General features: G+C 39.8%; 6 protein-coding genes and 1 non-coding gene across 15 annotated transcripts in view; 1 reads left to right on the plus strand and 6 right to left on the minus strand.

Annotated features, from left to right (window-relative positions):
- The window catches only part of LOC148724871 (uncharacterized), a 7102-nt gene extending 2671 nt beyond the window's left edge, over positions 1 to 4431 (minus strand). For 4 of the 7 annotated variants that reach the window (XM_088731236.1, XM_088731233.1, XM_088731234.1 and 1 more), the window contains exons 1-10: positions 4213 to 4339; positions 3972 to 4004; positions 3632 to 3715; positions 3054 to 3140; positions 2894 to 2935; positions 2303 to 2350; positions 2114 to 2217; positions 786 to 868; positions 501 to 580; positions 1 to 72 (exon numbers count right to left, since the gene is read on the minus strand). The exon at positions 1 to 72 is cut by the window's left edge and continues 36 nt beyond it. In XM_088731236.1, the coding sequence (XP_088587362.1) occupies positions 1 to 72; positions 501 to 580; positions 786 to 868; positions 2114 to 2217; positions 2303 to 2350; positions 2894 to 2935; positions 3054 to 3140; positions 3632 to 3715; positions 3972 to 4004; positions 4213 to 4282 (703 nt within the window). In that variant the 5' untranslated portion in view covers positions 4283 to 4339. Of the gene's footprint in view, positions 73 to 500; positions 581 to 785; positions 869 to 2113; positions 2218 to 2302; positions 2351 to 2893; positions 2936 to 3053; positions 3141 to 3631; positions 3716 to 3971; positions 4005 to 4212 lie in introns of all 7 variants that reach the window. The other 3 variants (XM_088731231.1, XM_088731232.1, XM_088731235.1) reach the window with 3 other exon arrangements.
- A 9648-nt stretch (positions 4432 to 14079) lies between these two features.
- On the plus strand, positions 14080 to 20778 carry LOC148724872 (TNF receptor-associated factor 6-like). 3 transcript variants are annotated; one of them, XM_088731237.1, is made up of 5 exons: positions 14080 to 14257; positions 14394 to 14846; positions 15369 to 15549; positions 16255 to 16454; positions 19069 to 20778. In XM_088731237.1, exons 1-5 carry the CDS (start codon positions 14181 to 14183, stop codon positions 19229 to 19231), a joined length of 1074 nt encoding a protein of 357 aa, XP_088587363.1. In that variant the 5' UTR covers positions 14080 to 14180; the 3' UTR covers positions 19232 to 20778. The 3 variants fall into 3 exon arrangements, 1 of the variants encoding a protein (XP_088587363.1); XR_015991013.1 differs by lacking the exons at positions 14080 to 14257; positions 14394 to 14846; positions 15369 to 15549; positions 16255 to 16454 and adding exons at positions 16829 to 17122; positions 17900 to 17968 and having other exon boundaries at positions 19069 to 19248; XR_015991014.1 differs by lacking the exons at positions 14080 to 14257; positions 14394 to 14846; positions 15369 to 15549; positions 16255 to 16454 and adding an exon at positions 16829 to 17122 and having other exon boundaries at positions 19069 to 19248.
- A 12973-nt stretch (positions 20779 to 33751) lies between these two features.
- On the minus strand, positions 33752 to 42057 carry LOC148724873 (cleavage stimulation factor subunit 1-like). Its single transcript, XM_088731394.1, has 13 exons — positions 41945 to 42057; positions 41556 to 41596; positions 40731 to 40847; positions 40096 to 40218; positions 39523 to 39598; positions 38908 to 38987; positions 38013 to 38072; positions 37338 to 37400; positions 36693 to 36725; positions 36253 to 36307; positions 35790 to 35870; positions 34346 to 34426; positions 33752 to 34042 (listed from the first exon to the last, which is right to left on the minus strand). Exons 1-13 carry the CDS (start codon positions 42009 to 42011, stop codon positions 33936 to 33938), a joined length of 984 nt encoding a protein of 327 aa, XP_088587520.1. The 5' UTR covers positions 42012 to 42057; the 3' UTR covers positions 33752 to 33935.
- Positions 42058 to 42432: 375 nt separating this feature from the next.
- Positions 42433 to 47505, minus strand: LOC148724874 (uncharacterized). The gene is given in 3 exon segments (XM_088731395.1): positions 42433 to 44357; positions 45151 to 45680; positions 47454 to 47505. Coding segments are annotated over 3 exon segments (1464 nt in total). The 3' UTR covers positions 42433 to 43475.
- A 2162-nt stretch (positions 47506 to 49667) lies between these two features.
- Positions 49668 to 52508, minus strand: LOC148724875 (late histone H2B.L4-like). Its single transcript, XM_088731285.1, has 2 exons — positions 51991 to 52508; positions 49668 to 49755 (listed from the first exon to the last, which is right to left on the minus strand). Exons 1-2 carry the CDS (start codon positions 52290 to 52292, stop codon positions 49668 to 49670), a joined length of 390 nt encoding a protein of 129 aa, XP_088587411.1. The 5' UTR covers positions 52293 to 52508.
- Positions 52509 to 54088: 1580 nt separating this feature from the next.
- LOC148724876 (uncharacterized) lies at positions 54089 to 54568 on the minus strand. Its single transcript, XM_088731396.1, has one exon. It carries the CDS (start codon positions 54566 to 54568, stop codon positions 54089 to 54091), a length of 480 nt encoding a protein of 159 aa, XP_088587522.1.
- A 12321-nt stretch (positions 54569 to 66889) lies between these two features.
- On the minus strand, positions 66890 to 68630 carry LOC111344806 (uncharacterized). The gene is made up of 2 exons (XR_015991012.1): positions 68349 to 68630; positions 66890 to 68194 (listed from the first exon to the last, which is right to left on the minus strand). It is a non-coding gene; the product is annotated as an uncharacterized LOC111344806 (transcript).
- Positions 68631 to 70499: the final 1869 nt, after the last annotated feature.

The raw sequence follows: 70499 nt of genomic DNA on the forward strand, positions 1-70499 counted from the left end.
TTAATGTGGGGTGCATCACCCTGATCTCCACATCTTCACTCGATTGTTGAGATTGTTGATGTTTCCCACAAGCTATGCAAATAAGACATTCAATTCATTACATTACTGAGGACATGACAATGTCTCTTTTGGATGGTTCTGTTCAAAACATATTACTTTTGCATGCATTTTTGTTGAACAACTAATTTGTGTTTGTTTCCTAAATTTTATTTTCCAAGACAATGTTGTGATTGACAATGAACTATGGAAAAGTCTGTTTGAGGTTACATGCCTTTTGAGAGCTGACTTTTGTTGTCCAATAAACTGCTGTTTCATGGTAAAAGTGGGAAAAAAATTTGAAAATGATTTCCTTGGGATACAGCTTGATAATCATGTGAGTCACCAGGAGAACCACCAGTGTCTCAACAACTAATAATTATAATAATTATAATAATAATAATAATAATAATAATAATAACAATAATAATAACAGAGATTGGTAATCAAGCCTAAACACTTACCACTGTTATCAAAATTGCTGCCTTGAAGGGAGGCACACAGATAGCAGGTTCCCAACACATCTGATATATCCAACAAAGCTCTGAAATGAACCAGTAGTGTGTACTATATTCAATGAAGTGATGGATACAATACTACAATATGACTTGCACATCTCAGCTATTATTGAAATATGTTTAACTAGAATCACTTATCCCTAATGAAATGAAATGCAAAGCATGACCACTGTATAATTCTTTGCTCTGATTGTTATGAAGTTATATTGCAGAGATTTATAGGAGGTGTACCTTAAGGTATCCATGGCCTTTTGCGAAGCTTTGTAGCGGATGAGCACCAAAGGAATACAGTCCTGGTGGCACTGCTTTCTCATCTGAGTTCAATATTTAGATAATAAGATTTTTTTGAATGTTATAATAATAATTGCTTTTAATTGTATAAATGCACAACATTAATTTCGTCTTTCCCTTCCAAACAATATCGTGCAGAACCTCTAATTTCATAAGACATGCATTTCATTTCAGTGTATTTTGATGTATGTAACCTTCAACTAGTGATGACTCAACTGTATAATTTAGGGAATGGGAAGAATTGATTAGAAATGTCAAAACATTAAGTGACGTGTTTTATGTCACAATTCTAACACTACAATCGGACGCAAAGCGCTAAAAAAACTAAACATGAACACAAAGTTAAATGTACATTTTATACAATTATGTAAAAACACTATGAACCCAAGATAGACCTCAGTCAGTTGTAATACTACACTTGATTCTAAATTGCAACATTAGAACTTAGAATTAATGAAATGTGAGTCCCATGAAGAAATAACAGTTTAATATTTATTTATTTAATAATTTAATATTTATATTGCGCAAATTAACATGTCGATATGATCAAATGAGCATCACAACAATGTTCGGGGGACTTTGGCCAGACTGCATCAGCAGTTTTACAAACAATTGAAGGAAACTTATTTGAAGATGCCCCCTCCCTCCAATTCCCAGTAAACAGGCCAGACCACATCACAGTAATCTCGTGAGTGGGTTCTTTAACGTCCCCTGCCTAACCAAATTATCTAATTAATAGATGCAGGAGACGGGACCTACGGTTTATTCGTCCTTATCCGAGAATACTAGAATGTCTATCCATTTCTTATTAGAGAAAGGTAGCGCATTCTCCTCAGTTATTTTAAGACCTTGAGTGTTGGTCCGGCCGGGGCTCGAACCATCGACCTCGACCTCCCGCACAACAGTCCAGCGCTCTAACCAATTGAGCTAACCGGGAGGCGGTTAGCTCAAGAAACAAGGTCATGTATAGCTGTTGGCTCCTAAGAGGTTAATCCCCAGCATTTGATTAGGTTTCCCTGCAAGTTTTCTGGTTGTCATTAATGGTGCAGGCTGGAAATAAGCACTTTGAGAAAGAATGTATTTCATTCAAACACAAAACCCCCTGACAGGTCATGAACCTGACTGCAAGGTCATGAACCTGACTGCAACACAATCTGAAGTTTCACATGCTTATGACTAGGCCAACTGTGACTTGTCCATCATAACCTGAAGAGACTTTGTATGCAACTCTTATCTAAAATCATCCCTACAAACCTTCACACACTTACTTCTCGTGCATTTATGCACAGGAATGGTAGCACTGGGGGCACATCATGTGCTACCATTAGTTTTCTTAGAAGCTGTAAATCATAGGCTGGTCCACATCTTGGGTCTAACAGTAAGAATGTAGAATCAATTGAGCACATAACTTCTTTGCAGGACCAGATTAAGATGATTCATTCTAAGTCTTTACTTACTCGCTTCTGCACCAACCAGTTGATCCACCTCCTCTTCCACTGTTCCCACTGAAAAACATTACATGTCTTTTTTTTAACTTATTCTCCCTTTCTTCTATTACATTATTTTACAATATTCATGTTCAAAACCTATCAAAATATAATTTGAACTAGGATTGACAAGCCAATATTTGACCTTTAAAATTTGTATATAATTATTGGATTACACTATTACCTTCTAAATAAATAAATAAATAATGATTTAACAATGGACATCCACTGGGTGGCTATTCTTGTCCACTGTTCCAGATCGAATTGGAATTTCTACTGCCTGTGCAGCCAAAATGTGGCCATCCATTGCCATAGGACAGCATGTGACTACTGACTCTAGGAAATTGAGAACAACTTTAGGATGAATGATTACAAAGACTATAAACAGCATGAATTGACTAGTTTCAGCTATAAGTTTTGTCTTTCAAGTTATTACAACTCTCATAGTCTTTTCAAGTGGGTATTTCATTCTTAATATCTCTTTGTGCAATATAATTATGCCCATCCCGTTTGTAACTCAACTCCAGAAATAATTACATATTGAACTTCCTTCATCTTTACCATATAGGCTTTCAACAAACATCTCTGCTCTTTTCTGGTCACCTAATTGAAAGGAAAAGAAAAAGAGAAAAAAAGGAAAACAAGTTCATTAAAGCTGCAAGAGCAATGCTACCCTACACTTTAGTTCTCCAGACAGAAAAAGTGTGGAAAGTATACCTACATGTACCTGCTACAATGGGTACTTGATGTACTATTGGTGATGAAGTAAAGATAGGTCTACCAAGTTCCTCATCACTTGTGTTTTCATCTGAAGTAAAAAAAATAGGCAGTTAAGACTGGATATGGCTACTACTATTAAATCCCACATCTTTTTGAGTACCCAATAGATGGTAACAAATAGTCATATTCATAATAATAAATTAATGATTAAAATAATGATAATAATATCAAAGAGAAATGAAAAATTATAGTGGCTACCTCAAGAACCTCACCATTCCTCTATCCATCTATCCTTTCGAATTCTACTGTCACACTCACTCGCTCGCTCAACCAAGTCAACATTATGGCCTCACCTCCATAGGAGGCAGTGGCCATAAAAATTATTTGAAATCAAATAATATATGGATGGCTATTTTAGGGTCCACCTAAATTAAATGTTAACACAAGTTTTTACGTGTTTGTATACTCTCATCTAAACACCAGTTGACATGTTCGCGTTACAGCCCCATTTATTGGTACCAAATCAAGTTTCATTTCTGACTATCCTAGAAGTTATTAATCATAACACATGTCATGTACCTTCTGGAGGGTCTACCACAACCACCTCGTTGGGGGCTCTCGCTACCCCAATTCCAACATTTCCAGTTCCTGATGTTGATTGCCCTGTTGTATCAAGCATTAAAGAAAAGAACGATCGGGTTGAAATAAAGTGATTCTCTTGGAAAGTATTCTAGGTTACTTAACATCATCTTTTCACAGAAGCTGCAATTACTAATGATCACATCACCGTCAATTAAGCTAAGAACGAATTTCAATCGGTAAGGAATGTTCTCCAATTACCGATAATTGGCGGGTGCTCGATCATCTAAGAAAAACCTTTAATGCATAAATATGATATGAACTTTTCGTTAATAATCACCTGCTGCACCATCTCGATCTTGATTCGTGTTATCTGAAAAAGAGAGAACGACGTTATTAAGTTAATTTAAAAGAAACTGAATCATGTAGTTTAGCCGAGTGCAGGTTCAGCACATCATGAATCACTTAAGATCATCTTTTCATGGAAACTGCAATTACTATCAGAACATCACAATCAATTAAGCTAGGAATGAATTTCAATCACGTCCTTGGCAAGGAGGCAAGGAAAGTTCTACAATTACCGGTATATGGCGGGTGCTCGATCTTCTTCGAAAAACCTTTAATGCTTAAATATGATATTGATCTTTTCATTAATTAATAATCACCTGCTTCGCCATCCTGATCTTGATTCGTGCTATCTGAAAAAGAGAGAAAGACGACGTTATTCATTACATTTCAAAGAAACGGTCTGATGTAGTTGAGCCGAGTGCAGACATAGTTAAATATGGTGCAGATTAACCATCCTCGGAGACCCAGGGGCTGAGTCGATTTCAAGTTAGGGCATGAAGAGCCCCTGGGGACATTGTCTTACAAGACTAGTTCCAAACGGTCGCAGTCGTTCTGCGAACTGATTGGTGCCAGAAAAGCTTTGTGTTTTTCTGCCCAATCAGAGTGAAGTGTGCTTTAGAGTCCTTTCGTGTGTTTTAACATATACTAGCAACTCAGTTGCTCGCTTTGTTTGTTTGGACCGTGCGACAGAGATTTACTTGAGGTGAAAAGTTTCAGTCTCAGCGCACAATGTAAGAGAAATCCATCATGTCCGCGAAAATCTTACCGGAAATTGTACTGAATACTTTCGCAGGTATCACTACAGAACGTGTTTTAAAGTTTGCGAGGTTTGTACACAACACGATGGTTGCAGTCATTGATATGTCGCTTTAAACGTTAAACGAGATTCAAGCTTAAATCTTTCTAGATTTTTTGCATAATTTGCTGTGACTGAAACTTTGCCAATCCCGGGAAGTTATTTCGTCGCACGGGCCACGCAGGTATGTCCAGCAACTGGTTCTTGCGCAACTTTCCGTGCGTGCCAAAATCTAATCTCATCTTCGCTTGAAAAAAAAAGAAAAGCTGAACGTGGAAACTTTTGCTTAATAGATGTGGGTAGATGATCCTGTTATACTAAGCTGACATTTGCAATAAAGTAAACCCGCTCTTTTCATCCAAAATTTATTGGTCTTTGGTTTTGTTTTTCCCACTGAAAACAGCATCGGATCGATTCCCAATGATCAAAGGTATTTAACTTGGTGTTAAACAATCGACATAACAGGTGAAATGACAATGACCAAGGGACAAGAAGAGAATCCGTGGCCTTCCTGGCTCAAGAATTTCAACACTCTAGGCAGCAGTTGAAAGATTAAACTCTATCCAAAGCCCTTCGGTAACTGCTTGAAAACATCTCTCCTTCCCGCGATGTTATCGTTAATAAGTTTTTGTTCAGATTTTAATTAGCTAACCGGAAACACAGCTAAGCTTTCTCTTAGCACTTGCTGGAGGTCGTCCACGAACTCAACGTTCTCTGCAACCTTGGCCGTATTGTCTTTACTACTAAGATTAGATTTTGGCGCGCACAGAAAACAGAAAGCTACGTAGGCGAATGCGCCAGTTGCTCGACATACCTGCGTGGCCCGTGGGACGAAATAACTTCATGGGATTGGGAAAGTTTCAGTCACAGCAAATTATGCAAAAAATATAGAAAGATTTAAGCTTAAATCTCCTTTAACGTTTAAAGCGACATATCAATGACTGCAATCATCGTCTTTTATAAAAACCTAGCAAACTTTAAAACACGTTCTCTAGTGATACCTGCGAAAGTATTCAGTATGATTTCCGGTAAGATTTTCGCGGACAATCTGATCGACTTCTCTTACATTGTGTGCTGAGACTGAAACTTTTCACCTCAAGCAAATCTCCGTCGCAAGGTACAGACAAACATAGCGAGCAACTGAGCTACTAGTATATGTCCGTGTTAAAACACACGAAAGGACTCTAAAGCACACTTCACTCTGATTGGGCAGAAAAACACAAAGATTTTCTGGCACCAATCAGATGGCAGAACCAGTGCGACCGTTTGGAACTAGTCTTGTAAGACAATGTCCCCAGGGGCTCTTCATGCCCTAACTTCAAATCGACTCAGCCCCTGGGTTTCCGAGGATGCAGATTAACATGAGTACTCCTTGAATGAGACAGATATTCGTAACCATAATTCTACTAGACATTGTTGTTCTTCAGTCCCGTGAACAAACGAACTTTTCCGAATACACTGTAAAAATGCATTTTCTACGTTGTAAGCAGAAGATCTCTTCAGCACTTGTACCGTGCACTAGTGAGTCAAGACTCGATTCAACTCGGGCCAGACCCCGCCACTTGCGCATCGTCGCTCGCGTGAAGCATGAAGACCGCAACGTGCTCTATCTCCAAACTTCAGCATACTTTTAAAAGTTATGTCGGAAGACTTGGTTCGAATTTTCCAGTAATCCTCGTTAAAAGTTTATCGGGACTGCTGTTGCGACTTGGACATGTCTTGTCGTTATGCAAATGTTTTCGTTCCCTAGGGCCTTTTCTAACTACGAAGTTGACTTGCCCTTTTCTTTAAGAGTTGTCTTACCTCGATCTAATCGCATGAACACTCTACAGCGGCTTTTGAACATTGCCTTCATTGTATCCCCGCACATATCATCCCATGTGCCAGCCAGGGTCAACAGGTTAGAACCACTGACAGTTCGATAAAAGAGCAATCTAAAAAAAAAAAAAACGGTTAACCGCTACATAATACATATTTATAGGCCAGAAATCTGTTACTTCCTATTAACTATTTGTCAGCTTTACCTCGACGCCTCCCTACTATTTAGATGCTGCCTGAAAGCATTCAATACGATCTCTTGCAGATTAGCTGTACTGGAGTTGTTCGGAAATTCCAGCTGGGTGACTCTTCCACTACTTTCCAACACGTTGTTGGATGTTGGGACGCGGTACCTTCAGCTGATCGCAGTAGCGTAGCAATATGAAAGAACGTTTCATACTTCTTGATCGTCTTGTCCTGTCCGTCGACATTGCTGCTTGAGTACTTTATCAACAAAAACGGTCGAAATAAATTAAAGATGTAAGAGAGTCGAAGCGCTTTAAATGTACTCGCCGGTAAATGACATGACATTTGAAAACTTACATCTCATAATTGCTAATGAATATTCTTCTCACTTTGACGGCTATCTGGATCCATTGGGATCACATGTAGACGTTCCATTGTGAACAATCACCTTTAAATGGGCCGTTTAATAAAATAAAACTGCAATCAGTTTTGATAATAATTATTGTGATCCACATTATTGAATGCTAATTTGATCAAGGAGGGGTCAAGAAACAAGCTCCTTTTAAGGATGCACATCATATCAAAGTTGCCACTTTCAAACGAGAACATACGATTGATAGTCTTCATACTTTAATGAATTATGATACACCGTCAGATGTTTCCGATGAGAATTTTTATAAGTTCGATCCTTCACGTATCGACATTTTTTTTTTCCATCATCGGATGGAATATACGGTCCTCCCTCTATTTTGGTGCATTCCTTGTTCACCTGGCTCTTTTAATTCGTGTCTGTTCAGTTTTCAACATTTTAGAACACAATTGATTCTTGGATGGTATGGCCAAATGTCAAATTATTCAGCTTCATAGGATCGTGAAAAAGGTGTTTGAAGGGCTGTTTTGTCGCAATTTTGCAACAATTGTCACACTTTGCTATATCTGTCGCACTTTGTAATAACACTTGTCGCACTTTATAATTACACTTGTCACACTCTGTAATGAAAAAGCTCTTGCACTTTGTAGTAACAGACTTTACTACATCGCTTGCAGCGCCAGTGGGCAAGATGAAGTGAACCTTGTGTTCTGATTGGCTACCGGAGCAGGCAAGATGGGCCGATCTTGCCCGGTTGGGATTGCCTGCATTGATCTCGCGCATGAAATAAAAAAATAATTAGAACTATTTTCGTAATTCTTGGGCAATTTCGGCGATGGAAACGCAAAAACTGCTAGGTGATAATCAAAATAATGCAAACAGAAACGACTTTCGTGTGCTACAAATGGCTTTCGTTCCAGGCTTTTGAAATTGAAGTAAGCGGCCGACCATTTAACTTTTGAGGAGAGGGGAAGGGGAAGGGGGGGGGGGTGTTTTCTGGTAATGAAAAAATTTTTTTCTAGCAATCTGCTGGGCAGGATATTTTTCCATTCTAAATGCTCTGCGGGATATTTTTTCCCTCCTGATTTCTCTGCAGGATTTTTTTTTTCCTCAAAGAAAAGGGTAATGTGTTTACATATACAAAATGTATTTACAAAATGTATTGACATTTACACTGTGGTCATTGCAGCAATAGTTCTAATATAGCTATGTTTTCGGAAAGTAATTCTTTACAATCGTTTTATATTACGTCAAATAAAGTGATGCACCACAGGCAGATGTGAAAACGTTTAGTTTCTCAATTAACAAAATTGATAATGTCAAAAAAACATTTCTGGCACTATGACAATCATAAAATTGTTTCATTTGCTGATAACGGATATGGTTTGCAGTTTTCAAAATTTTTATCTTGCAGCACAATTTTTATTCATGAAATATACAGCTACTGTTGATACACCTATCAATGCCATGCCCCAACAGGGGGAGTGTGCAATTAGGTGGAAAGAACAGACCATCGCACTTTGTAATAAACGAAAAGACGTAGCACCTTGTAATTACACTTGGTAAATGGTAGGAGGACAAACTAAGCCTGTCTCGATTGGGTTAGTAAAGTTGCTGGAAAGTCCCTCATTGAAATGCCGAAAACTTTCTAAAAAATTATCCGGCTACCTAAATATCAAAATTCGCCACATAAATGTTTGATACTTTTATATCAACGTTAAAATAAAACTTTAGTTTTCGTTAATCACAATAACTTTTAACAACAGTCAAGAATAGCTTGGAACTTAGACAGAGCTCGGTTCGCACTGACATGGGCGAAATTGGAATTTGTTCTTGTATGTTGGGGGTGAAACTATTCAATTCTCCTCTTCTGTTCGTAATCTTGGAGTGATACTCGATCTCAATGCTGATATGGAAGACCACATTAAAAAGATTTTCGAAATATGTCATTTCCATCTAACTGATATCAGTAAGATCAGTACATATTTGGATCGTGAATCTGCTTAAGCAATTATTCATTCTTTTGTGACCACTAACTTGGACTACAGTCTGTACTGCTATTTTATATGGATTACCTAAAGTTCTCTTAAACCGCCTACAGCTAGTGCAGAATAGGGCAGCGCGCATTGTAACATTTACAAAGAAGTATGAACATATAACTCCCATTTTAATAGATAAAAATAAAAATAAATAGAAATCCCAACATCAGGGTAGTCCCATCAGAACTTAAAGCTCTGCTATCAATAGGAGCCCTTGTGAATAGGATCCAAAAATAAATATAAAATAATAAAAAAGTCTTATTCAATATAATATTACAGAAAATTCTAACTAACGTGACTATTATAAACAACATATCCATGATAAAAAAAAGATTTCTTGGCTGTTTCAGTTCTAGCGCGAGGCAAATGAAGCAAATTTTCCTGTCTTGTTCTGGTATTATTAGGGTTAGGGTTGGGTTTAGAGGACAATTACCAAAAATACATTTATTAACCACTTTAAAAGTATGTTCGTCTCTTCTCGACTGTAATAACATTTACTGAAAGGCCATTTAAGATCCATTGAAGCCTGACCACTATCGTTAGATTTTGAAACAATTTTGGATGCCCTTCTTTGAAAATTATCCAGAAGTCCGGCATTGCTAAAACTTGGGTGTGGCCAGTCATAGTTTTCAAATCGGTTCAGTTCTTTGCTTTTGATTCCAAAATAGCGCAGTTTCCTGAAAAAAAAAAAGAATGATCTATTGTGTTGAATGCCTTACGCAAGTCCACAAAAGCTAGTCGTCAGGAACTTTGCTCTGAGACAGTGAAGCATTAATTATTGCTTGAAACGTCAGCTTTTGTAATCGTTACGGTGGCCAATTTACCATTTCAACTTTGTTGATATATCCAAATTATTTCGTTACTCCCACCGACGCAGCCCCAAACAGTTTCTTTCGAAACTATCAGCCTTTATTAATTATTACTGTTAATAGGTTTTGTGACTATTGCAGAAGCGTCCTTTAGAAGTCTTTGTGGAATGTTATCTAAGCCCACTGCTTTGCCTGATTGAAGTCGTCGGCCTTCCGACTGAACAGCAGTTTCAGAACTGTCAGTAAACAGAAAAGTAGCGTTCGTAGCTTCTGTTAAAGATATACTTCACGAGAGTTTCGATGCAGCATTTACAAACGATTTGCAAAGGTTGACAGCTGTATTTACGAATGTATTGTTGAAATAATTTGCGATTGAGCTCTTTTCAGTTATAACTTGACCGTCGACTTTGAGTTGTGGAGATGGTTCTTTGCTTTCGGAGGGGAGGATTTTCTTAACTGTAGTAATCTAGTAGTAGTAAATACTTTTATTTAGCTAGGGTAACTCCTAAATACGTATGATGCACGATCCTCGCAGTAGATAGCGCTATTTAAGCAATAGCGAAAATCAGACCTGAAAAAAATCCGGCCTGTACGGGACTCGAACCACTGACCTCTGCGATACTAGTGCAGCGCTCTACCAATTGAGCTAACAAGCCAACTGGGAGCAGGCCGTTAAGTTGATTCGTAATAAGCACTAGTATCGCAGAGGTCAGTGGTTCGAGTCCCGTACAGGCCTGATTTTTTCAGGTCTGATTTTCGCTATCGCTTAAATAGCGCTATCTACTGCGAGGATCGTGCATCATACGTGTCTAATACCGCAGTTCAAAATATATGAACTTCATATATTTCATTCTATCTGATTTATCACTTTCACGGGTTTGTTACGAATCAACTTAACGGCCTGCTCCCAGTTGGCTCAATTGGTAGAGCGCTGCACTAGTATCGCAGAGGTCAGTGGTTCGAGTCCCATACAAGCCTGACTTTTTTCAGGTCTGACTTTCGCTATTGCTTAAATAGCGCTATCTACTGCGAAGATCGTGCATCATACGTATCTAATACCGCAGTTCAAAATATATGAACTTCATATATTTCATTCTATCTGGTAACTCCTAAAGTTACAAAAACTGATATCCTTAGAGGCCCTTGGAGATTCACCAAGAAATATATCCAATTTTCTCAGCTTTTTTACCAGCTCCTACTCTTTGCGTTCTTGTTCGAATAAGTTACTCAAGGACCTAAATTGTGGAACAGCATACCCGCATCTTTAAGACATGCCGATTCCTTGAATTCTTCCAAAAAAGACATATTTAATTCGCCAAGCTTTTTTGATTTGTAAATATATTTCTGTTTAATTTCCATGTTTATATAATGTAGCTGTTAGATTTTTCAGTGTTTTTAAATACATTTTGTGATACTTTTACGCGCCTAGAGCAATTAGTGATATAGATGCTATATAGATAAAGTTTATTATTATTACCATTGTTGGTATTATCATTAGTAGTTGATAAATATTCAAGAAATTCGCACAAATTTAAGTTTTCCGTGAACTTTGACGATTTCGCGCTTGATATGTGCTCTAAACCTATATTTTGAGCACAATCTATGTAGAAATAGATTATTATCTCTTAGGTACAGTTCATGCGCCAAGGTTTTCCGAAAATCACCCGCACGTGACATGATCGATCGTTGCTTTTTTCACGTGTGTGTTGTTGACAGTGTAACCAAAGAGGCGATGAGACTCACTACCTCGCGTTAAGTAGTGAATTGATAGAATCTTTTACCCTGAATTTTGTTATCACCCACTTCATTTTTATTTTTGTGCCCTTCACTTCGGCATCTCTAAGTATTTTCACAAGGTCGCCCTCTTTCCTCCTTGCGAACCAAGAACCAGCACTTTTTTTCTGAAGATTTTCTTTCGCCACGTACTTCTTTCACTCCGACAAGTTCCTCTTAAAAAATTTCTCCGAGTATGCCAATCTTGGAACTCGGACACTCGTCATTGTCCATATTTCAGAAATGTGCATTTGTTTCGCGAGAGAAATGGTTTAGTCTTCGTGGCGAAGATTGAAAATGACTCTCGACCAATGAGGGCATGAGAATTTCTATGGTTATTGTGAAAAGGCCACAAACAAAGTGCGAAAATTTTATTTCAAAGAACGACAGAACAAAGGGCCGCAGCTCCGCCTCTCGTTTTCGCAGCAGTAGCGGTTTCTTAGCAGTCACAAAATAAGTAGTAAAATACAGCAAATCAAGCATCGGAACAGCATCAAGATGAATCTCATGGACATTAACAGGCTTACTGATGGTCCAGTCCTCAATGTAATAACCTGGCTACAGCGGCAGAACTTGATAGCTAGTCCTCTGAGATGCGTGCCATGCAATAGAGGAATGGAATTAGTAGAGAGAAATCCAGACCACGTAGATGGATATGTGTGGTAAGAATAGACAGTACCAATACTAAACTTTTTTAAATATCTACTTTCTATCACCGACATACTACTAGGTATATATAAGAACGATCCTTCGCAGTAAAGCACTATTTGAGCAATAGTGGAAATCAGACCTGAAAAAAATTTCAGGCCTGTACGGGATTCGAACCACTGACCTCTGCGATACTAGTGCAGCGCTCTACCAATTGAGCTAACAAGCCAACTGGGAGCAGGCCATCAAATTAATTCGATATAAACCCGTAGATGATAAATCGAACAACAACAAACATATGAAACATATGAGTGAACTGCGGTTATGAGACGTATATAAGAACGATCCTTCGCAGTAAAGCACTATTTGAGCAATAGTGGAAATCAGACCTGAAAAAAATTTCAGGCCTGTACGGGATTCGAACCACTGACCTCTGCGATACTAGTGCAGCGCTCTACCAATTGAGCTAACAACTTGTTAGCTCAATTGGTAGAGCGCTGCACTAGTATCGCAGAGGTCAGTGGTTCGAATCCCGTACAGGCCTGAAATTTTTTTCAGGTCTGATTTCCACTATTGCTCAAATAGTGCTTTACTGCGAAGGATCGTTCTTATATACGTCTCATAACCGCAGTTCACTCATATGTTTCATATGTTTGTTGTTGTTCGATACTACTAGGTAGTTTAGCATTGAAATAAGTGATCATCATAAATCGGAATTCCTAACGAGTTAGACCACTGCTTTCCCTTTTCCAAATTTAAGCAAAATGACTAACAATCGATCCTTGTCTATAATTATTAAATATTTTTCTTTATAAGGAGATGCAAAGGCTGTAGAGGCAAAAAGTCTCTGAGAGAAGGCAGTTTTTTCGCCGAGTTTCCCCGGATTCTTCTGAAAAAACTCCTAATTGTGATCTATCTGTGGAGTCAGCGCGAGCTGCGCTCTAGAGTTTCTTTCATGGTTGGATTGACAAAAAACACCGTTGGACGTGTGTTTGCCACGCTCCGCTTCATTTGTAAGAGAGATATAGAAGATAGACCAGTCACCCCATTTGGCGGTCGTGTGTACGTGGTCAAGTGTGACGAAAGTCAATTCAAGCACAAATCGAAGGTGAGTAAGTGCACTGTAATTTTCATTTCAAACGGAGGCTTCTGTTTGAAAACTTAGTTTTATAGCAACTTCTTGACAACTTTTAAAGGAAATCTATCAATTTGCGGGCTCGCCAAGTCTCATTTATCTATTTGCTTATGGTTTGACAGAGGTTACGCCCCCTTTTAAGATTGCCCCCTTGTAATACGCCCGCCTTTACTAGCTTACAACATCCCAAAATCAGAGTAGTCTATAGATTTTCCGCCAAGTATCAGACACATCCAATGACTTATTCGACATGATTTTTTAAAACAACTTAAATGGTGAAAATATGCAGACATTGGAGATCTCAGCCTGTGGAAAATGTTTATCTAAACAAAATGCAATCTTCCCATGTATAAGTGCAGTACCAGGAAGTATCTCTTAAAATAATCTTTGTCCCATGAACACTTTTTGTCATTGAATAAGGTGTGGAAATACAACTTTAATATACCTGTTAGCAAAGTGCGCAAGTGCTTGTCAAGAGTCACTGTGGTTTACTTTCCTATTGGTTGTTGAAGGGAAGTTGTTTCCTGTGAATTTTGATATTCCACCACGTAGGCGGTTTATTCCTTCACACTCCTAACAAAAGTTAGAGAGAGAGAAAGAGAGAGAGAGCCTCCGAACTGACCAAACATGAGTCACTCTCGTTCGGTTTTTGACTACATCGCATTCAGCGATTCTATCCCAGCTGAATACCTGTGTAATGTTTGGTAAGTTGAAGTTATTACCATTTGCTATAAATATTTAACTTGTGACTTGAATGGATAATACACTTCACGCCATTTTCGGAATAACATGCCAGCCTGGAGCTATTTTCCTGACCTTACTTCGCCTTCTCTTTTACAGCAAGAATCCCATTCTAGACGCAGAACTAGCAACACCGTGTGGCCATTCCTTTTGTGGTTTCTGCGTGGATATGTTTAAGAAAACAAGTCAAGGGCAATCCAGCACATGCGAGATGTGCCGTCAGCTTGTGACGGCGTTCTGCTCAAACCGCCTCGCGAATACTATGCTTGGGATGGTCGATGGGCAGTGCAAGTGCTGCGGAGAGAATATTGCGCTAAACCGGGCCAAAGATCACCTAGAACGGTGTCCGGAGTTAGAATTAAATTGTCAAGAATGCCAAGAAAGCATGAAAAGGAAACAAATAGACGCTCACAAAGCGACGTGTCCAATGGTGGAAGTCCTCTGCAAATGTGGCATCAGCTTCAAAAGAAAAGATAAAAAGAAACACGGAGATCTAACTTGTAGTGTTACAGAGGTGCCTTGCCCACTTAAATGTGGACAAAATATCACGAGGTAATTTCAGATAGGACTTTTGGAAGATACGTGAGTTAAGCCTTGTCTTTTCGCAAAACTTGCAACGTGATACCAACTTTTTTTTTATTACCTTGTGGCATCAGAAGGGCAGATTCTAATTATGGGTATCTTTTGATTTCTATAATTCCTTTACGTACCTCAAGAGCAAACATATAAAGAGAGTATCTTAGCTGATTTCTTTATGTAATCATGATATCGTTATTGTTTTGCCTAATTTCATATAATTCCCTTCACCTCGCTTAAGTATACTTTAAATTATGATGATCCAAAGAGTAACCTATCCTGTCAAAAATTATCCTTAAATGCGCTTACGATGGAATAATATCATCCGATGTTTCCGAGTAGCCTGATTGCTTAGAGGTTATGTAACGTATTAATCATTCAGCTCTCAAACAGCCTGGTGTTACAAGCTGTACCAGTAAGAAGCAAAACACGGCATAAGGATGTGAAATGATTAATACTGCATGTCATTTTTGACAAGGTTTATTTTTATTTCAAAAGGAGTTTAATACCATCTCATTCGATTGATTGTGGAGAAAGAATGTGTATCTGCGCTATGAAAGGTTGCGAAAAGGCAATACGAAGGAAAAACAAGGAGGAACACATGGAGGGAAACCAAAGAAAACATTTGTCCCTAATGACCAAGGAACGCCAGAAACTTCTCTGGAACGTCCTCGCTAAGGTAGGTGGATGATAAAATGTGCAAATAAAGGAGGGGTGGGTATCGGCTGTTAGCGTTTTTTTCTTTTTTCTTTTTGCTCTTAACTCAAAAAAGCCATAATTTGGGTTGGAGTTTTTTAATGCAATAGAAATTTGTTTCCTTTAAATGTATCATATATAATTAAACAGTTTCAATCACTTTTAACAAAGCTCGCGTTGCAATAGCCTTCTACGCAGACGTTCTTTGGGCTCGTCACGCAATCTTCCTCCCCCACGAGCTAAGAAATAAAATAGCTACTCTTAAGGATCAATTTTTGCCCCCGTTTCTTTAAAATTCGCTTTTGTAAGCAACGAGCCGTTTCGTTGGCCATTTTGTTGACCATAATATCGTGGTTTTGTGCGCGTCGTTTTCGTCTTTCGCCCACGCCCTAGGCGATCGATGCAATACTGCAAAAAGGCTTAGGGTTTTATTACGACAACTAATAGCCAAAGTACTGGTTTGAAATAATGATAGAATAATTAATCCCTTATTCCCTGGTGTAACATGTGGTACATTTTGCTCATCGCTCTAGATTTTCCTCGCCTTTAAGTCTACGGAGCTCCTAAAAATAGGGAGCGCCTGGGAACATACGAAAATCCTTACGAAACTCGCTAGGCACATTACTTTACATGAAATGTTTTCCATATGTTTTATCTCAAAAGTATGTATATTATTTTCTTTTTTCAGGTACCACAAAACATAAAACCAACACCAAATGGAATGGTTACTGTATTCACCTGGACATTACCCGCAGCAAAGCCGAATGCAGTAATGCGCTCTCCAATATTTGAAAAGTGGGAGAGACAGTGGTGTATCCTGGTCGACACCAATGATTGCACTTATCTTCAGTACTCCCAAGGTGCTGATTCAGCGTGCGTATCTGTGAGGTAAGTTTCTAAATCTTGACAATGAACATATCAGAGTCAGTTGCTGCTGCAGAGTAGACCCTATGTATCCTAGTTTCATTACTGAGAGCAAATAAACTTCAGTCAGAGGGTGTGGATAAAACGTGGCCTAGGCCATGGCCTACCCTGTGGACCACCCTATGGCCTAACGTATGGCCTACCGGTAGGCAGATTTTTAAGAACATAAAAATAAAATCAGTAAGAGTCGAACGAATACGCTGGCGTACGAAAGGGTATACTAAGAGGTCGCTAACACGATTTTCAACGTCCGAGGGAACGAAATACTACAAATATCACAACACTCAACTATACCGGTAGGTTAAGGGGGAGGGGAGAGGTGGGGCTAATATATTGCGTGGTCGCAAAGGCGTATTTCCTTTCCTAAACGGCTGTTGCCATATGAAAAGGTCAATTTTGCCATTTTGAAACGGTCGTTGTCATTTGTCGAAACAGTCGTTGCCATTTTGTAATGAATGGAAACGACTGTTCTCGGAAATGGCAACGACCGTTTCAAAATGGCAACGGTCGTTTACGAAAGGGAAAATTGCGTCGCAGAGGATATGCAAAATGGCGGTCAGTTGCTGACATATAGTGGAGTGCTAGTGTAAAAATGTAATCAGGAACGGCGTTATATCGGAGAGCATATCCGGGTAAGAAAAAGCTAACATAACGTGCCAGGCCAATTTTTAAGTGCTGTAGAGTATTGAATTTGCAACGAGCACCCCGGGACACGCACGCATCGCCGTCGTAAACATTTCGCAAACTTTACTTGCTTTTTCCAAAGAAAGGGCCAGTATTGCACTAATTTGAAAGGAGAGCTGATATGATGATGTTTGCCCAAAATTTGCGTTTAACCGGCTTCTGTTCCTCGATTTCGTTATTCTATCAGAAGGTTAAGAAATTTTGATAGGAATGTGGCCCCCAAAACAACAGAAGAAATTTGTTGGTAAGACAGTACTCAGGAAAACGTTGAAAGGTTTCCAGCAATGCTATCCTTTTAAAGATCTGACCACCGGTAGGCCATAGGTAGGCCATAGGGTAGGCCACAGGGTAGGCCATAGGTTAGGCCACGTTTTGTCCACACACTTTCTCAGAACGATCTTCGTACACCAAGAGAAATGGGCTCCAAACCTTGTTTGTTTGCAAGCAGCAAAAAAGGGACTTTAATGTCTTACTCTTATCCCTAGAAGATTTTACGTTAATTCTGGTGTAACCAGCATCAAATGTGATTAATCGAATGAAAAAAATTGACACATCCAAAATTTAAACTTCAGGAACTGCAGTTATTTAATTAAAACAGGTTGAGTTTATTATCTGAATATATCAACAAAGTTGAAATGGTAAATTGGCCACCGTTACGATTACGTTGCTTTTACCTAATCATTCTAAGCAACACATGGCAATCTGCGGTCTTTCCTTACACCTAGGTAGCCCGGAAAGCCAGAAAACTCTTGAACAAAAGCTCATCTTTCAAACCGGCAGTCTAAATCCCACAGGTATCAACGAACGCTTTTCATTCCACTGATTTATTCGTGTTTTTCTCGTTGCCATGTTCCCACCAATCATGTAGCTCCTTTGTCTGCCTTCAAAAGCAAACACAACCCACAATTCCTCTATTCACTCCGACAAAGGGCTAATGCTCGAAACGTCGGCTTTTATAATGGCAATGGTGGCCAATTTACCATTTCAACTTTGTTGATATATTCAAATTATTTCGTTACCCCCACCGACGCAGCCCCAAACAGTTTCTTTAGAAACTTTCAGCCTTTATGAGTTTATTATCAACGACTTGAGAACCTTGATATAGTTGAAGAACATCAGATACATTAGGAGACTTAGGGGAGGGAGAGGGCCCCTGACTGACCTTAGTGCCATATTTACACATACATTTCATTTTTGTCTCTCAAAAAGGGTAACATGTTGTTAGATAATTGCCTGGTAAGCAGAGAAAAATTAGACTTGAGAATACACATTCTCTTACTCCTGATCCATTTATTCGTAATATATAGCTTTAGCCAAGCCTAAAAGCGGAGCTCCCAAGTTCATAATATTAATGATAACATAAAAGAAGTGCAAATGCCAGAACTTGCCTGAGACACCCCTCCCTTCGTTTTGATAGTCTCCCCTACCCTACCTGTGGAAGTTGAAGGCACGTACGCATGTACATACGTACGCTCGGTCAGGCACGTGAAAAACAAAGGAAAAGAGGTTAACCATAATTATTCCATGGGTATGGGGGTCTGCCACATACGCGCTTCGTGCACGTGGGAGCCCCACCATGAATTAAACTTCACAGTATTAGATAGTGGTTAAGGTATGTGCAAGAAATAAAACTGTAGACATAAATTGAGGCGAGGAGCACTGATTTGCCCGAAAATATCCTCAGAATTGGGAGAAATAAGTAAAGAGCACTTTTGTGCTAAGGGATGGGTGTGGATTTGTGCCCTGGTTTGTTCAAAAGGTGGCTTGTTAGGAATGAATGTAATCACTTAAATACCCTGTATTCAAGGCAGTTAATTGACAGACTATGTCATTAGGAACGTTTCATACACTTATTTCATTGTCATGTAACGGCATTTATCTCGTTTATCAACAGTTGTACCTTGAGGAAAGCTGGTGACAAGGCAAGAATTTACATAGTGCCTGTGGTGAAACTGTCAGAAGGCAAGATGGTGAGGCTTGCCAATAAAATGCCTCAAAACACAACACATGCAACAATGAAATTAGAGATGCTAGTACCCGAAATTGTTGAGGATTAAAGAAATTTCATCCTAAAGTTGTAACACTATTTCAATTGAAGCTTGTAATACTATTTGAATTGAATTGAATTTCTTCACTCCTCAACTTTAGAAAGAGCTACTATAGGAAAATTAATTACCTGATGAGGGAATTTTCAATTTGTGCAATATTAGTTTTTGGCATGCAATTTGATGTGGAATTGGTGAGTCAAGTATGGCTTTTCCTTGAATCATATGGATGAAAAAAAGTTAATAAGAAGTAAAGAAAACAGCAATGATATACTTTTTTTGTCCTGAGTGCAAAACAAAAGATGCAAAACAGTATCACTGAGTCTCGTTTTCCACTCACAATTCCACGCTAAATCCCTCGCTTTACGAACCATCAAAATGCAAGTTTTTATTGAATTATGCGATTCTATAATGAGACTGCATCCCTCTATGAAATCTTAAAAAAATTGAAAACAAATATTGAGATGATGTCAAAAGTCTAACAAGATTTTTGCATCAAATTTAATAACTAAGATTTGTCTCCAGAACGTGAGCATGATGATTTGGCTGGATTAATTGGCAATACACTAAGCTAATTCATACCTCCCTGACATGATTGAATTTAAAGCTACCTTTGTTTCATTTTAATTTATACTCGTTAATGTTACATCCATAGTATAGGACAGGCCAAATTTAGTGTTTGGTTAACTCCTCAGCCTTATTTGATTTTACCAAATTTTAAATCATCCAAATAGTTACATGTAATTAAATCTGGTTGGAGAGGAGTGGAAATTATGTGTATTGTAAATAACTGCAAATGTGCTAAACTCAGAAATACTTGTTGATAAAGTCTATACATCACATAGACAGAGAGAGCTTTTTATCCATAATTGATGTAAAAACTAGGAACTTAATTCTCCAGAATCAATAAATACATATATACTACGAAGAATAGAAGCAAATTTTTAATCCATCATAAAGGTCTCTCATGGCACCCCTATAATTTCAAAGAGTGGAAATTTTATTATAGTGGAAAATATGCTAAAGAAGTTGTCAATTTTTGATTTTGATTAACTCTTGTACTTCCTTTTAATGAAATATTTATTCAATACCCATATTGTAATTCACACATTTTTTTAAAGCATTAACTATTTACCTCTTGCGTATTTTTAATGACATGAATTTCAGATGTAAGGAGTTTGTTGAGTGTCTTAAAGAATGAGTGGCTCATAGGTTGTTAGGAAGTAGGCACTGTGCCTATATTGAGTGTCATCATCTCAATATTAATCTGTAGAAAACATCAAACTCTTTTTGTTTATATTGCATGGATAAATTTTTCAAACAAACTTAGTTGTAATGCAAGTGGTAGATGAGTGTTTGATCCAAGTTAAACCTCATTTCCCTTCCTTTCTTCAAAAAACGTGATGAGATATATTATTAATGGTTTGTCTATTTGCATGTATTTTAATGCTGTCAATACAAATATAATCAAAGTGAATAAGGTCCAGGTTTAGCACCAGGCAAAGTGTATTCAATATCTGTAATTTTTTAATAAATTTCAAATAAACTTTGGAAACTTATTTGCAATGACCCTTTTAATTACTTACTAGGTTTATTCCAATCTCTTTGCCTTTTGCCTGATAGACTGTGGGAATGAGCAGGTTTGCTACTGACAACAGTTATGATCCCAAATGGGTTTCTGTGCTTTTCAATATTACAAACAATGGATTCGAATATGCAACATTTTCATATACATTTTACACTATTGTTAACCCTAAACCTTGACCTCTCAACAAATTCATGAAAAGTGATTGTATTCAACCCATTGGTCCTACAATGTGTACCATACTTTCAGGGTTTTATGTTGGATTCACATCTTCAAGTGTCTTAATACAGATCATATAAGAGTTGTAATTTTCTGATTTATGTTGGAGCTTCAAATTCATACTTTACAACCAGATCAAAGCCTTCCACTCAGGGATTGCCTTACATTTAGGGGTGTTATAATCAGGGGTTCTTACAATCAGGGGTCTTACAGTCAGGGGTTCTTACAATCAGGGGTCTTAAAATCAGGGGTTCTTACAATCAGAGGTTCTTACAATCAGGGGTTCTTACAATCAGGGGTTCTTACAATCAGGGGTTCTTACAATCAGGGGTTCTTACAATCAGGGGTTCTTACAATCAGGGGTTCTTACAATCAGGGGTTCTTACAATCAGGGGCTCCTACATTCAGGGGTTCTTACAATCAGGGGTTCTTACAATCAGGGGTTCTTACAATCAGGGGTTCTTACAATCAGGGGTCTTACAGTCAGGGGTTCTTACAATCAGGGGTCTTAAAATCAGGGGTTCTTACAATCAGGGGTTCTTACAATCAGGGGTTCTTACAATCAGGGGTTCTTACAATCAGGGGTTCTTACAATCAGGGGCTCTTACAATCAGAGGTCTTACAATCAGGGGTTCTTACAGTCAGGGGTTCTTTCAATCAGGGGTCTTACAGGCAGGGGTTCTTAAAATCAGGGGTTCTTACAATCAGGGGTTCTTACAATCAGGGGTCTTACAGTCAGGGGTCTTAAAATCAGGGGTTCTTACAATCAGGGGTCTTACATTCAGGGGTTTATATCAGTGTGTTTTATATGAAAGAATGTGCCCAGATGTTGATATTGATCGTTGTTCCTTACGTTCAGGGGTTTACATCAATGTGTCTTACACGAATGGGCTGTGCCCAGATGTTGATATTGATCGTTGCTCCTTACGTTCAGGGGTTTATATCAGTGTGTCTTACACGAATGGGCTATGCCCAGATGTTGATATTGATCGTTGGTCCTTACGTTCAGGGGTTTATATCAGTGTGTCTTACACGAGTGGGCTATGCCCAGATGTTGATATTGTTCGATGTTTCTTACATCCATGGGTTTTAATCAATGTGTCTTACATGATGAGCTGTAGGCAGATGTTGCAAATTATCTTAGTATGTATATGTGCACGATCCTTCGCAGTAAAGCACTATTTAAGCAATAGTGAAAATCTTAAATAGCTTAAATAGTGCTTTACTGCGAAGGATCGTGCACATATACGTTTCATAACCGCAGTTCATATATATGTATTTCATATGTTTGTTGTTTTATCTTAGTATCTTACGGTTAGGGGTCTGTGTTGATCGTAACTCTTTACATAGAGTGCGTATTCTGTGCCCAGATGTTGATATTGATTAATTGAACTTAAAATGTCACATCCATGTCAAACGTGTGTCCAGTTGTTTATTGCGATGGTAAAATGTTACATCTAGGAGTCTGCGTGCAGATGTTGATATCGATCGTCGATCGTGAAGGTCAGAACCGTGCTTGAAATCCAGGGGTTTTATATTTGTACCTCTATATTGTCGCTATGTAGCGATGATGATTTACATAAGGGGGTTTTGAATAAAATGTCATGGTAGTTTTATATAAGGGTCTGTTCCCAGCTATTGATAATGATCCGTCGAAACGTCAGTCACTACCACCGACAACAGTCCTTCTCAGGACTACACTCACCCGGACGATCAGACTACACCTTCACATGTTACCCCCAGGTTCAAACCATTTACTGCAAAACGCAGTACGATACACCAACAAACTTATCGCCATGTTCCACAATGCTGGAAAATCAATGATTGAACTGGGAGACAAATATCAAAGACGAAGTAGGCTTGCAGAAGCCAAGGAACTTTTTGAAGGCGCACTTGCCATCGCAGAATCAATTGGCTACAGAATTGGAGAATCAGTGACTTGTGCATGGCTAGCACTTGTGTTTAAATCAATCGGTGAATATCAGAAGGCTAAAGAATATCACGAGAAAGCTCTTGCTATCGCAACAGAAATTGGCAACAGCGAGGGAGAAGGGGCATGTAATGGGAACCTTGGAAATGTGTTTAAGTCACTCGGTGAATATTACAAGGCTAAAGAATATCACAAGAAAGCTCTTGCTATCGCAACAGAAATTGGCGATAGGAGACAAGAAGGAACATGTTATGGGAACCTTGGAACTGTGTTTCAATCACTCGGTGAATATCAGAAGGCTAAAGAATATCACAAGAAAGCTCTTGCTATCGCAACAGAAATTGGCAACAGGAAAGGAGAAGGGAGAAGGTATGGGAACCTTGGAAATGTGTTTCTGACACTAGGTGAATATCAGAAGGCTAAAGAATATCACGAGAAAGCTCTTGCTATCGCAACAGAAATTGGCGATAGGGAAGGAGAAGGGTCATGGCATGAGAACCTTGGAAATGTGTTTGACTCATTCGGTGAATATCAGAAGGCAATTACCGATTGGCAACAGGAAAGGGGAAGGACACATTTCCAAGGTTCCCATACCATGTCTCTTCTCCTTCCCTGTTGCCAATTTCTGTTGCGATAGCAAGAGCTTCCTCGTGATATTCTTTAGCCTTTTGATATTCACCGAGTGATTCATACACATTTCCAAGGTTCCCATACCATGTCCCTTCCCCTTCCCTGTCGCCAATTTCTGTTGCGATAGCAAGAGCTTTCTCGTGATATTCTTTATCCTTCTGATATTCACCGAGTGATTGAAACACATTTCCAAGGTTCCCATACCATGTCCCTTCTCCTTCCCTGTGGCCAATTTCTGTTGCGATAGCAAGAGCTTTCTCGTGATATTCTTTAGCCTTCTGATATTCACCGAGTGACTTAAACACATTCCAAGGTTCCCATACCTTGTCCCTTCTCCTTCCCTGTCGCCAATTTCTGTTGCGATAGTAAGACCTTTCTCGTGATATTCGTTAGCCTTCTGATATTCACCGAGTGATTGAAACACATTTCCAAGGTTCCCATACCATGTCCCTTCCCCTTCCCTGTCGCCAATTTCTGTTGCGATAGTAAGAACTTTCTCGTGATAGTCTTTATCCTTCTGATATTCACCGAGTAACAAGACTGCCATAAGTAAGAAAAAGTACAAGATTTTAAAAGCAACTTAAAACTACTTGTGATGATTATGCAGATTACAACTTGTTTCACGGTAAGCAGAACTGGTTTTTAATTATGGTAAATTTCTGTAAAAATGCACAAGGGCTGGTGTGGTTGGATTTAGCTATGACATTGAAACTGTTCAATACTAAAAATGTCATAACGGGCATACGTGTAACGGAACCTTTTTTAAGTTTTCATTTACATTAAGATTATTGAAATTAATTATGATAAGACATCGCTGAGTAAATTGCAAACCTTTTTACGTGATCGTGAACAACAAAAAAATGACCAAATTAAATGAAATTTGGTCTGCCACAAATATAATGCGCCGTTTTCATACATGTTTCAGGGTGGTAATGGCAAATTAGCTTATTAAATTTGTAAGGTATAAAATCTAATCTTAATTGCCACGTTTCGGCTGCTTCAGGAACCTGCAACTGTGCAACTTTCAATGTACCGTGGCATCCTTCGCGAGTAAAACTACACAGAGACAGCACAAATTTTTCGAGCACTGTCTAGAAGGGTGAATATTGAAAGAAAATTGCTCTGCATATAAACGCTGATATGCTTGAAAGTCGTTGGCTAAACGCTTAAACATTTTATACTATCAAGCTTAATGTTTACAACAAGCGTTCGGCGAACGACTTTTCGATTAAATAACATAAATAGCGTGGCATATTTCAATGCAGTTCAGATAGCAAAGACTACTTTTTTTACCTTCTAACAACGTCTTGGTCCTCAATCTGCTGGAATCCTCAAAATGAGCAATAATTCAAATTGGCGGAATCCTTTCGCGAACATTACTTTGGCTGACACGCGGGCTCTCGATAGTCTCTATGGCAACTCGCAAGATCCACGCGAATTCCAAGAATTCCGCACACTCTGCTGGGGCGCGAAAATAGTTTTTGACCCAGACCTTAATTCACTTGGTAAGGTTCCCATACCATGTCCCTTCTCCTTCCCTGTTGCCAATTTCTGTTGCGATAGCAAGAGCTTTATGAGCTATATGAGTCTTTGCGCTGCGTTTCTATCAGTTAGTAAAAATAAGGAGGCCAAGGAACATTTTGACAAAGCACTCGCCATCAGTATAGAAATTGGCGACAGAACGATGGAAGTGTGCTGCTACGCAAACCTGGCAAATCTGTTAAATTCGTTTCATGACTGCCAGAAGGCTAGAGAGTTACTCGGGAAAGGGCTTGCTATCACCATCAATACTGGCGATAGACGAGAACAAGGTATGATCTATGTAAACCTTGGGTACGTGTCCCTATCGCTTGGCAATTACTACAAATCGGAAAAATACATTGAGAAAGCGCACTTGATGAGCAGCGAAATAGGAGACAAAATGACTGACTTTCACAGCCTTCTCGGAATCACTCAGTTAAAGATATCGGAATCAAATCTTGAGGAGGCAATGGTGCATCTTCGTCAAAGTATTGAAATTTATGAAAATCTGCGACATTTTCTTAAAGAAAACTATGAATTTAAAACATGTCTCTTAGAAAAGCACGGTAATTTCACCTACGAGTTGCTCAGTCGCATGCTGTGTACCACCGAAAGTGTGCGAGACTCTCTTAATGTGAGGAGCTAAGACGCGCTAGAGGCCTCGCAGAACTAATGGCTGATAAACTCTCAATTGAAAGCCACATCTCAGCTGATTCAACATCTCGGCCAAGGATCGAAAGCATTGTGAGTCAAGAGAGCAATTGCGCTGTTTTGTAAATTTCATATTGTGAGCGGCATGTTGGTCTGTGGGTTTTAAAAGCAAATGGTGACATTCACTATCGAGTGAGCCCCGTAATGAAAATCGACACACTTATGGCTGCATTCGTTTGCGATGTGGAGGAAATTGTTAAAAAAAGTGCCTCCAGTTTCGGCATTTTACTTGACGACAATTGCGAGGATCGATCTTTGGGTGCAAGAAAGGAAGCTGAGATGGTTGGTCGACTCCTGGGTGTTCAGCCTTTGTTAGGAGAGCACGCAACAAAGCAGGCGGTACTTCACGCACTTCATTCAGTGAGCCTGATACATCTTGCCGCCCATGGTAATGCCGAGAGAGGGGAGATTGCCCTGTCCCCTAATTGCACCACTAAAAGTATTCCACAAGAAGAAGACTACCTTTTGACAATGTCCGACATTTCAAAGGTGAAGCTGCGAGCTAAACTGGTCGTACTTAGTTGTTGTCACAGCGGGCGTGGAACCTTTAAACAAGAGGGAGTCATTGGAATAGCTAGGACTTTTCTAGGATCTGGTGCGCGTTCAGTGTTGGTGGCATCGTGGACCATAGAAGGCAAAGCAACAGAGCAGCTTATGAGTCACTTTAGTATCTTGTAGGGAACTTAAAGAGCACACGGAATCCGCATTGCAACACACCTTTATTCACTCGCACACTCCTTCTATATACATTACACAACCTCCTTCACGTGCTTCATGCTAATTAGATTACGTCATCACCGATACTATTACACAAACACTAAATCCCTCCCTTGATTGAATTTAAACTCAGCTATAATCCCTGGTGCTATTTTCGGTAAATAAGCGAAACCAACAGAACTCGTTAGCATACTAAAATTTGCAATTGTTCAGTCAAAGTTCATTGACAACTGTTCAGTGTAACTGATAGTCCCTCAGATGTGCCGGTGCACGTCTGACACGAGCAGATCTTCGCGTATCTTGTTCCGCTGCCCGTGGAGGATTCATTGCCTGTGGAAGATCAAAATCCATCACATAATCATCTTCCTCCCGTACAGCAGTGTTCTGGTGTAACTTGTGGACATGCGATACATTGCGCATGAACACACGTCCATTTCTTCGCTGCAGAATAAGGCTCGGTCCCTTACGTTCTAGCACTGTGTAGGGTTGAGGGTCATACAGCGTTGATAGCTTGTTCTGCCGCGCCTGCTGTAGCAACACTTTGTCTCCTGATTTGATGTCTGATGGACTCGCTCTGTTTCTCTTGTCTGCATAAACCTTTGTGCGCTGCTTGGCTTGTTGATCCTTACCCTTTGCAGACTGTATTGCAGCAGATACAGCATTCGACATCCGTGTCTCAACTTGTGGGACTTTGGTTCTGATCTCACGTCCTAAATGTAGAAACGCCGGCGACGCTCCGGTAGTCGCATGAGGTGTCGCACGGTAGTTCAGTAGGAAGGCAAACATGTCAGTGCGCCAATCCTTTCCTTCAGCATGCGCAGTGCGAATTGCCTTCTCAATTGTCTTGTTAAATCGTTCAACCCCTGCATTCGCCTGAGGCCAGTAGGGTGTGACCTTCCGATGCTGGATGCCATGCGTTGCCAGGTACACCTCAAATTCCTCTGACACAAGATTTGCACCGTTATCTGTGACTACTTTCTCTGGAAGCCCATGTACAGCAAATATCTTTCGAAGATGTCCGATTATGGCCGCAGAGGTAGTTGAGCGTACAATGACTACTTCAGGCCAGCGCGTACATGCATCTTCACAAACCACGAGACTTTCTCCTGTAGGGAACGGTCCACAGAGATCGATGTGTACCTCTTGCCATGGTTTGTCAGGCATCACTGTAGGTCGGAGTGGCTCTGCAGTAGACTTGCCCGCAACAGATTGACAGGGTAGACATGCCTTGACCATTGTCTCCACTTGATGTGTGATACCTGGCCACCAAACCTTCTCCCTGACCATCTGTTTGGTCCGCACAATGCCTTGGTGACCCTCGTGTGCATTTGCTAAGGTTGTTTGCCAGAGGGTACTAGGCATGACAATACGATGTCCTCGCAAGATGATTCCATTGGTCACACACAGTTCATCTCTGACCCGCCTGTAGGGCCTGAGCTCTGGTGTGTCTGGCCACTCACAGTCACTCAGACAACATCGTACTTGCTGTAGTATTGGGTCTGCCTCAGTAGCATTTGCAATCTGCTCAAGTGTGAGTGCTTTTGGAACCGCGTTGACTGTGACGTAGTTAATATATTCTTCCGCAATGTTCCTTTCCCGGAACGGTTGGTTTTCTAACGGCAATCTTGAGAGGACGTCAGCTGGGTTTGTCTTTCCGGCCATGTGTACAACATCAAATGTGTATGGCTGCAGTCGAAGTGCCCATCTTTCAATCCGAGGCGGTGGCTTGGATTTAGGGTTGTAAATAACTTCGAGCGGCTTGTGATCCGTGTACAGGGTGAACAGTTTACCATACAAGTAAATATGAAATCGCTCGCAAGCCCACACAACCGCCAGTGCCTCCTTTTCGGTCTGAGAATACCTCCTCTCAACATCTGTTAACGTGCGACTCGCATATGCCACAGGATGAACACAATCACCACGTCGCTGCAGCAAAATGGCACCAAGTCCAAAATGGCACCAAGTCCAACAGGACTTGCGTCAACTTTCAGCTCCGTTTCAGCAGCTTGGTCGTAATGTGCAACAACACAGTCACTGGTTAGAATGACTTGAAGGCGGCGAAATGCCTCTTGTTGCGCGTTACCCCAGACCCACTCTGTATCACTCCTTGTGAGCATCCGTAATGGCTCAGCGAGGGTTGCAAAGTTTGGGATAAAACGCGCACAGTAGTTCACTAACCCGAGAAAACTCCGCACTTCCGCTGCATTCTGTGGTGTTCGCGCGTTCCTCACCGCTTCAACCTTCTTGTCGTCCGGTGCAATGCCATCGGCAGAAATCTTAAATCCAAAAAATATTAATTCTGGAACACTAAAGATACACTTCTCTCGGTTAAGCGTAAGTCCCTTGTTCTCAAGGCGTGCAAGTGTAAGTTCCAAATTCCTGTCATGACTGTCTTGGTCAGAGCCAAACACAATAATATCATCAGAAATGTTCCTTACTCCGGGAATTCCTTGAAGAGTTTGCTGAATGACATATTGGTACATTTCTGGTGCTGATGACAAGCCAAATATTAAGCGTTTGTAACGCTTAAGTCCCTTGTGTGTTGAGAAAGTTGTAAGCACTCTAGACTCTGGGTGTAGTTCGACCTGATGATAGCCCCATCGCAAATCAAGCTTAGAGAACACAGCTGCTCCATTAAGTGCTTCCAATGTTTCCTCAAGTGTTGGTATTGGATGTCGCTCTCTGATCACAGCTTCGTTTGCACGACGCATGTCGACGCAAACCCGTACTTCGCCATTGGACTTTGGGACCGCGACTAAAGGCGAAACCCAGGGCGTTGGACCGTCAACATCCTCAATAATGTCGAGATCTTGCAATTCATTGAGCTTTTTCTCCACATCCTTACGAACGTGAAAGGGAAGGCGGCGCTGCGGTTGCGCAACTGGAGAAATTTCTGGGTCGATGTGTATTTTTAATTGATAATCCCGCAGTTTGCCAACGCCGTTAAACACTGCATTATGTTTGTCCACAATCACTTGTACAGATTTCACTGTAATTTGGTTAACTGTGCTCGGGTATTCCGGGCCAACTCTTAGTAACCCAAGCTCCGTTGCAGTTTCCTTGCCCAACAATGATCCCGCATTTAAATTTTCAACAACCACGAAGTCGGCCTGTGTGTGAAATTGAGTTGTTGACACATTGGCACGGAATGTTCCTTTGACAGGAAGCGGCGTTTTCGAGCCGTACGTGTAAATTTTGACATCGGAATTTCTGAGAACAACTCCTGTATTCGACAATCGGTTGAACGTAATACTGTCCAGGACATTGACACTTGCCCCTGAGTCAACAATAACCGGAATCGATGTACCTTCAACAGTTATTTGCACAGTATTGTCGTCCATGTTGCCCCTAATCGCCCACAAATATTCATCGTCTGAACCAGGGTCTTGTTCGGTTGTCACGTACCGAAGCCCATTTGCATTCCGTTGTTGCGCAACGTTCTGAGAACTAGTGGCTCGATTCGGAACTCCTTTGCAAACTCCACCGAAGTGTCCTTGCTTTCCACAGTTACTACAAGCTTTTCCAATTGCAGGACACGAAGGATCTTTCGCGCGATGACCCGCACGTCCACAACAAAAACAGACAATTTGCCTCGTGTCATGGTTCTGTGGTCGTGAATTCTTCGCATTCTTTGGTTGACACGACCGTGACTTTCCACTGTTTCTTCCTCTCGATCTTTGAAATCCGCCCGAGACCTTGTTGACCCGTCCTGAAGAGCCCGGCGCTGCCTCCATTGTAGTAGCGTGTAGGTCAGACGCTTCAATTGATCGAGCGATCTGTAAAAGCCCATCCAGTGTTAGGTCGGTTTCTCGTAGTAGTCGACGGCGAAGACTGTTCGAGGCGCATCTATCCACCACTTGATCTCGGATCATTTCGTCCACATTTCCATACTCGCAAGATTTCGCAAGGCTTCGTAATCGCGTCACGTACGAATCGATGTTTTCAGTCGGCTGTTGCGCTGCCTGCCGAAACACATGTCTCTCAAAGGGAATGTTCTTCTTCGGCTCAAAGTACTCGGTTAATTTCGCAAGTGCCGTATCGTAGTCCTCTCCAGTACCACTGAGAGTGTCAAAAACCGTTTGGACTTCAGGGCCTGCTAAGTGCAACAGGACAGCACGTCGTTGTTTCTTTTCGGTAATGTTAGATGCCACCAGAAAGTATTCCAAACCTTTAACCCATTTCGACCAGCGCTGCCCGAGTGTCATTTGATCGCTTGAGACGGAGAAAGGGGGAATAGCAGGTAACTGTAATGTGGTGGCCATCACTTCTTCTTCCAACTCCTCAGAATTAGACATAAAATCCTTGCATCCTCGTCGCCAAATTTAGTATCTTGTAGGGAACTTAAAGAGCACACGGAATCCGCATTGCAACACACCTTTATTCACTCGCACACTCCTTCTATATACATTACACAACCTCCTTCACGTGCTTCATGCTAATTAGATTACGTCATCACCGATACTATTACACAAACACTAAAGTCACTTCTACCAACACCTGACTGCTGGAGAAAGTGCTAGTGAATCTCTTCACCAGGCCATCAAGTGGTTGAAAGGTAACGGATTCACCGAACCTGCCCAATGGGCTCCGTTTGTGCTGATGGGAGACAACGTGACATTTGACATAAAGAAGTTAAGGTACGCTTGATTCTTGAGTAATTTTGTATAATTAACATTATCCACCTCTGCTTATGTAAAAAGATTGGGGACTGGTTGATTTTTCTTCATTTAGAAAAATGTTAAAAACGTTTGCAATTGTAAGATTTTATATTATACGTAGAAGGCACCTTTTGACGGTTTGCTGACTGACCTTGTCAAGGTTCAGTGTTGTTTTTCAAGTGTGCAGGATATTTCTCAGTTATGTCATGGGTGTAATGATTGACAGGGCAACAACTAAAATCTGAGCAAAAAAAATCAATCACCCAATTGATCAATAAATTAATGAGTAAGATGAGCAAGCTGACTTAATTCATAACAGAAATCAGTCAGAAAAGTAAGGTGAGCAAGCTGACTTAATTCATAACAGAAATCAGTCAGAAAAGTAAGGTGAGCAAGCTGAGTTAATTCATAACAGAAATCAGTCAGAAAAGTAAGGTGAGCAAGCTGAGTTAATTCATAACAGAAATCAGTCAGAAAAGTAAGGTGAGCAAGCTGAGTTAATTCATAACAGAAATCAGTCAGAAAAGTAAGGTGAGCAAGCTGACTTAATTCATAACAGAAATCAGTCAGAAAAGTAAGGTGAGCAAGCTGACTTAATTCATAACAGAAATCAGTCAGAAAAGTCAGGTGAGCAAGCTGACTTAATTCATAACAGAAATCAGTCAGAAAAGTCAGGTGATGATGCAAGTGATTCGCCTCTCTCGTAAAAAAATTGTTAAACAACTTTCTTAACTCAAAATGTTTGTTTTAGGCTAAAAGAACTGACGGAGGACAAAAATGACGGGGAACAAGAAACAGTAGCGACTGGTCCTTGACAAAGACTCTTCCTCTTCAGTGTATACTGAAAGGAAAACTGATATTTCTTGACACAAAAACTTTTAACTTTGCACCGCTCTTTTGGGTCCTTGTTTTTGTTACACGGCCAGGCTGTCCAGCAAGCGATGCAATTCGCCCAAAAGTTGTATCATGTTTGCCAAGAAGGAACAAATATGAACAGACGATTGAAAAATTGAAAACGGAGAATCTTTGGTGAACTTTTCATGATGCGAAAATTACGGCACTGTTTTCTTTAAACTTGAGATTACAAAACATCTTTAACTTTGTTACTTTTCTGAGATATGATTCTCATTTCTACTTGCCAGCTGACATAATTTTCTCTCTAAATTGATAAGGTGAATCAGTTCGATTTATGAAAAAAAAAAAAAAAAGAAATCGCCCTAAGATTGATAGGTGTGTATTCTGAATTGCCATAAGATACATGTGTTGATAGTTTTGTAGTGAGAATTCACATGTAAATCACTTCAAGAAGTTAGCGGGCAAAGGGCGCAAGCGAAGACACCTTGGCCGGTTTGTCCAAAGCTGGGTTAAAATAACCCAGGGTTAGCGTGAAATTTGATCTCAGATCTGAAAGCTTTCAAAGAAAGTTTAACTATTTTTGTCTACAATTTGATAATCGGAAGCTCGTAAAAAAACAGGGAAAATTGTCCCAAAAAGTTTCTTGAAGAGAGAAGTAAGGAAACCTGGATAAAAATTTAACCCTAGGTTAGTAGTAATTTGCCTTTGATCAACTGGACCCTGTTCATATTTGGAACCTAAACTGTTATATGGTAAGAACAATGATAATGGTGTTAGCGATAGAGTGCCTTTGGATTGAGTGTTGTAAAACTGAAACAAAGGAATCACAACGGCCAATCAGAAGAAAGGAAAATACCTTTGGGAGAACTGAAGCTAAAAACCGACCAATCATCCAAAAGCGCGGGAAAGCGCGTGAGACCAAGTCGTAATTGTTTTTAGTTTAGCGTCTGATTGGTTGAGAGATTGGCGCGTGTTTTCTGGACCAATCACAAAGCGAGGTAAGGCAAAAACAGAGCCAGCCAGGATTACTTTCGACACTCAATTGAACTTTGCCCTATCACATTATCATTTTCCTTACAAGTTCATTCTCAGCTCTGTGATTGGCTAGAAAAGAGTCCCAAGCTGATGTTGTTGTGGTCTATGTCTTTACTTCTGATATAAGGTCTAACAACCAAAATATTATTGATATTTTTTCTTCTTGGAATTCATTATACTAAAGTTTCTAATAATATCTAAACAATAGCTGTGATAGAAACCGCATATCTTAGTTAAAAACACACTTCGTAAAGATGATCATTTTGGCTTTCAATTGTGCGACCTGAATTATGAATCAGTTTTCTCAGTTTTCCAAAATGTTACCTACACTTTGAAGACATAAATTCATATACTGAACCTCAACTTAAATAGTTGTAATTATAGTAATACTAATAATAATGAGAGCAATGTTAAAAGCAAAGGAGAGAGTGTCGTAAAACCAAAACCAAAGTAGTCACAAGAAAATGACTTCAGGAAACTTCAAAGCAAAACCGAAAAAACCGCTAAAAGCGCGGGTGGCCAAATCGACGTTATTTTTACTTTTGTCTCTGATTGGTTAAGAGATTTGCGAGAGTTTTCTGTGTCAATCACAGAGCAGAGTAAGGGAACAACAAAGCAATCGCACATTTACTTTCTACGCTCTGATAGTTCTCATAAATAAAACAAACACGTTAAATGGCGCTAGATTTTATTTCAAAGTCTTACAGATTAAACAGAGCCGAACGAGAAGGGTGAATCTCTGAGAGATTTAAGCAGAAATTGAGGTTGACTGTAGATTTACATTTGCATTGAAGATCGGTTAAAGGAACACGAATTCTAAGCTATTTCTTTCAATGCGATCGGTGGAGGAAATCCTTAAACTCCCTCACAGTACCAAAACCTTGCTCTGAAGTCATCGCTGCACGAGACAAACGCTGCTCCTGTGGGGGAGTGGGTGATGCATCGAATATGGTTGTTGTGACCTAAAGAAAGCACATGTATACCACAGGAATATTAGCGCATTCAGTCCCAGTCCCAGAGTTAAGTTTCGCCCTTGTAATCATGATTCCACTTCGCTGGTCTTTTTAACGTCATGTGGGGCGCGCGTGAAATGAGCGAGCTTTTCACGTGCACTTGTTTCATAACGTGGTCTTAATAAAAAACAAAATGATTTTCCGGGTTGTGGATGTTTATCATTGAATGCGTGACACATGAACAAAGACACGTAAAACGAGGCCTCTACTACCATACTTTTTACAGGAACAAAGAAACCATTTTATTTGTACCTGAACTGAGAGTTTTCTGCAGCTCTGTTGACCTCGTGTCCCAGCATGCTATACTGTTATTCGATTCGTCTGCGGCAATCACTATTAAAATTGAATAGGTTGAAAATTTAGCAAACAGAATCGCAACGTTCTATTAAGACCTACCTCTCCAATGAGCCCTTCTTGAGTAAGCCCCCTCTCAAATGAGCGCTCTCTCAGCCACCCTAAATATTCCCCACCTCTCATAAGCCCCCTCTCTACGAGCCCCCCTCGCTTAAAAGCCTCCTGTCTGGGGAACTCCTCTCCTAATGGCCCCTTTTCTCATAACGTTCCCTTTCTGATAAGCCCCCTATCTAATGAGCCCCCACTTTGATATTCCCCCTCCTGTCATTCCCCCCCCCCCACTCCAACAAGTCCTCTCCCTTGCCCCCTCTCCAAAAAGCATCCCCTTACTAAGAAGCTCCCCTTAATAATAAGTTCCCCTTCTCTTAAAAGGTTTCTCTCTCTAACAAGCCCCCCCTCTGTAATTATCTCCCCTCTTTTGTAGGTACCCCTCTCTGGCGATAAGACCCTCTGTCTTAGAAGCTCCCCTCTCTCCTATAGACTTTCCTCTCTAGTTATCTCCCCTTTGTAGTAAGTGCCTTCTCTCTAATAAGCCCTTATCTCTCGCACCTCCTCTTATCTAATAAGCTCCCCTCTCTCCTATAGGCTCCCCCTCTCTAGTTCTCTCCCATTTATAGTAAGTGCCCTCTCTAATAAGCCCTTTTCTCTCGCATCCCCTCTTATCTAATAAGCTCCCCTCTCTCTTATAGATTCCCCCTCTCTAGTTATCTCCCCTTTATACTAAGTGCCCTCTCTCTAATAAGCCCTTTTCTCTCGTATCCCCTCTTATCTAATAAGCTCCTCTCTCTTTGTCTTGTTTGAATGTGTAACTGTCTAGGTTAGATATTAGTGACGTTTCTGTCAGATCGTATTTCAGAACCTCGTGCGTCTTCACTAGTAGTCTGTGTGTACCGTCTAAGTTTGCGTTCTTGAAGTTTATCGCGTTCGTTACGAAGTCTTTGGATCATGCGTATATAACTAATCAGGCGTACAGAGAGGACAATCGGTAAGCACGTGTTTCTACCTTTCTTAGCTTCATTTCGTCGGTTATTTCTAGTTTAGTTGTTTTGCCATTTCCTGCATTCGTGTTTTTATCACATCCAATCATTGTTCGGCTTTGTCCTTTCATGTCGCTTAGATTAGATATTCTTGCTTGTATTTTAGTTTGACGGTTTTGAGCATTGGTACATTGTAATAAAGATCGGAAATCAACACGAAGTTCAAGGCTATTAATCAGTGCTTCGACGTCCTTATTTCTAATTCTGAACTTGCGGTTATGGCGCCTGGAGTCAGTTACAGAATGTTTCCAGTACTTATCATATAGATCCTAAAAAAACAACAAACATTATCAAACTGGACTCACAAAAATCCTCGGTGTGGTTGAAAACAATCTGTGTCCTGTAGTTCGACATTGTGGCGCCCATGTACATGCTTAGAGCCTTTCCTAAAATAAAATTGAACGAATTAAAACAGTCTTTGTCGGTGTATAACTGACTGTTGATGCTGAAGTAAAGGCACATTCTTTACTCCCTGTAAAAGTTCACCATTGACACACTAACACTAGTATGTATATTCTCCACACTGTTCTCTCTATATTTCCTGTGGTAATGCCAAGGAGAATTTGTTTAACAATCAGGAGCTTCTTACAGTAAATTGGTGATCATTTCCATTATTCTCATAACCTTTACATTTGATTCAAGGACGATACTGTAAGGAGAAATTAGAAGCCAGTCCCTCTCAGGGTTGAAAGATTATTTAAGGCAGAATCACAATAAAAAACAAACTAAAAACAAGTAAAAGTAAATCGTTTTGAGTTTATTAATTACCAGTAGAGAGTTCCCATAGATACACACGAGAATCTTTTTTACTTGAAACAATATACTACAAGAGAGTAAAGAGTACTGACTTGTCAAATATTTGTTATTTTCAACATTAGCCTGTTCACGGCTTTCAGGAAGTGGAACGATACGAAATCCATGCAAAGTTGTGAACAGCATGACAAAGGCAGCAGAGCGAAAACCGAGAGAGGCTCGGGTCAAGTCGTTCATTACATGACCAGACCCAAGCCTCCATCGTTTTTCCACTCCTCTGCTACCAACGCGCCATTTTTTATTGCCCTTTGTTTAAATTCCTGAATGCCTGGAACAGTCTACACTAACACAAGCTGAAATTATACCACTAGCTTTCAAGTAAGCATTTGTTGTTAGAAAAAATATCTTAAGTGCAATTGAACGAAGTAAAAAAACCATATTTTTTTTCTTCTTACCTTTCCGTTTTGAGAAAAACAAACTGAATACACCTGCAGCAGAAAACACCATCTTAGTAATTCGTACAAAGTCCTCTACACTACTAACCTCTCCATCATGGTTTGCCTGTAAGTAACTAATAACTTCACTCTGGTGTGCCTGCACATAACTACTCTCTCCATCTTTGTGTGCCTGCACATAACTACCCCCTCGACCCTGGTGTACCTGCACATAACTACAATTGCACCTTGACATACCTATACATAACTACCCTCTCCACCCTGATGTGCCTGTACATAACTACCCCGTGCACCCTGATGTACCTATACATAACTACCCTCTCCACCCTAGTACGCCTGGCATAAATAACCTCTTCACCCTTGTGTGCCTGTCTAAAACTAACCTCTCCACCCTGGTGTTTGTACAAAACCAACCCCTCCACCTTGATGTGTTTGTACAAAATTTACCTCTCCACCTTAGTGTGTTTGTATATAACTAACTTCTCCATCGCGATGTGTTTGGACAAAACTAACCTCTCCACCCTGGTGTGTTTGTACATAACTAACCTCTCAAATCTGGTGTGCCTCTACAAAACTAAAATCTCCACTTTGGTGTGCCTGTACATGACTAACCTCACCACTTTTGTGTGCCTGTACATAACTAACCTCTCCACCCTGGTGTGCCTGTTCAGATGTTGCAATACATCGATTGCTGACTCCATCCCAGATCTACAGCAAATGAAGACATGTGTTATCGTGTGTCAAGTTATTGACAACAAAAATAAGGAAAGATTTTCAACGTAATATTCATAATAATATGACCCACATGGTCCTCCCGCAGACAATCGTAAAGAAAGCCATAATGAAAGCTGACGTGTGTGCGACAGGGTGCGAGCCAGTCCGGAAAAGGTGGACTGGCCCCACACTTGCGTGGCTCTTTTGCATCTTCCGAGTTACAAAGAATCACACAAGCCATTAAGTGACTATGTCTTAAAAGTCATGAACTGTTTTGATAAAACTCAAAAGAGAACGGTAATTCAACAGGATACTCGTAATTAATAAGCTTTGTGTTGGAAGAGTCGCGAGGTTTTCTTTTCCCTAATTTAGATTTCCTTTTACAAATTGCTATGAGTGTTTTAATTTTCTCTCTCTTTTTTTCCCCGAGATGGTTGTGGAATTTCTTATGTTTTCCTTCGCGCGGGTAAATTGGCGCGCAGACGTCAAACTTACTCCCCTCGCGCATGTCCTGTGTTTGACTGACATGTTCTCTATAAAACACCTTAAACATTTTCAATAACTGCACATGCGCAAAGCTTTCACCTCTGTGTTGGTCCCACCTACCTTTATTGATCCATCCTTGCTACAAGATGCATAAAGATTAGCTGATGCAGAATATTGCACCTACAATTGATGAACGAAGCCCTGTTAACCCTTAACACCCTCACATCATGATCAGAACGCATATTCTCTACACTGTTCTCCATACATTTTCTAACGAGCTGACAAGGAGAATTTAGTCAACAATCAAGAGCTTTTTAGATGGTGATCATTTCCTTTATTCTCGTGACCTTAATGTGTGATTCAGCTGTGAAATTGTGAGGAGAAATGAAATGCTAGTCACTCTAGGTGTTCAAGGGTCAATCTTACATTCTGAATAACAAGGGCATGGACACTCTAGAATTACACGTATATCGTTTGTTTTACAGTTTACTAGTATTTAGATGATTCTCAACCTCATGCTGCCCCAGAAATCAGAATTCACTGTAAATTGAATAAATTTCTTTTTCTCTCCAGTTGGAAGCAGCATTAAGAATTGTGTTGCAAGTAAGGCTATGTTTTGTCTGTAAGAAATTGGATGTACAGGACCAGTTGTTTTTACTACCCTGCGGGGGGAGGAATTTTTGTGGTCCTTGGTTTTGGCGGGGAGCGGAAGGGGAATCAGTCGTCATCAAAAGAATATAAACGGGTGGGGCGATGTAAATTTTACAGTCAATTCACTGCGTATGCCTTTGGGGGGAGGGGCATCATAGGAATGTCACATAACCTTACAGGGTGATTGAGTAAGACATCGTGACACAACGGAAATCTAACTACTCCCCCCTCCCTTCCCCTGGGCGATAACTAATGACCAGTCCCTGGGCTAAGAGAGTCTGATGGGTAACAAATGTAGAGTAAGAGTTCTTGTTAACAGCTCACCCGTGTGATTAAAATTTGTCAAAAATAAAATTAATCATACCATATTAATAGATCCTGTGTGATATTCACGAGGGTTTGCCGGTACAAAACACTGCCCTGTGTTTGTATCATAAAGACGAACTGTAAAAAAAAACCAAATGCAAAATGATTAATATGTTTAGAGTGGATGCATGACAGCATACTCCTGCAAGAACAGGATATAAAAAGAGTCCATTATCAGCAATAATATGAAAAAAAAAAATTCTTATGAAGAATGCCATCGAATGTGTCCGAAAAGAGTTCTTATTTGGAATGGATCATCTTGTAAATTAGTTTGATTACATTAAGTCAGAATAAAATGTTTCGAGACATGCTACAAACGAAGGCCAAAGGACTTATTTTTTTTTTTTAATCTTGATGTTTAAATCGCACTCAGTAAGACTTTCACTGCTCTTTGAATTTGACTACGAGTAATCTCGTACCCAGATCCTACCATGTATTAAACGCAAAGGGTCTGGGTACGAGGAAAGACTACGCGACTACTGCTTATAGGTCATAACACAATTAACAAAAATTCAGTACACTAATTTGCAGCAATTTTCTTCTCCGTGATTTCGTGTGACGGAAAAGGACGGGCTGCTTGTAGTCTGGGATTAAATAGGAAAAAAGAACTCACTGGTTGGGTGCTCTGTGCCAACAAGAATGAAATCTCCTGTGGGATGAAACGACATGGATGTTACAACCTCGGCTTCCTGAAAGAAAAACAGATCGTAACTTGCAGTTTTTAGCAACCTCAAATAATTTAAAACTATCTTTTGCACAATGCATATAAGTTAATAGTTTGCTTCAGTAGTAGACTCAGCGGAGGGGGACTCAAGGGGAGGGGAGTGAAAGGGGAACGGGAGTGAAAGGGGGAGGGGAATGGAAGGGGGAGGGGAGTGAAATGGGGAGGGGAGTGAAAGGGGGAGGGGAGTGAAAGGGGGAGGGGGGTGAAAGGGGGAGGGGAGTGAAAGGGGGAGGGGAGTGAAAGGGGGAGGGGAGTGAAAGGAGGAGGGGAGTGAAAGGGGGAGGGGAGGGGAGTGAGTCTATGCCCCCCTTCCCGTGAGACCTATACTTATAGTGTTCGTTCAATCAAAATTTACGACCCCCTCCCTTCACCTCCATGAAAAACTCCTAGATCCAATTCAGATATCAATTACTGAATAGTTTATGAAATGTTCAGAATGTTTGCCATATACATGTAGCTTACCTGAAGGGAACGATATGCCTTTTTCACGGAGGGTTTGGAGATATCGAACAGTTTAACTGTGCAGTCTTTACTGCCAGATGCCAAGACCAAAGCGCTGGGATGGAATTCAACAGCTGTAACTTCCTGAAACAAAATGAAAACAGTAGTGTAATACATCCGGCACCCTAATGACAACAATAACAATCAAGATAAGGATCGCGTTAACGATAATGATAAAAGAGAGATTAAGCAACACCTTTATGTGAAACGGCAAACGTCAGCTTGCCCTTTCACGTTTCATGTAAAATGGCGTGAACCTTGCGGCTTTAGCTTCGCGTGAGCTCACGTCAAAGTAGATTTCAAGGCGCCCTTGTATGACTTACAAGAAACAATTCCCGTTCCCTTTTTCCGCCAATTAACTTCTACTCGGTAAGAGAAAAAGTGAAAAAATCTCCAGCACACGAGAAACGCGAAACAGGTTACTTTCCCGTTGAAACGACGAAGCGCAACCGGCGAACGTGAAAAAATGGCGGGAAAAACAAGGTCACGTGGTCACTCTTGCCGTTCACGTTTCACGTAAACGCGGAGCTAAATATGCTTACGAGCACAATTACGATAGAAATAATAAGCTTATTCTCAGCGCGTTAGTGACGTACATCCATATGGTCGTAAAGGGTCCTGATAACTGGATGATTTTCTAAATTGGTGCCAGCTCCTTGATCCTGTGTTTGTGGCATCGTGTTTTTTGCAACCATTCTCTCGACATCTAACACCTGAAAGAAATAACCCGGAGAAAGTACAGAGATAAAACGCGACCAACATTCAAACTGTGCTACACTGTATTTGCACACTTTTCAGTCATTCATTTCAATAGCTGCTTTACATTTTCACATTGGAAGAAATTAATTATCTTAAGGTCTTTATAGAAGATTGTCAAATTAAGATTCATTTAAGTGGGAATTGAGGACGAATGGTGCTAGGTGCGCTGAACTCCGCGTTGAGAGGTCCTGGTTCTAGCCCAGTGCTAGGCACTCTAGGCACTCTGTTTAAAGGAAATGAGCGAAAACGCGGGCACACGAAAAGCCGTGGGGGACTAGCAAAAAAGGCCATCACCGTGACAACTGGAACTACTGTCCGTTGTTTTTCGGCTCTTTCTCGAGTCTCGATTTACTGAGAGCCATGAACAAACCTATCTAAAATCTTTTTTTTTTTTGTCATCATGATGAAGCTCAAAACAAAACGGTAAACCAACTGTGGATATCAGTGTTTACATAAGCTTTGTAGGAAAGTCTTGAGTTTTTCTTTTCCCAATTTTTCTTTCCTTTTGATTATATTTCTAAGAACGTTTCAATTTTGGTCGCATATTTTACGTCACAGCAGTTATTGTTTGAAATTGGCGCCGTTGGCCAAAATTGATCTCCGACCTTGCACACGCCAGATGTTTGACCGATGTGTTTCATGTTAATTTTATAACAACATACCTTGATGGACGCATCCACTGAGCCTGTGGCTATCAATCGACCTAAAACAGAATAATGAAACATGTAACTTAATCATGGTCATTTTTCACTGGAGGGGGCCTAAATTCAGTGTCCTGACTTATAGGGATACTTCAAAATTATGTTTCCGAGTAAGGACTGGAACCTATCATCATTTTTCCGGTAAAGTCAGTGAAAAATAATAATAGGCTTCAGTCCGTTCTCGAAAACCTGATATTGGAGTTTCCATCTAAGTCAAGACACTAAACTCAGGCGACATCTATTTGAAATAATCAAAGTACAAACTACTCTCGATAGCCGGCTTCCGAACGGTAAAATAAAACAAAAAAACCGAAACGAGCATACGCACCGAAAAACAAACAGAATTTTACCATTTTGACTAAAACTCGCTGTTCGGCAGGCAGCCTTATGTGCTGTTACGTAATATGTTTCGTACATGGCCGCTGGAGGACTGGTAACATGATCTGGAAAGGAATGTCATGTGGTAAGTCTTCCAGAATTCTCTCATTGAATGGGAGGTTCCTCTTCATAACATTGGAACACCTTCAGGAGCGCTTTTTCCAGTCCCAATCAGTTCCCCATATTGCAGGTTCCATTGTATAATCATTATATGCGTGACCTACAATGACGGCACCTCCTTGTCTCGTACCTTTCATAGTTGTAAGCTACATTTGCACGGTAGGATCTGGGAACAAGATCAGGCACCCCTCTACATTAGTTCTCAAATGATGACTGCTCTACTTTCCGTTTTAAAACTCACGCTAACAAGCTCCTTCAACATGCGAGGGTATACAGCTATGCAACTTCCCACAAAGGATAACTGCTAGTTTGGTGACCTTAACCCCTTAATGTGAGACAATTATAACACTAGTGTGATTTATTTTCTGATAATAATGAATCATGTAACATTAATCTCAAAATCTGATAAACTATTTTGGTGGATGAAAGCCTAATAAATACTTTACATGACCTTGCTAATCATGACTATGTGCTATATTCCTCATTTAAGATATTTTACAGATCACATTCCAAAAGCTGTTACAGTGAAAGTGACAAACCAACCGTTAAAAAATGATTTAGTTTTAAATCATCTTTAAAAAGTTCCTTGATGCTTTCATCTCTTTATTTCTGTTATATTTACAGAAAGAAATTATCCTCACTGTTTCTAGCTTCAAATGATAATTTTTGATAAGTTAAATCCAAATCTTGACAGAAATTACCTGGGCATTCAGATAGTGTAAAGCCAAATACTTATGTTACAGTTGATTTCTCCATTTTGAATGTAACAGAGGGTGAAGGGAAACTGACTCAATAAGGGGAAAAAATCTTCAATATGACAGAAAAATATTGTGGCCAGTTAAAAAAAATTAACCCTAACTCCCTGAAGTGATTCATTGATAACTTCTCGCTATTGTATCCATGCATTATCCAGCAAAAAAGGAATGAGAATACTAAGACTTAACAGGTAGAAGTTATCTTGATCTAGCACCAAATTCTTGTAATTAATTTGCAAGGAAATGTGTGGCAGCTGGAGGAAGGGGGGATGGGAGGGGGGAGTTAAGAATCAGATTTTGGGAGTTATAGGTTTAATGTTTCCTTTTCTATAGCACAACTAAAACAAGGTATGTCACAGTTTCCACATTGTGAAAAGTTGACTTTCATTTTGCAAGTTTGTATTCTTGATTCTGTCTTTTGTGTCTTCTGCATTCTTAATTATCCTTTCTCTTTCCTGGTTAATCATTGCCACTTTTGTAATTTTTGTGTAACTATAATTATTATTAATAGTTATAATCAATAATTAATAAATGATTAATTATAGTCTTCTTCACATAGCATGGAGTTGCTAGTTGTACAAAATTGTCTTGAAATATCTTGATGCCAGCTTCTTGAACTCCGATGCCTTCAGTTCTGAACACTTGTCACAACAGGGTTGTTAACATGTACAACATAAATCTGTTGCCCAACCTCCAGTCCTTCAGTTTCAGGTGTTCCCCCCTGGAGCACGACAGAACTACAGGTACCATCAATCAAGCTCTCAAGTGAGAAGGTCTCCACTTCTTCAGAGCTGGAGACAGGTGTCTGCGATGATGACAGGTAGCTGGAAGAGAGTGCAGAACTCTCCCTGACCGCACGATGAATAGAACTACTGGTGGATGTCCTTGAAACCTGCAGTTCACTGTCTTTACTTCTCACAGCAGGTGACAGGCAATTTCGGACACCAGACTGTTTGTTCGATGACTTTTGACTTTGCGTCAGAGCAGCAATTTTTGATGCAACTAAATCAGTTTCAGACACTTTCCTTTCTGAGGATGTCGGAAAACTTGGAGATGAAGCAGATACTGGGGGAGACACATTAAACCTTCTACCATATGAATGTATTAAACTTGGAGATTGCGCATGACCATGTGATTGAGGGGAAGCTTCTCCTGCTGCACTAGATGTTGGCACAGCTGAATTATCAGGCAAACACAATCCAGGATTTTCACTGGAGCCAATTTCCACACTGTCTTCATCTTCATCTCCAGAATCCCCCTGGTCAGGTCGTTTTTCACCATGTTCCAGCCCTTTCAGTAAACACTTCATTCGCTCCTCATGTTTCTTCTTGGATCGCCGATCCTTAAAGTAATCACTGACACACTGTTCAGGTATGGCCAGCTGATTGGCTAAGGTTTGGCGCTTCTCCAACGAAAGGTACTTGCTGCGGTGATAATAATCCTCCATGACAGCCTTGGCTTCTGTGGGTATGTAGCGTCTTCTTTTCCTAAGTGCATCATCAGACAGACCCTAATACCACCCCAAAAAAACACATCAGCATCAAAATTTATGTCAACTCTCAAAAGTTTACAATTAATCTTCAAGGAGCTTCTCATACTCTAAAAATACCAAAATTAATGATAATTTAAAACCCAATTAACTTAAACCTCAGGGACACAAAGGTGAGAAAAGATAAGATAAGATAATGACTTTATTGTATGAGGGTAGCACGTAACAGTTTAGGTACACCTGATAACCCTGTGGCCCTCTATAAAGTAATCTAATCGATACATAAAATTAATACAACTGAAAGTAATAATAATTTGATGTATATAGCTTAAAAACCTATTGAAAAGAAAAATACATATGTATATATCCTAAAAATCCATGATAATAAAAACATACTAAAGTATCATCATTCATTTTATAAAAAGTTCATATCACTATTTTGTTTACTAAGTAAATTGTTTATAACTTTCTTTTTCAAGGCTTTGGCATTCTTTAGTTCTTTAAGGTCTTTATCTAGGCTATTCCATTCTTTGATTGATCGTACAGTAAATATTCGCCTACCTTCTGTTTCATTTTTGGAACGGGGACAAGAAATGCAGCAGAAATGCATGTAGAAATGCAGTCTTCAATTACAAAAACTAAATTAGCTTTGGTAGAACTATGCCAGGTTCTCTTTTTTACTTAAACCTGGAGTACATGAATTCTGATACATCTCCTTTTATTAAGAAGAAAGAAAAACCAGAAAGCATCCTCTCCCAGATCAACATGTATTGCACAGCGACTAGTCTGCAGAGCAAATGTGACTTTGGCAAACAAGCCTTTATTAGTTTCTTGGTCAAATTTATAGCCGCTTCTGGTGATAAATCCTTAGGCGTTCAGCCTCTGGTCTCTGAAGGAACTGCCGCATAATCTCAAAATTCATCCAACCCTTGTAGTGTGTATTGTCTTGCGGGCGCAAAAAGTTCTCACCATGTTTGAGTAGTTCAGAGAGATATCCTTGCGATTTGCCCAAGACTGCTTTGGCAAACACCTCTTCGGGAACATTATACTTAATGAGTTCAAGTTTAACTTGTTCACAAATGCTCTCTGTGTCGAGGACACGCCCATTTCCAGTCAAGGACTCTGCTGCTGCAGCGGGCTTCAGAGTTTGGGGAGGCTCTGCGAATTTCTTATCGGAAGTTATTCTTAGAATGTGATTGAGAACCATGCTTGCCGAGGGGGAATCATCTGGTTTTTTCTCTGGATCACTCTCACAATCTTGAGCTACCTTTTGAAGTTCAAGACTGCTAATGAACGACGCATCAGTAGTGGAGTTTTGCCATTCTCCACTTACTTCTTTCCACCCTCAACGGTGGTCGTTGGAAGATTTACTAGCAGGTTATGACAGAGATGGACACGCTGGTGGTGGACAACGAGCCAAGGTGGAAGTAGGCACGAAAGTTGTGTGAAACTTTAATCTGAAATCTGCTGGAAATAAGTTTGAGAGTTATAGGATCATCTTGAAATAGATTTTAAGACTAAACAAAGGGGGTAAAAAAATTGTTTATGGTGGCTAATTTACATTATGAACTCAGTTGATAAAACCAAAGTATCTGGAAAAGGATATAGAGTAGAACAGAAATCTATACAGGATAGCCCCTTCACTGGTATCAACGGGGTCCTGTTACCCACCCATCCCATACCCACCCATCCCACCCCAGGGGAGGACATCCATCACATAGTAATCTCGTGCGGGGGAAATTAACGTCTTCTACCCCTAACCGTGCAGGAGACGGGACCTCCATTTATTCGTTCCTATCCTAGAAGACTAGAACATCTAACAATTTCTTGATGTTATAGAAAGGTTGGATATTCTGCTCAATTATTTTAAGACCCTGAGTGTTGGTCCGGCCGGGTTTCGAGCCCTCGACCTCTCGCACAACAGTCCAGCGCTCTATCCATTGAGCTAACCGAGCTAACAATTTTTTGTATTATTGAGACATTTTCTGTTTCGATGATTAGTTTATTAAAAGTAACACTGACATGATGATTTCATTGAGTAACAGTGCTATCCTCCTTTTTGAGTCGTAGGCTGTTTGTAATTGACAGTATTTTTTTTTAAGTGCAATGAAATAAGCCTCAGTTAGTGAACAAATAGCCCGTAATTGCACTTTTTAAAGTTAAGCACTGATTCAGTATATATAAAAAGATACAAATTAGATATTCAATTTCATTTACTTCTTTTTGCAGATGAATAGAAATTAGGTAGTTTCCCAAAATTCAAATTCATCAATTGCACAGTTACTAATAATTAATCTGACTCAGTCAGTCTCCCTCATTTCAACTATGATAAGTCAAAACATTTTTCAAACTGGTAAAGCAGTTGTTCTACATATACCCCCCGCCCCCCCCCACTCACTCAGACAATTCTAAAGGAAGCCATAACGACAGCTGACGTGGAAGGCTGTCCGACTCCACCACATGCAAACAGCTCTTTTACATCTTTCGAGTTACAAAGAACCACGCAAGCCAGTGAATGCGTTTTAAAAGTCGAGAACCTTTTTGGTGAAACTCCAAACAGAAAATAATTCAACAGGATACTCATAATTCATACGTTTTTCGTTCGAAGAGTCTCGAGTTTTCCTTTTCCCTACTTTAGATTTCCTTTTTACAGATTTCTAACAGTGTTTAAATTTTCTTTCAAGCGAGATGGTTGATGCTTAGAGGTTAGCTGATACGGAATATTGCGCCTTAGAGTATGAAGTACATGTAAAATTGTCAGTTCTGCAACACAAGGATCATTTTCGACCGCACGCGACCCCAGAAATCAAAGTTTTTTGTAAATGAGACATTTATTTTTCTCTCGAGTGGGAAGCAGCATCAATCATTATGTTGTAAGTAAGGAAGTGTTTGGTTCGTAAGAAATGAGCCATAAATTTTCCACCCAGGGAGGGGGCAGGGAATTGTGGGGGGGGGTGTCCACGGCTCTATGGTCTGCACAGGGAACAAGGGGGGGGGGGGGCCGGAAAATCAGTCCCTAAGCAAAGAAAGTCTGAAGAATAACAATTGTGGAGTAAGAGTTCTTCTTAACAGCTGACCCGTGTGATTAGAATTTGTCAGGAATATTATTACACGTACCATACAAATAGATCACGTGAGATATTCGGGAGGGTTTTCCTGTACAAAACATTGCCCGGTGTTTGTACCGTAAAGACGAACTGTAAAAAAGGCGAATCTTTTGATCAGAGATAAGGATATTGGTTTCTTATTTTTAGACTAAGAGTAACTCCCCTTTTTGGCGAAGTCTGTTGCACAAGTAAAAAAAAAAAAATCACATCTCCCCGCAATGTACTAACACCAATTTTTTTTCACTGAGGTTTTTTTTACTCGCGCGACAGACTTCACTGAAAAGAAAGGACTGCTACTAATCTAGAGGTTTCTCAATTTTTTTTGTATCATTTTCATAATCAGTATGAGCTTCTGTGATCAGACATTTCGTCAAGATTTTAGAAAACTTAAAAGTAAATTAAAATTATATTTCTTTCAATGTCTCCGGATTCTGGATCTGGAAAATAAGTTTTACTTTTATGTTATTCCTATGCGGCCTACGGATGCTGGGATTGCTCGGAATTTTGTATGGCTCTCGCCCTTTTGGTGAAAGTGTACCTTCAGCCCACTCCCCCTCGATCCTCCCGTTCCTCCCTTTACACCCCTACATTGATATCCATATTATCCACACTGATCTCTGTGCATTTCCCGTGGTAACGGCAAGGAAAATTTGTATGATAATCAGGAGCTTCTTACAGTAGATTGGTGATCATTCCCTTTATTCTCATAACCTTTACATTTGATTTAAGGGTGACATTGTCAGGAGAAATTAGAAGCCAGTCATCCTTACGATTTAAAGGGTTCAAAGAGGAAATAGAAAGCAAACGTTTACGAACCACTTTCCTTTCATGATCAGTCTAGGGACCAGAAGCCCAAGAAGCTGCAACGTTCTACTGCAGCACGAAAGTAGAGACCTTTAGATTCGACGACGACTTCGAGGATGAGTGCAAGTTTTGGCCGCGCGGAGGCTCGCACTATTGACTGGCACTCGTAGTCGCTCTCGTCAAATTGCAACATTTAGATTTCGCAACGAGTGCGAGATTTTTGTTTACTTAGTCTCGTTCGCAATGTTAGGTCTCCTATGCCTATTTTTACCTTTTAAAAAATACCTTTTTTGCCAAGGACATCACAGACCCGGTTATCTCTAAGCTGTTCATAAAAACTAAGGTTAAAGAATTATGCAAAACTCACCTTCGCAAACTCGTCGTAGAGAGGACGACTTCTGCGAGAAATCTCGTAGTCGACAGCAAGCCGGCGACGAGTTGACCGACTTGCGTGACGGCGTGATGGCTAGTGCGCATGCTCCGTATGCGCGCGCGGAAAATCTCGTACTCGTCCTCGAAGTCGTCGTCGAATCTAAAGGTCTCTAGTAAAGCGGCTGTGAAAACAGCACTATCTTTCAGCTGTTATCTAAAATGTCCCCAAATTCCATTCTGTTTCAGTCTCGGAATTCGCAAGATTTATTAAAATACCACAAACGGTTCTTGAAGGGGTCTTATTTCTCAGTTTTATTCCTAAGAGAGGAAATTAAACACTGAGCAAACTCACGAGAAGATCACGAGCCCGTTGCGTTTGCGTTCGATATCATCCGGAAGGCTCTCCGATGGACAATAATCTAAAAAAAAAAGCTGGGTCTGAAAAACTGTAAAGAAGAAAATCAGGTTTTACTTTTAGATTCTAAAGTAGATTATTTTGGAAAAGGCAGGAAATCATAACTAACCGTCTCTGCTTCGTAATAAATAATAATCACTGTAAACAAACATTCATTTGCAGCGCGTCGCTACAAGCAAATTGTGCATCTTTCGTGACACTATTCCAAACACTGCAACATAGTGAGCGTTGCAAGGCATGCATGTCAAAAGTTAGAGACAATTTACTAGAAATTTTCTGACTGAAACACATTTCTCCTTTAATACAAGCGAAAGCAATGATAACACGACAAAAGTAAATCTAAAGTTGGTATCTTCTGTCTATGAACGGCTAGTTATTTCAACAATTCACAAAACTACAATGGAAAGTGCCATATTCATACAAAGTTATTTCAGAATAGTTTTAAAACTTGTCGATGAACGCAAGTTGTCTCGGCATTCCTGTCGTCTCAACATGTTGGATAATTTGGTTAAATCTCAACCTCGGGTTAGGTAACAGCAAAATAAACAACAACATCTGAAGACTGGTTGATCAGAGAATTATAGAGACCTCATCGCGCCCACAAAAATCCGATTGCTTTATAGTACTTATCATTCATTTGCTGCTTGTGTATTTGGTGACAGCCTTCCTACTTTCGCTGACAGTGTGCTTTGCAAGTTCGTCTAGCAAAAGTAGGCGTACAATAGTGTTGTAGAGTGTTTTAAAGGATTGCTACTTCAAGTATTTTTAGGTTTACCTTTTGTTTTATCGAGTCTCGCATTTTTACGTCTACGTGTTATTTTGGTAGATCTATAGTTTTGATCTTTTACTTTTTAGTGTGTGCTTGAACTTGGCTAAGTTCGGGGATTTCCTTCTTACCGTGCTAGACATGATTTTAATCGCTTGTTATGGTTGAGATTAATTAGTTTCATAGGTGGTCATGTTTGGGTTGGTAGAACTGACCTTGAGTTTTACCCACACTGAAGATCTTGTTTGTGCGCGTGATTCTCGTGCGCAGCTCGATCATTGGCGTTTAATTGGTTCTTTGGTGCTCGCCAAGTGCTTCAGAGCGAGCCACGCAATTTCGCCCCCCCCCCCACCCTTTTACAAAACAACGAATACACTGCGGAAACTCCCACGGTCAGCTAACCCAAACATGTCTGTGATTTTTGCTTTTAAATACGATGGCTAAAAGAGGAAGAAAAATAGCAGAAGCAGAAGCAACAGTAGAGGAGAATAAAGAAGAAAATTACAGAGTCTTGTTACCTTTCGTTAATTCGTCTAAGCGAGTTGGTAAAACCCCCCAAAAAAATTGGTGGAGGACCCGTCTTCAACAAAACCGGTGAAGCACCCGTTGTCTACATGTTGGTAAAGGACGCTTTTGGAATTCGTACAATTGTGAGTGGAACTTCGCTTTTATCAGCATGCTTTTCCGTGGCAAGCTAATTTGACTTTCTAAGTCTGAGTGATAGCCGAGTTCTTTTATAATGATCTAGTCAGCGTAGAATGTAACAGTTTATTTAGTGTATAGGGTCAGTTATCGCTGTTAATGATCAATTTCAAGGTTTGGATTTTCTATTCCGTGTCTGTAACATTTTCTCTTTATTAGTACCGTTTTCGATTACGTTGCTTTAATTTTGGGAAACTTGGCTCATGTGGTATCTCTTCAATAATCATCCTGATTACTAGGCAGCGAGCGCGAGCCCTGGCGGAAGAGGCCGTTCGCCAGGAAAATTTAGCTGTAAGTTCGGGTTCGAATGAGTGGCCAGCCCCTCCTCCACCCGTTCAACAATCTAGAGTACCATTCTTTCGTTCACTTTTTTAAATCAGCCAATAGATCTCCGAGGGCTGACACACAATCAAAGCAATTCCTACTCCTAGTGAGTGGTCTCTAGTTTCCTCTTGTATCGGTAGCCAAAGTTCTGACTCAGAGGAAGATCTTATTTGAGACAGCGGAGAGACCAGAGAAAATAAAAATGAATTACCTTATTCCATACGTGTGTTGCTTGCTCCTGGTGTCGTTATTTTACCGATTTCACTTGATTCGCGGGGGTACTAAACCTGAGGGGACCCCCGAGTTTTACAAGAAGTTTTGTTGACAAGTTGAGGTCTAGTACCCCCGCGAGTCTTGGTTTGCCAACATGACGAGGTTACCAAGCCGATTGCAACGGTCGTTGTGTCGTGTTTAAAAAGGACTCGGATGTCTACAAATGTTTTAACGTTTCACTGAGGACACGAACAGCCGCCTGGCATCGATCACAGGGCTGAGATTATGCGGCTAGAGAATCGAAATAAAAGTTCAACCTTTTCCCTTGAATTCTGCGGTGGATTTGTGGCCGTGGGTACATTTTAGCTCGGGATTTTTTACTTCGTTCGGGAGGCTGTCTGGACAGAAGTGTTTGGCCTTGTCTTCTCTTTAGGAAGAGAAAACCAGGATTAAAAAAAAAAACGATTAAATCAAGTGAAAACGGTAAAATAACGACACCAGGAGCAAGCAACACACGTATGGAATAAGGTAAGCCATTTTTATTTAATATTTTCACTTTTAACTATCTCTATGGCTATCTTGTAGAAAATCCCATACAGATCCTTATAAATCGATGTGCAAATTGTGTTCCTTGTGTGGTTCTCAAAGAGAGCTTGGGCCGCCTGTGCTCAAATCAGTTGTCTCTTTCACCAGCCTATGCAGAAATGGAAGACCAAGTTAGTCAGTTATGCCAAGTAGTCGAACGAATGCAAACTTCGGTTAATTCACAAAATGGAAGCGGCAGTGTGGAATCGTCAGTTACATTTCCAATTTTTAGAGGTGACGAATCGGAACACGCTCATGAATTTGTAAGCAGTAGCAGAAGCAACAGTAGAGGAGAATAAAGAAGAAAATTACAGTCTTTGTACCTTTCGTTAATTCGTCCAAGCGAGTTGGTAAAAACCCCCAACAGTAGTTTGGATTTCGCGGGAACTCATTGTCGACTTCTTTGCGTTCTTTGTCAAGCGAGATGCCTCCGTAGCTGTGAGCTCGAAGATGTCGCTAACGAAGGATTTCATGACGCCCATGGCTATGGTTGTGATTCCAGTATCAGGATGAGCTTGCGTCAACACTTTGTAAATGTACAGCGAATAACTTTCCTTTCTCTTCACCATCTTTTTCTTCTTGTCGACTGCAACACCGGATTTCATTGTACCAGCTTTCTTCTCGGCTGAAACACCATGGAAAGGTTTACGTAATTTCGCCCCGACCATGGCCAGACAAAGGCTCACCCTCTGCTAAACCACACTCTTCGATACGCCACCAACTTTAGTGTTACATTTTAAATCGCAAATTCGCAATACAAAGTTGCTTTGCTGACAATTTTATAGCACTTATGCTGACGATGAATTAGATTTCACTAAGAGATCAAAATCCTCGATCAGTTACCTCTGGAAGTTGAATCCAAAGGTTACGAGGTCAACATGAATTTTGTGATTGAGGGATTTCGATCCGAACTAACGATGAAGCTACTAGTTAGAAAACTCTCGACATCTCTCCACTTTTCAGACATCTTATGGATGTTAAAAAGAACCAAAAAAATACCTGCCTGCTGCTCGTGGCCACAACCACACTAAGGCGTTTTCAAAAATGTCAGTGAGGGAAGGTTAATATTTTCACCCAAACTCAATGTTTTCGTTTTGCTGTCGATTGTCCACATCAATGCATTTGCGACTATCCTAAATAATTAAACACATGAAAACGCAATGGGGAGCGACAGTAGATATGAGACGAATTTTTCAGTCGACGTTTTTAAAAGCCTCCTTTTTCACTTGTCCTCGTAGAAAACGGAGCGTTCAAAAATCAGTGCTGTTTCACAATGATACTTTTTTGACCGGGTCTGGATGGGGTAAACTGACAACTGACAAATGGCCGAAATTTTTACTGACAACAGACAAAAGCCCGGATCGCCCTAAATATCCTAAAAACTGGATGTAAATTAAGAACATTTGATTTATTTTGTTCAATGAAAGTTTACTTTCCATTGCATATCAGTAGGAGTAGAGCAGAGTGAGATAGATAGATAGATGGATACATGGTTTATTACAAAATAAAATACATTGCAGCCGTAGGCTGAATTGCGTGCTTTTCACAATCTTTGAGTATATAAAACTATAGAAGACTAAAAATTACAAAAATGCTAAGACCGAAATAAAATTACTAATATAACAAATATAACTAATATACAGCAGTGGAATAGCTAAAAATCTAGGTTAGCACACGCGCGCATAACCGGGATTAATGAAGATTTAAAACGATCAGTGCGAAAGCGCGGCCTGTTAAAAACGCGCCGTTGTCTAGTATTGTAAGCTGAAAGATTCCTATCTGGCAGCGAATTATATAATTTGTGAGATGGATTTGAGACAGACAAAAACAGATCCGTACATAATTTCATGCGGCTGTCATAGAGGGAAGCTAAACCGTGCCTTTCTAAAGAGTCATGGTTTGACAGCTCTGGTGAAATGATAGATAATGTGCGTCTTTGGACCCTTTCAATGTCATCACTAAGATACGCAGGTAACGCATGATGGAATATTTGTGCGCAGTTTTCCAGAACAGGACGTATAGTTCTACAATGAAAATTAATCATGTCATCCGCTAGAACGCGGGCTCTCTTCAGGAGGACTAGAAAGTATAATCGTTTGTTTGCTCTTTTTATAACATCATTGACGTGGTTGTTCCACTTAAGGTTACACGAAATAGTCACGCCTAGGATCCTAGCCGACTCTACCGTCTCTAATTCTTTGCCATCTACCAAGATGGAAGTGAAATGGTGTTTCTGCCTTTTGTAGTCGATGACCATAACTTTGCATTTGTCAGCGTTAAGCTGCATCTTCTGTGCTTTGGACCAATCCTCCACCACTTTAACAGCGGTTTGGGCGTCACCTAATGCGTTACGCGGGACGATCTCTGCCACCGTCGTGTCATCAACACACTTCCAAGTTTGAACCTGGGGAATTCTTAGATCGTGTATCATTAGCAAGAAGAGCAATGGCCCCAATTTTGTCCCCTAAGGTATACCAGCTGGTACGGGACCCCACTCAGAGAAACGATCAGCAGATAATTTTACGCGTTGGTAGTGATGCACTAAGAAGTCGACTACCCAACGTGCTACACCCCGAGGGATATCAAGACTGTAAATTTTGTGAGTGAGTAGTTGATGGTCAATGTAGTCAAAAGCTTTGCAGTAGTCAAACAGGACCACCCTGACTGCAGATCCCGTGCCATCAGTTGCGCGCGTCCAGTGATGGAGCATGGACGTCAGAGCTAGGGCCGTGGAGGATTTCGGTAAGGCTCCAAACTGGTCGGGATCGATAATTTTCAACACAGCCGGACCGCTGAACGCAGATACCACGAAGTCTTCGGCTAATTTGGACATTATTGGTGTGAGGGAAATGGGTAGTAAGTGCTTGTTAATGACTTCGACAGGTTTCTGTTTAGGAATGAGTACCATATCCGCCAGCTTCCAAGATGGGGGAAGTTGTAGCATTTCGTAAAGAAATGTTGTCCCATTTCGTTAATAATTACCGCATGAGCCATCCACATCAAGGTCAAGTGTTACATATCAGTTATATGATCTTTGATACCTAACTCGATCGTCAACTTACTCGAAGGCCGTGAATGCTGGTATTTTAAGAGTTGTTGTAAGCTTTTACCGAATTGAGTCGGAAACGGCATTTGAGCGTCACAGAAGTCGCATTCCTATCAAAGATTTTAAAACCGTACTGGCGCTCAAAAGCACCTTACTTCGTTCCTTGGTCTAAAGGAGTTGTCTAGTAAATGGAGTTTTGAGCGTAATTCATGCTATTGACAGACCAAATTCTTGACATAAGGCCTTAATTTTGTATTAGGTGAGTGAAAATGAAACATCATAGCCAAATCAGTGTCATTACCTAGAAAAACCTCGACTCATAGCTTACAAATGCACTAAGAAGGCCTCTGATTAGCATTCCAAACACCTAGCGGTTGGCAAAATAAGGTAAAGTAATAAATGAAAACCTTGTACCCATCATAGAGCACAAATGATGATGTTCTGACCTAGATATGACAATATTTTTTAAAGATGCTTGAATTTTCTTTGATCTATGTTTGTTAGGCCATATTTCCATACGTATTATACTCCAAGCATGCAAAGTCTCTATATTTTGTCAGGCCGCTTTTTACATGAAAATAAAGTGAACTTAACCCAGCCTTAACCATTAAGCTAAGAAGAAAACGATCGTTAAAAGATGTCAGCGGACAGCGTTCGCGCATGGGGTCACTACTGGTCTGTCTTGGTGCAGCCTTCAATGGTGGAGACTTAGTTAGGCTTGCGTTATTCATCTCACCAGACTCTGTCAACTCAAGGCAGTGTCTGGCGGCTGTTCACTTTCAGCTTTTCCTTCCTTCACTTTCTCTTCTCAATCTTATCTGGCACACTAGTAATCACACGCGACCCTAACAGGGTCTTAGCGACTGTGCGTGTCCGTCTTATATACAATAATTGTGCTGATGAGGCATTTATTCTTCCAGACAACATGTCACGCCATTCAAGCAGTGTCTGCATGGGCTTTTGAGTGGAATCCCATTGCAAGGTATACCATGCCTACAAAACTATGACCTCAAACTGCACAATGACCAGAATATCAATCAAAAGAAACCACGAACCATTTCACCTTTCATAAATAAAAACTAAAAGCTTTAGGAATGCATCTGAAGCCGGACACAGCAAATTGGGGCATTTGATCAACATAAGAAACTCGTAGGCCGCAGAAAAATACCTTTGTTTTATTTTGTTTTTACTTTCAGCAATGATAGTCGCCTCAAAACTAATCATGTACATTTTTTTTCATGCGATCATGAAAACAATACCGATTGAACCATCAAAGCAAAGCAAAGCTATGTTATATTTTCGCCCTGCCAAGTAATTGTTTAACTCAGTGATACGAGCAATGAATATTTCATAATTTATCATCAGTACCAAGGGAACGGGTACAAACACTTCGGCAAACTCTTTTAAAACTTGTTTTCGAAACTTTTAAAACAGCGCGTCTGTCATAGACGTGGAAGGTAATAATCCGTTTTTAAACATTCTGAATGATAGGCCCAAAAAAAATCTGAGGTAGATTACGATGTCTTTACAGGTGAAACATTGGTATGCTGGGTTTTTTTTTTCCAATTCTAATTTTAAGAGATGATTGTAATGAAATAAATGGAAATATCTTAAATGCTTCCCGCTTTGTTATGTTTTGAACAAAGAACATGCAATCCCGCTACATCTAAATTATTTTGGTCCTGAACAGAGACCGACTTTACAAGTATAGTTCCAGGAGTGGTGTAGTATATTTGTTTACTAAGTGCAATCCATCTCCTTGTCTGAAGCCTATCTGTTATAACTTGAGGCGTGTGACATTTAAAAACTTCCTTCTCGTTCACTGCTTAAATTTCGATTCTATACTCAGATAGAAGTTGAAAACTAATATAGGTTTTAAAAATTATAGAGGTCTAGCCGACACATTGATATCAGAGTTTCGTGTGTATCAATATTTTACCTGTTGCCTTGTTTCCCTGTGTAGACGAGACAAAAGCTTCAAGATCTCCTCTTTATTATAATGAAAATAAGAGAAACAATTCATTTGTGCTATCATTGTCAGTTTTCAGTTCAATTGTTCAAATACATCACGTTCACCAAAGGTACACCTGTCGACTGAAATGAAGGAAGGCTGAATTTAGCAAAATTAATTTCAGAATCTCAAAGTTAATAATTATATATATATATGTAAACGTACGTTGCAAAGTTTTTTTTTTTTTTTAAATTATGTGATAGAAGACAAAGTTTTGCAATAATTACCAATTCTTTAATTGTGAAAAGCTCGCCAGAGAGAGTGGTTCTTTAATAAACCGATTCCTCGCATTCAGGCTGTTCTGAAAAAAATCTCTGATTTTGATTGTCAATAATTGAAATGTTTTGCCATAAATACATAGCTTGTTATGAGTTTAAAAATTGAGATAACAGGTCGGGCTATGCATACTTTTAAGTAAATTAAAATTTACTGCCAGAGCCGTGACTTTATCCTTAAAAAAGCTATCTTTTCTAACATGAGCTTTAATCTATTAGTTGCGCGAGGCGGGCTGGTCTCTATTCCACTCTAACTTACTTTTTTCTTAACACGGAGGAAAAATTATATAGATTTTGTTAGACCCCTTGCCGCGAAGAGTTATTCTGGTTATTTTGTTGATTTTACGGTGTTAAGATTGTTTTGATTACTGTTATGTTTGGTTGACCCTGAGAATTCTTTAAACTTGACCGCGTACGGTTTTGCTATAGGTTTGAAATAAAAGAGGGAAGCCTCTCCTGACTTGCAACACTAAAATACTTCTTGTTTGTCTTTGTCTTGTAGGCCATACTCGCAAAAACTCGCCTATCATGATTTGGAGGCAAATACATGAATTTTATGAGTTTCTGACAAGACTTATTTTAGAAGAAGCCTTTAGGCATAGCTGCATGGGTGAGCCACACTGCTCAATGGCTCGTCCGTTTCCTCTCTGTTTGTATTTCATTGCCTATAGGATGTAGTCCCCTTCACCATCATTCTTTCAGATGCCACGCAATATTCCCTCTTTCCGTTTGAGGGAAGCACTGCAAGACACCCCTTAAGAGACAGCATGAGAACTTGCGTGCTTCTATTTCATCCTACTCACATCTTTATAGTTAAAGAGTTAAAAGAAAGTGAAACTAACCCATGATTTTTATTGATTGCCTTAAGTTATGAGATATTATCGAAGAAAATATGGTTTTTTGTAGTTGCCTGAAACCAGGTCGAAAAGATCAATCCTTCGTACGTAAATCAACTTATTAAGAACGTGTCTCTAAGAATCATACATCTTGGGAAATGAAAATTTTCAATCTCTCTTCAAATTTTGCATGCAGTTAGGCACTCAGGGGGGATGCACAAACATACCCTTTTTAAAGGTTGCAACACTCTTGTTGTCATGGTAACAACGGCTGCTTTTTTCCAGGCCTGGGGCCTCGTTTTCATAGAAAAACATCGCAAAAAAGCGTAAAATGTCTATTTCTCTATCTCAGCCTAAATACAACATTACAGATTAGTACCTCGAGCATCCATAGTGACATCATTCGTCTCTACTTTGATGCAATGTGAACACACCAATAGAAAATTTATCTTGGTACTGTCTCGGTCATTTTTACTGTAGGGTAAAACAGGGAAAATGTTTGTCTAAATTTCTCCAAAAGTACACCGATTCAGCAGATTTTCGCGCATTCTGAGACAAAAACAACCAAAAATAAGAGAGGAAAACCTTGGTTGAACGTTCGGAAACATTGAGAGTGAGAGTAAAAATCACTACTTGTCAGCAATGGTACTACATGTAAAACATAGTTGCCAATTTGTACGATAGATTACCTATTCCTACAAAGAGAAGGTTCGGGCAGTTGTCATTTCTGAGTTACAGGAATTGAGATATTTCGAATAATCTAAAACTGTTAGAAAAATGTCAGAAAATTTGCATAAGATATGAAATGTAACACTTATCACTGCCGCATTGCAGTAAAGTCAGTCAATGTTTCCTTCCATGTCTTGATCAAGAAAAAATCAAAACAAAGTTCGAAATAAAAGATTCAATAAAATCATTATGTCATAATTCCACCTTTCAAACTGCTAATTATCCACATGCAAAGCTCAACTTATGACTGGAATGAAACTCCCCATGGTTAGTGCGTAATCTGGATTACTTCAGGTTCATCAGGAAAAAAAAAACCATTTCATCACGAATATTTTCCACAATTTTTCTCTTGGATATAGTTTATAAGCTTAAAGAAAGATGAATATAACGCAATCTTCCGGTGATTTACACGACAGGAAGTCAAAGGTCTCTTAAATTTCCGCCTGAAGTGGCCAGCTCATCAGGAAGAAGAAGAAAGAGATAGTTCGGTCCAATAACGTTGGTCTGTGGAGATTATCAAGCTAATAACTGAGAGGATTGTGCCCGTTGGTTCATCAGTGACAAATCTGTACTCCTCGTCCATGCGACACCGATTTGTAATTTTGTAGGCACTTACTATGGCATTTTATTATCAAGAAAAAGAAATCTCAAGGCCCAAGGCCAAACTATTGTTGATGCATGTAAAAGATTCCCTGATAAGAGCTAAATTTATGGAAAATTATTATGATAAAATCCCTGTTCCATTTGTTGCAATGAGGGACTAGTTTTCGCGCGAGTGGTGGGTTTTACATGAGGTGCTACCGCTGACAAGTTGTGAGTTATACTCAAGGTTTACCACCCTTTTTTGCTTTGGTTGTTTTTACTTCAGAATGCGCGGAAATCTGCTGAAATATCGAAAAATGTCCGTTACTCGTCTTCTTTGGAGCGACCTGATGGAAACTTCATTGAGCGTCACGCCATCGTGATAAGGTACATGTTTGTGGCAAATGACCAGTGTTACTGGATAGTTTCGTGTAGATCAGCTAACTTTAACATGTTTCAAATGACAGACAAGTATAACGGTGTATCGTCAGAGGATTTAGGATTGCTCAAGTTCCCATGAAAGAACGTACAGTATTCGGAATCTGGATGATATGCACACGATGTTAGTTACATGTTTGTAGTTACGTCGGGTAGTCCTCCATGAAAATTGATCAATTTTTTAGAAATATTTAAGCTGGAGGCAAGATTTCTCTTCAGGATTTTGCTCAGAAGATAACATCCTTTCAAAGTCTTGCACTTTTCATTTGTCTGAAACGTTTGTTGTTGAGAACATTAGATGTAAACATTGCCAATTTATGTAATATCTGATTTTTGAGCTTTGTTCGCGAATTGCCACTATGAAAAGTAGAGGCCGGCCCGCAGAGAATTTAACATATTTAAAAACTAGAATATTATAACCAACTAAGCGCGTAGTTTCTGTTCCAGAATCGGTGCACTTTTGGAGAAATTTAGACAAACATTTTCCCTGTTTTACCGCACAACAAAAATGACCGAAACTGTACCAAGATAAATAATCTATTGCTGTGTTCACATTCACTCCCAGGAAAAATAGAATGCAATGCATCAAAGTAAAGACGAATGATGTCACTATATATGCTAGAAATACCAATCTGTAATGTTGTATTTAGCTTGAGATAGAGAAATAAAAATTTCACACTTTTTTTGCGGTGTTTTTCTATGAAAATGAGGCCCCAGGCCTCGAACAAGTCGCCGTTGTTACCATGACAACAAGAGTGTTGCAACCTTTAAAAAGGGCATGTTTGTGCATCCCCCCTGAATGCCTAACTACATGCAAAATTTGTAGGGGGATTGAAATTTTTCATTGCCCAAGATGTTTGATTTTTACAGAGACTTGTTTTCAAGAAGAAAAAGGGAGAGTTTCGTCTGATTCACGGGGAAAATTGATAATTTTTTAAACTTGACCGCGCACGGTTTTGCCAGAGGTTTGAAACAAAGGAGGGAAGCTTTTCTTGATCCGGAACTCTAAAGAACTTATTGTTAGTCTTTTTCTTGTAGGCTACACTAGCGAAAAATCGCCTTAAAAGTTTTCATTTATTGGGTTTATCCCGCTAAAATTGCGCAGGCTCGCACGAGCCCACTATTTCACTGTTAGAAAATCTGGAAATCGGAATCGTACTTATCGTAGAATCTTTACATTTTAAGTACTCAGCTCTTCTTTTTAACTTTTTCAATTCTAGATTATCGTGATGTAGAAGAGTGGAACAATCTACAAGAGCTAAGCTAGCTGTTTAGTGCTGAAGATGTTAAAAATAAATCTGAAAATAGGAACCTATGTTTGGGGCCTGAAGATTTTTGCGGCATCTGCGGATTTCCCAAGCAACAAGGTTATCAAACTGCATGGGCTTATTGTGAGGGTTATTGTACCTGTGTACAGCGGGCTTTGCCTATAATCCCTCATTCCAATCCATGATATCAATACTCAAACACCAAGTTATTCAGGAATCTTTTGTAATGTGATTTTATTGATTTGCCACTGATATGAATACATAATCATAACGAGATTCAATTTAAGCAGGTTAACAAGGGCAATAGGATAGATTGATCATTCTGACTCAGCTTTTTTAGTTGTTTTTTTTAAATTATTTCTATAATTTGGAGGCAAATACATGAATTTTATGAGTTTCTTACAGACTTATTTCAGAAGAAGCCCTCAGGCATAGCAGTGGTGGATGGGTGAGCCATCGTGGATAGTCTCTTAAAGTTATAGGTTTATACAGTAATATCAAAGTGCAAAAGTTCATAATAATCATATGCTCAAGGCAATAAACCTCCCCAAGGGGAATAATTTATTCTCAACTAGATCATTTGCCTATCTTCAACAGAAAATCCTACTCATTCAGCAAAAAGGGTTTATAGAAGCAAGGCTTGATATTAGTTACCCTCCACAGAACAACAACCTTAAGCAGAGGCTTAAATTTCAAACGATGGCTGAGAGTTGATCAGCTTAGTGGCCTATAAATGCCGAACAACTTGGGAAGAAATCTGATAGGAATTCAAAAATAGCGATTACACTCTGGCGTTAGACCAAAAATGTGCAGTTTGTGTATTACTTCCCAGTACTTTTTGACTGTTTCTGTTGTGTTGTTAATGCCAACAGCCATGCATTCGTTACTTATAACTCTGTAGTTTTCAAAAAGAAGTCTATACTGGTTATAATTTCTGACCAGTTTAAAAACTCCGGGCATATCACTCTGCTTCAAAGTTTGCTCTTCCGGAAGAAGCTGGTTAATAGCACAATACTCAGCGCATAGACCAAGTATTGTGGATTCTCCCCTTCCCGTACGATTACGACGAAACATCATTTTGCAATTTTGACAAGGACGCTTATTTGAAGAGGAAGGATACAAACTTTCACCTTGGGGTTTAGTGAATGCTTCAAATTCCCATTCGTCTGGAATACTCATGGGACGATAATTTATTATTGCTGCTCCGAGACTCTCTTTAAGATTGATGATTCGATTGAACAAACAGATAGGCTGTAAGAAGTGACCTACTGCCATTGACACACCAATGAAAGACCTATCGTTATGCGAAATCTTTGCCAAACAGGTTGGTCTAAACATTTTGTCTTTAGAAAGGCCCCTAAAAAAAACGCTTGCCATTTCGAAAACAGCGTTGGCATGTCTTCTACTCCCTCTTGTGACAGGATCACCAGGACCACCTAGTTCTTCCGCAAGGTCGCTGAACTAGAATTTAAAATTTTAAAGAAGTTATCGAATCAAATACTTTGTATCAGGATATCCATATACAATTGCCTCATTCTCAAGATGGTCGAATAATGTCTCCTTCTATAAATGATTTTATTAAGCGATTTCATCAAAATGACAAGAGATGATTAGAACGACCAACGACAAAGAGGAGCCATTACCAGTTAACAGAAACATCTCCCCACTAGATGCCGTTTCGCAACAGTGAAAAGCTCTGACTGTGAAACTCTCAGTGACCCAATTAACCTAGGGATCAGGAACGGTCCATGCTCCTTGGCGGTGATTGGTAAGATTCAGACTTCGCGAATAGTAACGATGACGTACCTCTTCTGTCATGCTTTTTCTAACTCTGGAGTACACCACTTGCCTAACTTAGACAAATGAACCACTAAACCGATGTTTTTTCTATTTCAGCTTTGGCACCAGCCAAGCAAACACTTTTTCTTGGTTGAAGCTAACCACATAGTCCCTTTGCTCTGAATGCTTTTATTGAGATGCCGTAAACTAAATGAACCAATTTACAACTCTTAACCCTTTACCGTGCCGCCTTTATTCGATACGTCGCCATTTTTTGCGCTTTGAGTTTTAAGCAGGAATTTCAAGGATCATTCAGTGCGACGTACTTGCCAAACGCGAGTTAAGGCTTATTCTCGTTCTAAACAAATTTGAAGACGTCGCCACTTTTACTGTGGCAGACACGCGGGGAGTACAAAATCCATCCATTCTTCTAAAAAGAATACAAATAAAGTCTTTGAAAATTGATGGACGGCTCACTTCACTTGAAAGACTTGAAAAAAATTTTCTCGTCCTCTTTCTCCTCAAAATGAATAGGAGGAAGAGGAGTGCTGTGAGGAGAATAAATTCGGTTCGATTGAGAAAGTCGTATGTGTCTTTTTAATTTCCGTTAAAAAGCGTGCCAAGCTTCAAAGCACAGAGGCATGGCGATGTCTTCAAATATTTCAAGTGAAGTGGGTCGGCCATTAACTATCGACGAGTTCATTTGTATTCACTTTGGTGTTGCAGGTACGGAAACAGTGGGGATGTAACGAAAAGAAGTTGCTATGGTAGGTATATGGACCCTGGATCTGGTAATTCTGTCTCCTGGATCTAGTAATTAGTTAATTTGGTTAGGCAGGGGACGTTAAAGAACCCACTCACGAGATTACTGTGATGTGGTGTGGCCTGTTTACTGGGAATTGGGGGGAGGGGGCATCTTCAAATAAGTTTCCTTCGATTGTTTGTAAACTGCTGATGCAGTCCGGCATGAAGGCTGCATGAGGTCTTTACGTCATTGGTTTACAATTGTCATAGTAACGCTCTAGTTTGTAAACAAGTTTTGACAGCTTATGTAAAAGATTTTTTGAACTTCTCTTGAAGTTTTCGTGATAATTCTATTATGGACGTGCAAAGGTCTATCGGCTGTTTTTCGCGAACCGGGAAACCATCAGTAAGCTCAGTCTCCCTCTTTTGGTTTATTCCATCAATTGAAATTTTTAGTGTTCTATGCTGATCAAAACTTACCGAGATTTTACCGAGATTTTACCGAGAACTTACAAATTTTCATCAAATAAATTAGCTGAATGGACAGCTGTTCAGCATAGCTAAGAATCACTGATTTGAAGGCTCCTTGCAGCACACAAGGCAAAGAATTGAAAATTGTTGTACATATCATTCAAAAATTTAAGATGTATAAGGCAGTGTTTAAATTAAGTTAAGTATAGCGATAAATTTTTAAAACTGTCTCTTACGTTCGGTATTTGTTTTTTTACGAAGGATATACTCTTCTCTATGTTTCATGTTTTAAAATGACTTCCTCTTAAATGCATTTCTCTAGAAAAAGAGGCTCAAAAGAGAGGAATTCGAAGGAACAAACCAGAATTGCAACACTAATGAGCTCTCGCACTCGCTACAATTTACCCCCCATACCCAGGTAGGAGCTAGAAACATATAAAGGGAATACAGCTGTAATAAATCTTATGCATTCTAGAGTTCTGCATGCGTTTAATAATACATCTCCTGTCTTCTGTATCCTGAGGCAATTCAGACAAGAGGAGGGTATTGGAGTCTATTAGAAACCGAAGAACCGTAGAAAAAATCAACCAAAACTGAGGGTTACCCTAGGTAACCCTAAGGTTACCCTGGTGCTAGGATAACCCTAGCTGCCTTGTAAACGCTCTGGTGGGGATAACTCGCCTACCCGGGACAACTTTTTACTTCTTTCCAGACCCTTTGAACATTGATAACAATGTGTGCGGTTACCAAGCATAGGTAAGTTGTCCCGGGTGGTAGGGTAACCCTACCTGTGAAATTTTGCTTGTAAAACCCGGGCTATCTTTGACCCGCCTGCTAGGGTAACCCTAGCACAAGGGTTACCCTGCTTGCTTGTAAACAGGGCCTAAATAGAGTGTCATAGGTATTTTCAACCAAAAAGTTCGCCGTTAATTCCCTGTTTACAAGCAGGTAGGGTAACCCTAGTGCTTGGGTTACCCTGGCAGGAGGGTTACCCTAACGCTCCCACATTTCTTCTTTTTTTCATCGACGTGTTTACAAGGAAGCTAGGGTTACCGTAGCACTAGGGTAACCCTAGCTGTCTTGTAAACGCTCTGGTGGGGATAACTCGCCTACCCGGGACAACTTTTTACTCGTTTCCAGACCCTTTGAACATTGATAACAATGCGTGCGGTTACCAAGCATAGGTAAGTTGTCCCGGGTGGTAGGGTAACCCTACCTGTGAAATTTTGCTTGTAAACCCGGGCTATCTTTGACCCGCCTGCTAGGGTAACCCTAGCACAAGGGTTACCCTCCTAATTAACGGCAAACTAAAATTAGCCGTTAATTTTCGGCTAAATTGAGTGTCATATATTACAAACGCAAAAATTACCCGTTAATTTACGGCTAAATCGAGTGTCGCATATATTGAATGTCGCATAGGTAATTTTCCCATAATTAAACTCGTAATCGTAGCCCTAAATCATTCGGGTTCTTCAAATTAAAAGAGAAAGCTTTCGCCGAAACATTTTTATTTGTAAAGGTAGTTAAAAGGCTCCCTAACAAATTTTCAAACATTCTTTTGAAAAGAAACAGTCACGATGTGACACCTGTCAATTGAAGAGGAAAGAAGCATACGCTTTTGAAGAAACAGCAGTACTGGCATAACAAACACACACGAGTTAACTGATCATGCGACGATTTTCTCGTAAAGAGAAAAACAGATCTTACGGAAAGTATTTTTTATTTCCAACAACGATTAATCTTCGAAGATTAAACCTCTGTTCCGTTTTAAAATGTCCCGGAAAGTCAAATTGTAAGTGAATGCAAATATGTGTTTTGGAGTTGTCAGTCTGCTTGTTTGTTATCTGTAATGCGTGTGTAAATCGGTTTTTCTTCCACCGAAAAGCTGAAGTCAATGAGACTCTTTCTACCTAGACACAAGGAGATTTAATGCGACTTTTATTCAACGAATTCCTGTGTTTCTGCCGTGAAATTTACGACGACAGTGTATTTTAAGATTTTGAACTGCTGCTGAAAAAAATTCTTTCTTTGTTAGTCTAAACTTATAAAATCGTTTGTATCATGTCAAACCCATTTGCAGCTTAAAGGTCAAACAGGGATTGTCACTCACTGAATTGGCTCGCCATTAAGTCTTGTGTTCGCCTTCGTTTGAAATTGTTTTTTTTGGTTGTTGTTGTTGTTAAGTCCGCGTTTTACTAGTCAGCGTTTTACTAGTCCGCGTTTTACTAGTCCGCGTTTTACTAGTCCGCGTTTTACTAGTCCGCGTTTTACTAGTCCGCGTTTTACTAGTCCACCTTTCACTAGTCCGTTTTTTACTAGTCCAGTCCAGTCCAGTCCAGTCCTCGCAATTCGCCGGTAACAAAACGAAAAAGGGCCTGGGATCGAATGTCGATCGCAAAGCATGCATGGATTGATTGGCTGGACAGGAAGACATGTTGACATACATGTGTTGTAATTTATCCTGTTCAAAAGAGACTAATTCAAAGCTGTTTTGAAGGAAAATGCCACATCATTTTAACTGTTGTGTGCCCCAGTGTACCAACAACTTTAGAAACAAACCAAATCTGGAATATTACAGGATTCCCAAGTGCGAAAAGGCTCGGAAATACTACAAAGTATCGCTTAGAAACGAATCGCTAAAGCTGGATTCTTCCCAAACGAGAATCTGTTCTGAACACTTCGAAGGTGGCCAAAAACTCAGCAGAAATCATCTGCCAACAATATTTCCATGGACAAAAGAGAGAAAATCAAGGAGAGAAATCTTCAAGCATGACTTTGTGCCAAAGAAAAGGAAAGTCTCATCAGTTGTTGTATCTACTACTGATACTGACAGCAGTTACTCTGACAACAATGCCAACATTGTAACCCAAACAACACCGACCTCGACTGAATCACTGCACGAGGATCCATACTATACGAGAGAAGTTCAACCTGAGGAAATACTGAATAATTTTCGAGAAGAACAACATCAATATCTTTCTAAACACACTCAAACTGACATAGATTTGGCATCATTGGAAGAGGTATTGAATGAGGTATCTAAACTCAAAGAGGAAAACAAAAAATTGAGAGATAAATGTGACCAGTTAACAAAAGAAAACAAACATTTGAACTTTATTTCAAGTAATAGTGAAGTTTTTAATATTGAGAAGTACAAAGATAATCCTGATGACATTGCATTCTACACTGGACTCTCTGATTATGAAATGTTAATGATGTGTTACAACCTAGTGAAAGACTCAGCTAAGAATATAAGCTACAATTATGAAAGAATTTACTGTGACTTAGAAAGTACAAAACAACCTGGCAGACCTAGAGCACTATCAGCATTCCAGGAATTCATAATGACTTTGGTGCGAATACGACTGGGATTGTTTGAGAGAGACTTGGGCCATAGGTTTAATGTTTCTCGCATGTCTGTTTCAAGGATAACTAACTCATGGCTGAGATTTTTGAGGTCAGAGTTCGAGCCACTTATACAGATACCACCTGATGATGTTTTGAAATTTCATATGCCGAAAGTCTTCAAAGAAATCTATCCCTTAGGGATGGTGGAAGGACTTTGAGCGGCGAAACAATGGTGTCTTCTTCTTTAACCTCTTGTGGCAGTATGTGACTCCAGCCAACAATGTTACCACTTTTGGTTTGATAGTCTTTGATAGTTTGTAACATATTGTTCACTTTGGCATCTGACCACTCTCTCTGATGTATAGCTCGAACATCTTTCCCTTTCTTGATATTTGGTGTTCTGTCAGTCTTAACTTGTTTGCTGTAGTCATGTTTATGAAATGACATGGCTGAGATTGGTGATAGAGGACCTTTTCGTTTCCTTGGGATATTCCATTTACATGGTTTAGAAGTACATGATTCTATGGAGATCTTTTCTCTTTCTTTGCAATATTCAGCCAAGGCAAAGAGAGTTGCAGACACATGATTACATCTTCCGTCTATTCCTGCTGGGCAACCACAATATGCTTTGAGTACTCCTCCAATACTTGACATTACTATTTGACATTGGTATATTAAGTTCTTTTTCATTGATGGGAGAACTTGGCTCTTTATAAAGTGCTTCCCACTTTCCTTTAAATGGTGAATAGAATGTACGTTCCCAGACTTATAAAAATTGAACCCCTTTACAAGAGGTTTAGCAGTTGAGAGTTGTTTTTTTGAGTCAACTGAGTCGATCATGTAACGCCAGATGGTTCCAAATGACACTTTAGGGAGAGCATTGAGATCAGAGTTGAAACCTTCTTTTGGAAATTTTCCATTTGTTTGAGGCTCTCTCTTATCAAGCAAACCAAGATCTGCTTTTTTTCTTCATAATATTAGCGCCGTTGTCGGGGTCTCTAAGATATTTCTTGTCAAGGCCATTTTCTACATAGTGTTTTAGCCTATGCAAAACGATTTTAAATAATGTTAATGGAGTTCTAAGCAGACGATTTAATGTATAAAATCTTTAAGTGAATATGGTTTCCATCAGAAATATTAATGGTTTTTATGTGAGCAAAAGAAAGAGCTACGAAAAAGCTGAATTTGACCCTTTACCTGCTGACTAAAGCTGACTTTTTACCACTTGTTTTCGCTCCCCTACAAATCAGCCAGCGCTTTAGCTGTACCACACTGCATGCCTCTACATTTCTGTTTTGCAAAACAGCCCCAGGTATATCGTCTTCAGTTAAAATAAAGCCTTCTTCTTTAGTTCCTGAGAGCTTACTATCATTCGCAATGGACGCCATTTTGATTTCTGTCCAGCCAAACAATCCATGCATGCTTTGCGATCGCAGTTTCAGTCCCAGGCCCTTTTTCGTTTTGTTACCGGCGAATGCCATATGCCGTTAATTCACGGCTAATCGAGTGTCATATATTCTAAACTCAAAAATTAACCGTTAATTTTCGGCTAAATCGAGTGTCATACCTATTACAAACGCAGAAATTAGCCGTTAATTCATGGCTAAATCAAGTGTCATATATATTTCAAACCAAAAAATTCGCCGTTCATTCACGACAAAATCGAGTGCCAAATGTATTCCAAACGTAAAAATTAGCTGTTAATTCTTGGCTAAATTTGTCGCGAGATTATTGCAAAGACATAATTTAGCGGTTAATTAACGGCTAAGTTTATTCTTTGGATACAATGAAATATATGAAGTTCATATATTTTGAACAGCGGTATTAGATACGTATGATGCACGATCCTCGCAGTAGATAGCATTATTTAAGCAATAGCGAAAATCAGACCTAAAAAAAAAAAAAAAAAAAATCAGGCCTGTACGGGATTCGAACCACTGACCTCTGCGATACTAGTGCAGCGCTCTACCAATTGAGCTAACAAGCCAACTGGGAGCAAGCCGTTAAGTTGATTCTTAATAAACCCGTGAAAGTGATAAATCAGATACAATGAAATATATGAAGTTCATATATTTTGAACTGCGGTATTAGATACGTATGATGCACGATCCTCGCAGTAGATAGCATTATTTAAGCAATAGCGAAAATCAGACCTGAAAAAAATCAGGCCTTTACGGGATTCGAACCACTGACCTCTGCGATACTAGTGCAGCGCTCTACCAATAGAGCTAACAAGCCAACTGGGAGCAAGCCGTTAAGTTGATTCGTAATAAACCCGTGAAAGTGATGAATCAGATACAATGAAATATAGTGCTATCTACTGCGAGGATGGCGCACCATACGTATCTAATACCGCAGTTCAAAATCATGATATGAACTTCATATATTTCATTGTATCTGATTTATCACTTTCACGGGTTTATTACGAATCAACTTAACGGCTTGCTCCCAGTTGGCTTGTTAGCTCTATTGGTAGAGCGCTGCACTAGTATCGCAGAGGTCAGTGGTTCGAATCCCGTACAGGTCTGATTTTTTTTTTTTTTTTTCAGGTCTGATTTTCGCTATTGCTTAAATAGTGCTATCTACTGCGAGGATCGTGCATCATACGTATCTAATACCGCAGTTCAAAATATATGAACTTCATATATTTCATTGTATCTGATTTATCACTTTCACGGGTTTATTACGAATCAACTTAACGGCTTGCTCCCAGTTGGCTTGTTAGCTCAATTGGTAGAGCGCTGCACTAGTATCGCAGAGGTCAGTGGTTCGAATCCCGTACAGGCCTGATTTTTTTCAGGTCTGATTTTCGCTATTGCTTAAATAGTGCTATCTACTGCGAGGATCGTGCATCATAAGTTTATTCTTTGTTTGATATTGTATACTGACTTGGTTTGTGGCCAAGTTTTTGTTATGTTTGTAGACTGCGTTTGCTGCAAAATTCGCCGTTATCCAAACTCTCCTCCCAAGTTCGTAATATTAATGATAACATAAAAGATGTACATTTGCCAAGACTCGCCTGAGAAACCCCTCCCTTCGCTTTGATAGTCTCCCCTACCCTACCCGTGCAATCTGAGGGCACGTACATATGTAGGTATTCGTACTTACGCTCGGTCAGTCACGTGACAACCAAACGAAAAGAGGTTGATCATATCCCATGGGTATGGGGCTCTACCCCACGCGCGCGATACCTAGTAATGAACGCTGATACTTATGACTAATAAAAACGAAGCAATATATCCTTTGAAATAATCATTAATCTATTGTGTTACAGGTCTTAGTAAATAATTTATCTATCTATCTTTTCACTAGGATAAATACGGAGCACACAAAACAGAAGCGTCCCTT

This window comes from Stylophora pistillata, chromosome 8 (genome assembly GCF_964205215.1).
Source record: "Stylophora pistillata chromosome 8, jaStyPist1.2, whole genome shotgun sequence".
In the NCBI taxonomy this organism is placed as follows: Eukaryota; Metazoa; Cnidaria; class Anthozoa; order Scleractinia; family Pocilloporidae; genus Stylophora; species Stylophora pistillata.

Coding starts and splice junctions, on each gene's coding strand:
- LOC148724872 (XM_088731237.1), top strand. CDS start 14,181: ATGAGTCACTCTCGTTCGGTTTTTGACTACATCGCATTCAGCGATTCT. Junction 14,258..14,393: donor GAATACCTGTGTAATGTTTG/GTAAGTTGAAGT, acceptor TCTCTTTTACAG/CAAGAATCCCATTCTAGACG. Junction 16,455..19,068: donor TCAGCGTGCGTATCTGTGAG/GTAAGTTTCTAA, acceptor GTTTATCAACAG/TTGTACCTTGAGGAAAGCTG.
- LOC148724873 (XM_088731394.1), bottom strand. CDS start 42,011: ATGTACGAAACATATTACGTAACAGCACATAAGGCTGCCTGCCGAACA. Junction 36,308..36,692: donor GTTTTTCTCAAAACGGAAAG/GTAAGAAGAAAA, acceptor ACTCTCTTGTAG/TATATTGTTTCAAGTAAAAA. Junction 34,043..34,345: donor GCAGAAAACTCTCAGTTCAG/GTACAAATAAAA, acceptor TGCTTTCTTTAG/GTCACAACAACCATATTCGA.
- LOC148724875 (XM_088731285.1), bottom strand. CDS start 52,292: ATGGTCGGGGCGAAATTACGTAAACCTTTCCATGGTGTTTCAGCCGAG. Junction 49,756..51,990: donor TCCCGCGAAATCCAAACTAC/TGTTGGGGGTTT, acceptor CTACAACACTAT/TGTACGCCTACTTTTGCTAG.
- LOC148724876 (XM_088731396.1), bottom strand. CDS start 54,568: ATGCTACAACTTCCCCCATCTTGGAAGCTGGCGGATATGGTACTCATT.